The sequence below is a fragment of the Poecilia mexicana genome, unplaced genomic scaffold (assembly GCF_051168715.1).
Source record: "Poecilia mexicana isolate PSO_F unplaced genomic scaffold, ASM5116871v1 scaffold_8, whole genome shotgun sequence".
Taxonomy (NCBI): domain Eukaryota; kingdom Metazoa; phylum Chordata; class Actinopteri; order Cyprinodontiformes; family Poeciliidae; genus Poecilia; species Poecilia mexicana.
Window position 1 is genome coordinate 27,932,759 of NW_028263377.1, and position 68,363 is coordinate 28,001,121.

At 45.5% G+C, this 68,363-nt stretch overlaps 6 protein-coding genes, 1 long non-coding RNA gene and 1 pseudogene across 13 annotated transcripts in view; 2 read left to right on the plus strand and 6 right to left on the minus strand.

Moving 5' to 3' along the window:
* LOC106908194 (suppressor of cytokine signaling 7-like) overlaps nucleotides 1-11,603 on the plus strand; it is a 12,959-nt gene extending 1,356 nt beyond the window's left edge. Inside the window, exons 1-10 of one of the 3 annotated variants that reach the window (XM_014974217.2) lie at nucleotides 1-401; nucleotides 1,910-1,971; nucleotides 3,042-3,146; nucleotides 3,829-3,966; nucleotides 6,001-6,140; nucleotides 6,222-6,390; nucleotides 6,459-6,587; nucleotides 7,203-7,338; nucleotides 7,529-7,701; nucleotides 9,628-11,603. The exon at nucleotides 1-401 is cut by the window's left edge and continues 1,356 nt beyond it. In XM_014974217.2, the coding sequence (XP_014829703.2) occupies nucleotides 1-401; nucleotides 1,910-1,971; nucleotides 3,042-3,146; nucleotides 3,829-3,966; nucleotides 6,001-6,140; nucleotides 6,222-6,390; nucleotides 6,459-6,587; nucleotides 7,203-7,338; nucleotides 7,529-7,655 (1,407 nt within the window). In that variant the 3' untranslated portion in view covers nucleotides 7,656-7,701; nucleotides 9,628-11,603. The remainder of the gene's footprint in view (nucleotides 402-1,909; nucleotides 1,972-3,041; nucleotides 3,147-3,828; nucleotides 3,967-6,000; nucleotides 6,141-6,221; nucleotides 6,391-6,458; nucleotides 6,588-7,202; nucleotides 7,339-7,528; nucleotides 7,702-9,627) is intronic. The other 2 variants (XM_014974218.2, XM_088007840.1) reach the window with 2 other exon arrangements.
* A 3,111-nt stretch (nucleotides 11,604-14,714) lies between these two features.
* Nucleotides 14,715-16,001, minus strand: LOC148158180 (NACHT, LRR and PYD domains-containing protein 12-like; annotated as a pseudogene). The gene is made up of 3 exons (XR_015763999.1): nucleotides 15,883-16,001; nucleotides 15,116-15,563; nucleotides 14,715-14,908 (listed from the first exon to the last, which is right to left on the minus strand). The product of XR_015763999.1 is annotated as an NACHT, LRR and PYD domains-containing protein 12-like (transcript).
* Nucleotides 16,002-17,186: 1,185 nt separating this feature from the next.
* LOC106908195 (protein NLRC3-like) lies at nucleotides 17,187-18,946 on the minus strand. Its single transcript, XM_088007841.1, has one exon. The coding sequence runs from the start codon at nucleotides 17,775-17,777 to the stop codon at nucleotides 17,187-17,189; it is 591 nt and encodes a 196-aa protein (XP_087863967.1). The 5' UTR covers nucleotides 17,778-18,946.
* A 1,370-nt stretch (nucleotides 18,947-20,316) lies between these two features.
* Nucleotides 20,317-20,876, minus strand: LOC148158181 (uncharacterized). The gene is made up of 2 exons (XR_015763975.1): nucleotides 20,684-20,876; nucleotides 20,317-20,472 (listed from the first exon to the last, which is right to left on the minus strand). It is a non-coding gene; the product is annotated as an uncharacterized LOC148158181 (long non-coding RNA).
* A 4,595-nt stretch (nucleotides 20,877-25,471) lies between these two features.
* Nucleotides 25,472-32,251, minus strand: LOC106908197 (uncharacterized). Of its 2 annotated transcripts, XM_088007843.1 has the most exons (3): nucleotides 30,495-32,251; nucleotides 27,118-27,649; nucleotides 25,472-25,599 (listed from the first exon to the last, which is right to left on the minus strand). In XM_088007843.1, the coding sequence occupies exons 1-3, from the start codon at nucleotides 30,741-30,743 to the stop codon at nucleotides 25,532-25,534; spliced, it is 849 nt and encodes a 282-aa protein (XP_087863969.1). In that variant the 5' UTR covers nucleotides 30,744-32,251; the 3' UTR covers nucleotides 25,472-25,531. The 2 variants fall into 2 exon arrangements, with proteins under 2 accessions (XP_087863969.1, XP_087863968.1); XM_088007842.1 differs by lacking the exon at nucleotides 25,472-25,599 and having other exon boundaries at nucleotides 26,761-27,649.
* Nucleotides 32,252-32,326: 75 nt separating this feature from the next.
* On the minus strand, nucleotides 32,327-39,516 carry jmjd6 (jumonji domain containing 6, arginine demethylase and lysine hydroxylase). Of its 2 annotated transcripts, none has more exons than XM_014974221.2 (6): nucleotides 39,121-39,514; nucleotides 36,133-36,521; nucleotides 34,414-34,700; nucleotides 33,930-34,065; nucleotides 32,848-32,986; nucleotides 32,327-32,767 (listed from the first exon to the last, which is right to left on the minus strand). In XM_014974221.2, the coding sequence occupies exons 1-6, from the start codon at nucleotides 39,247-39,249 to the stop codon at nucleotides 32,636-32,638; spliced, it is 1,212 nt and encodes a 403-aa protein (XP_014829707.2). In that variant the 5' UTR covers nucleotides 39,250-39,514; the 3' UTR covers nucleotides 32,327-32,635. The 2 variants fall into 2 exon arrangements, 1 of the variants encoding a protein (XP_014829707.2); XR_015763973.1 differs by lacking the exon at nucleotides 32,327-32,767 and adding an exon at nucleotides 33,260-33,468 and having other exon boundaries at nucleotides 32,847-32,986; nucleotides 39,121-39,516.
* Nucleotides 39,517-40,166: 650 nt separating this feature from the next.
* On the plus strand, nucleotides 40,167-44,761 carry mettl23 (methyltransferase 23, arginine). 2 transcript variants are annotated; one of them, XM_088007845.1, is made up of 5 exons: nucleotides 40,167-40,531; nucleotides 41,047-41,151; nucleotides 41,243-41,480; nucleotides 41,561-41,637; nucleotides 42,527-42,663. In XM_088007845.1, the coding sequence occupies exons 1-5, from the start codon at nucleotides 40,430-40,432 to the stop codon at nucleotides 42,530-42,532; spliced, it is 528 nt and encodes a 175-aa protein (XP_087863971.1). In that variant the 5' UTR covers nucleotides 40,167-40,429; the 3' UTR covers nucleotides 42,533-42,663. The 2 variants fall into 2 exon arrangements, with proteins under 2 accessions (XP_087863971.1, XP_087863970.1); XM_088007844.1 differs by having other exon boundaries at nucleotides 40,171-40,531; nucleotides 41,561-41,645; nucleotides 42,527-44,761.
* A 166-nt stretch (nucleotides 44,762-44,927) lies between these two features.
* Nucleotides 44,928-45,613, minus strand: LOC106908200 (uncharacterized). Its single transcript, XM_088007846.1, has one exon. It carries the CDS (start codon nucleotides 45,558-45,560, stop codon nucleotides 44,928-44,930), a length of 633 nt encoding a protein of 210 aa, XP_087863972.1. The 5' UTR covers nucleotides 45,561-45,613.
* Nucleotides 45,614-68,363: the final 22,750 nt, after the last annotated feature.

Genomic DNA, 68,363 nt, shown 5'->3' on the forward strand with positions numbered 1-68,363 from the left:
CCGACATGCCGCGCCGCCGCCACCCCCCCTGCAGCTCCACAGAGCCCCCCGGCCACCGGTGCTGCTCCCCCTGACCCGGGCCCGCGCCCGCAGCACCAGTCCCGGTCCCAGCCGCAGAGCCGCGCCGCCACCCCGAAGCTCGGCGTGGCAGCGGGTGGCGCCGGGCGGGCTGCCTCCCCCCTGACGGTCCTGGAAGGGGGGAATGATAGGACGCCGCGGAGGAAGTCGAGGAAGGGGGGGTCCCTGAAGGTCCGGCTCAGCAAGCTGTTCAGAACCAAGAGCTCCGGCGGCGGGTCGGGCGGCCTGCTGGACAAGCGACCGTCGCTGGCGTCCTCCACCTCGTCGGGGGGGAGCCTGCTGGACGTGTGGGGGTCCACCTGCAGCAGCACCGACCAGGACAGGTAAGATCCCTCTGTTACCATGACGACGGCACCCTTCAGAGCCTCATGGAGGCTGATCTGATTTCTCCAGACAAATCACTGTTCCTCTGAAGGCTTTGACGTGTCAGAAGTCAGGCAGCAGGTCAAAGGTCAGGTCACTGAACCAGTCCGGCTTCTTGGAGGAAGGAGAGGCGACACTTCTGGAACAAACCAAACTCCTCCTCCCAGCTGTGAAGCACGGCGGTGGAGAGGTGATGGTCTGGGTGGACCCTGATCTCTGAGTCCAACCGTCCTTACTGGGACCGGTTGAGTCCAATAGTTCAGTCCCAGTCCAAACTGGGACCCCAGCAGTTGATGGGTTGAAGAAGACAGCGGCCGGTTCGTCCCGGTATTTTATCAGCCTGGAGGCCACCAGGCTTTGCTCCCCCACCAGGCTGAATGTTGGTAAATCAGGTTTTTATTCACCAGTAACAGAAAGACGGATCAACTGGGTTTGTTTCCAAGCCGTGACGCCCGCTCTTGCGCCTCCAACTTCAGTAACTGAACATTTTTCAATACAGAACCAGGGTGGTTCTGGTGGATTACGCTCGGCCCGACCACCGGCCTTAGCAGGATTCCAGGGGGAACCCCTGGAGTGGACTAGACAAAGTCCTTTACTTTCCACGCCAACTGGTGTTTTTGATCACGAGTTGTTTCTAAACAGCGCTTGTTTCAGCCAGCTGAGCGGCAGTTCTGAACCAACTCGGGTCCTTTTGGTTTATTTGGTTCGTTAAACCTGGAGAACTGAACGACAAACCGCAGCTGTAACAGACCAGAGTTCGCCTCGTTACAGAGAACCAGGCCGGTTCTGGTCTGGACCTTCAGGGAATCCAGCTGCAACCTCCAGAAACTGAAGCAAGGACTGCTGACCGGTTCTGGAGGTTCTGTTGGTTCTGGATCTGAATCTGGTTGTTCTAGTTTTAGTTTTCTAAACTCTGGTCTGTCATCTTTTTGCTCATCTGATTCTGGACTTATCTGGTTCTGTTTAGTAACAGAGCCCGGTCCAAGGTTCTGTTCATCAGAACCACCAGCGCTGGCTCAGTTAAGACCCAGATGTTCTGCCTGAAACCGGACCTTGACGGTTCGTCTCCGTTCTGTTTAAATCATCAGAACGTTTCTATTTCTGCTCTCAGATCCGACCCAACTTCATACGGCTCCCGCGCAACTTTTCCCCGCAGCTGTTGCCATGGTGACCAGCAGTCTCACTGCTCAGCACAGAGAGAGAGATGGGAAGTTACCATGGAGACAGCATCCTTCTCTCAGACCTCAGATAAAGCTTGTCTCCATGGCAGCAGTTTGGGGTTCCCACAGGGAGGGTTTGGGTCAGGTATGACTGATGTCACAGCCTGGTAACCATGGAGATTTCCAAGATGGTGGCCTAAGAGTGGCTGATTGGTCTGTTGACCCATCAGACCAATCTGATGGCTTCGTCATGTGGAAGCTGTTCAGTGTTCATGTTGTTGTGCTAACCGTTGTTCTGTTGTCTCCAGGCTGCAGGTGTCCAGGCCTCACAGTGCCTTCTCCCCGGTGCCGTTCACTCCTGCTTTCACCGGTGAGTTCACCTGGTCAGGTGTGGGCAGCAGGAACACTCTGTCAATGTTACAACCTGTTGCTCAACAGCCATGAGTCATCATGTGGTTTCTGGTGGACCAGGTGTTTGGGTGAAGATCACTGAGATGTTAACGAGTCGCTGCAGCTGATTGGTTGGAGGCAGTGATGCGGATCAGGGTTCTCCTGTTTCTGTAGACATGGCGGACCGCCAGGCTTTACTTCCATCCAATCAGAGCACTCCTACCAAACAACTGAATCTGCTTGAATGAATAACAAACAGTAACATCCAGCAGGTGAAAGAACAGCACCAAAACACAAGCGCAAACAATTTATTTATTTTATTTGCCTTTTTTTAAGGCTCAGTAGTTTAAGTAGAGTTAATCATGTCAGATAAATAATTACCTCTTCATGCTTTCAAATTTCCTGATAACTTTCAACATTTTTTAACTCAAAACATGGAGGACTGCTGGTGGGTCGCCGTGGCAACTCGACCACCTGAGTGAGATCTGAGGGAACCCTGGAGCTGTTAGCTGATTGGTTCAGAGCGCTGACGTAGCTGTTAGCTGATTGGTCAGATTTTAGTCCATGAGTCCAGCAGTTCCTGGTCTACTTTGTGGTTTGTTTCACCTTTTTCACACATTTTAGGGTAAAAAGTAACAATAACTCTAGGATGAGGCGTGTAAAGTTATAAAGTAGTTTGTGTCACAGCCTGGTAACCATGGAGATTTCCAACATGGGCGGCAGCCCTGAGGAACGCCACGGCGGATCGGTTCTGTCGTCCTTCTGGCTCCTTCAGCTCAGCTGGTTCTGAAACACCGAGACGTTTGGTACCGATGCTGGGTCGGTTTTGTAGGAGGTTGAGTCGCCATGACAACGACCCCATTAGACGGGTTAAAAACACATCTGGGCTGTTTGTGGGTCCACAAGGTTCTCCTTTAGAACCGCAGGTAGGAACTCGGGATGAACCTCAGCAGCTTCACCTTCATCACCTGTCACGTGCGATGCCTCCTCATCTTCATCACTCAGCTCTTCCTCTCTGCTCACTAACCCCTCCCTCCTTCCTCTGTCCAGGTGAGACGGTGTCTCTGGTCGATGTGGACATTTCTCGCAGGGGGGGCAGCGCTCAGCACCCCCCCACCCCTCCCCCCCCTCCCAGGCGGAGCCTCAGCCTGCTCGGTACTTCCTCTTCCTCTTCCTCTTCCGTCCTCTCCTCTGATCGGGTTGCTCTCATTGTCGTACCGTCACACATCCTTGAAACTCTTAGAAAGACTTCAATTAATTTGTTCACAATTAAGGCCTTAAAATATTCTAATTTTATTACAAAATATGTGAGTGGACCTTCACGGCGTCACTCAGAGGTCCTACATTGGTCATGATGGCAGGACTATTTGATCTCATGTTGTCTGAGGGATTTTCTGTCAGACAAAGTTTTGGTCATACACAGACATCTTCAATCTGTCCTGTGACTCGAGGCGGTTGAGGCTACCGCTAACTAGCTGCTAATGTACCTTTGCTAACCAGCCAGCTAGCTAGCTGACATTCTTTGTGTCAATCATGGCAATGTGCAACTTCATCGTCAGTTTGCTGGACGATGTTTCCATGATGCTACGTCCGTCCTGTGCTAATCGCTCGGCACTACTACAGTCTAAAATTAGCATTTTCTTCTGTACATTTCGGTCATGATGGAGGTTTTTTTAATCAGGAATCAGGAAGATGGGAATGCTGCCGTCAGGCTCCGATAGTGATGAAAGTCTAGAATGTTTCACGGATCATTCTGATCCATCTGGACCAACCTGGCGGTCCGCATAATTCAGAACCGCTGGGCCTCCTCTCACACCTGTCTGTCTCTGACCTGCAGATGATTTCGGGGGTCCTCCACAGCACCAGGGGCCGTTCACGGAGCGCAGCGCGGGGGCCTCCATGCAGTCTCTACCCCCCCGGCCGCTGGCGCTGCACCCAACCCTGAGCACCATCCAGCACAGCCTGAGCCTCAACGGTGAGACCCTGACCGCTCCGCCTCGGTTCCCGCCCCAGTTCCCGCTCCGCCCTGGGTTCCCGCCCCAGTTCTCGCTCCGCCCTGGATTCCCGCCCCAGTTCCCGCTCCGCCCCAGTTCCCGCTCCGCCCTGGATTCCCGCCCCAGTTCCCGCTCCGCCCTGGGTTCCCGCCCCAGTTCCCGCTCCGCCCTGGGTTCCCGCCCCAGTTCCCGCTCCGCCCTGGGTTCCCGCCCCAGTTCCCGCTCCGCCCTGGGTTCCCGCCCCAGTTCCCGCTCCGCCCCAGTTCCCGCTCCGCCCTGGGTTCCCGCCCCAGTTCCCACTCCGCCCCAGTTCCCGCTCCGCCCTGGATTCCCGCCCCAGTTCCCGCTCCGCCCTGGATTCCCGCCCCAGTTCCCGCTCCGCCCTGGGTTCCCGCCCCAGTTCCCGCTCCGCCCCAGTTCCCGCTCCGCCCTGGATTCCCGCCCCAGTTCTCGCTCCGCCCTGGATTCCCGCCCCAGTTCCCGCTCTGCCCTGGGTTCCCGCCCCACTCCGGGTTCCCGCTGCATTTCTACTTCCAGCAGCTCCGCCCATACTGGGCCCACTGTCTCGAGTCCAAAGCCAAACTGATCCGGATCAGTTCAGAACCGCTGCCAAGGTGTTTAGCTACCAGAGCTGGATAATAAATCCAGGAGTTTTTCCTTTATAATGAGAAACTGTGTCCTTAAAACAAGAAAACCTTCTAAGTTTCCTTGTTTTAACAATATACAAAACTTGCTAGAAGTAGATTTTTATCTTGTTTAAGCAAAATGTTAAAAACTCGTAATGAGTTTCAGATTGTGCTCCTGAATTTATTTCCAAACTCTGGCGGTTAAACACTTCATCTGATTTTAATTTAAAACGTTTCCAGCTCTGGATAAATATGGAGGAATAAGTTCTGCAGACTTAAAGTTTTGTTTAAGGCTCTTTTTCCCACCTGACAGTCCGACAGACTGATTGGGGATCATAATTGCAACATTTGTTACATTTTCAGGACTGTAGTTTGCATTCACGCTGCACTGTGTCAAACGACTGAAACAAACTGAAAAACCTGTTCCCCTCCTGGCCTGTGGGGGCGCTGCACCAAGAGCTACTGAAGGAATCGACACAAAACCTCTGAAGACCTGAGTGGAGACTGTTTCTGATGGGACTCCACAACATGCAGGCAGCTCCTGGTTCTTCATACCAAGGAAACTTTTCCTTCCCGTCTCCTGAACTTCCACTTGTCCTCAGCATGTCACGGATTTGGATGTATTTATCTCAGTGCTTCTGTACGAGGGAATCCCACTGCCTCCATTTCACATTAATTAGCTTGATAACTTTGTTTTTGTGAGTGGTTCGATATCTTTTCTTCTGACCATATTTGTATGAGAGCCTCTATCTCCTCTCCTCCACATCTGACCATGAGCCACTTTTTCCTCTAATGGTGGAAATGCACGTTTGTTACGGTTGTATTTACCCAGAATGCCCTGCACTGTAGCTCACTTCCTGCTTTTGGAGCGGTTTCTAGTCAGGTTGCATTCAGACATGTTTTCAGCTGGACCGAGGTTTCAGGCGGATCAGAGTTACATTCTCACCTCTAAACCAACCAGCTCTGTTCTGGTGTGGATTCACCCTAGAAGCTAAAAATGGGTGAAAAACCTGGAAACAAATAATTCAGTTACATTTTTAAACGTTTTATTCTCCTTCAGAGAACTCATTTTAGTAAAGGAAACATTACGTCATCGTTGCTCTGTGGCTCCTTCAGGAAACAAACTTTTCTTTGGTCTCCAGTTGACAATCGATTAATGAAATAACCAACAGTTATTTATATAGTTGATTAATTATGATTAGTCATGGTTCATCTGATTAATCAGGATTAATTGATTGTAAAACAAAATGAATTGGTACTAAAGTAACCAGGTAATCACGCTGACCTATTGATCCTATTAATCGTGATTAAATAAATAATCGATTAATCATATTAATCGTTTCAGCCCGATCTGGTCCGATTGTAACTCGGGTCCGTTTCTCTGCCCAGACACGTTCCTGCGGGGTTTGCCCCGCCCGGTACCGCTGCGACCCGACGGCCAGAACCCGCTGCCCCGGCTCGCCCCCCGCTGCCCCCTCAGCCGGCCCGACGCCGGCAGCTTCGCCACCAGCCTCCGGGAGCTGGAGAAGGTGGGTGTGTCTTCCTGCGCTCTGATTGGATGTTGGTGGTGAGGAAGGGGCGGAGCCTAACGGTTTGGGGCGTGTTTGCAGTGCGGCTGGTACTGGGGTCCGATGAACTGGGAAGACGCAGAGATGAAGCTGAAAGGGAAACCAGACGGATCGTTTCTGGTGCGGGACAGTTCGGATCCACGCTACATCCTGAGTCTGAGCTTCCGGTCGCAGGGAGTCACACACCACACACGCATGGAGCACTACAGAGGTACCACACACACACACGGCCAGGACCCTGCCGGCCATGCGTGACCCGCTGACCTCTCCGTCCGGCAGGAACCTTCAGTCTGTGGTGCCACCCCAAGTTCGAGGACCGCTGCCACTCCGTGGTGGAGTTCATCGAGAGAGCCATCATGCACTCCAAGAACGGAAAGTTCCTCTACTTCCTGCGCTCCCGAGTCCCAGGTAGGAACCAACCCGTCTCACCTGCAGAACCTCCAGAACCGGAGCCGCAGCTCAGGGGTTCCGACAGCCTCCAGCTGCTTCTTCCAGGTTTTCATGATTATTTCTGGAAGTTTTTTACTTCAGAATCACAGATTTTGTGGTTAAACTTTAGAAATATTTGGAAGGAATTTTGCAGTATTTTCTCCACTTATTGCAAGGAGAGCAAAATAATCCTGACCCCAGTAAAATACCCTTTAATTATCATAATGAAGTGATTTGGGTTACTAGATGGAAGTATCGGGTCGGTTTCAGCCTCAGAACCAGAACCAGAACATTATACAGAAAACTGCAGGTTTCTCACGTTTCCGTTTTTACTCTGATGAATGCAGAGTAAAGTCATCCAGACTTTCCTTCAGCCTGGATCGGCGGTTTCCTGGATTTCAGACTTTTCTTTGGTGATTTAAATTTATTTTCCAAACGGATGGCCGATTATTTTATTTTAATTCTTTTAAACTTGTGTCGACACGGTTTGACCTGGATGCTGCATCTCTCTGTTGCCATGGAGACACAATAAGTTCCTGTTTCCTTTATTGAATGGATGTGTTTACCTGTGTGTGTGTGTGTGTGTGTGTCCAGGTCTGCCTCCAACTCCGGTCCAGCTCCTGTATCCGGTCTCCAGGTTCAGCAGCGTCAAGTCGCTGCAGCATCTGTGTCGCTTCTGCATCAGGCAGCTGGTCCGCATCGACCACATCCAGGAGCTGCCGCTACCTACGTACGTACCTGCAGAAGCCCCGCCCCCAGCCCGTACTCAGGGGAGACGGGAAGTGGCAGAGCAGAAACAGAAGTGAAATCGTCCAATCAGCAGCAGCTCGGCTCAGAGAGGAAGCCACACTGAGCTGCTGATTGGCTCGTTGGATCATTACCTGAGCTGCAAGTAAAAGGCGTTTCCCTCTGTCCTCCAGGCCGCTCATCGCCTACCTGAGGAAGTTCTACTACTACGACCCGGAGGAGGAGATCAGCGCGGCGCTACCGGACGGGAAGGAGGCCAGGGAGCCCAGCAGCCAGCCAGGGGTCCGGTCCCAAACGTAGCACCGGAACCGGGCCGGACCGGGACGCACCTGGAGCCCACCCACAGGTAGAACCCGACCCAGAGCCCGTCTGCACTTCCTGTTTCCAGTTCAGGGATTAAAACTAGGGCTGAAACGATTCCTCGGATGATTCGAGTCCCTCGATTATTAAAATTACTTGGTTAAAATTTACCTGCCTCGAAGCTTCGTTAGTTTATGTTTAATCATTTAGCGCGCCGTGTTCCCGCAGGAACATTATTTACGTTGCGCAGAGCTCCGACTTCCGCCTCTGGGTTGTGACGAAAGCTAAGAGCTATCATCATAACGTCCAATCTTCAAGTTCGGCCCGCGGGGATTTTATTGATTCATGATAATTCCGGGTTTTCATCGTTTTTGGGGACCAACAAACTTCCTTAAATAACCGGAGCGATCCGGGAGTCCGGCAGCCTTTCTGCTCGGAGCTGCTGGTTCAGAGCTGAGGAGGATTTAGAGACTGAACACGGCGGGCGGCTGATGCCGACAGTGGAAGAGCAGCTTTAGGACGAACCGGCATTAAATGTCTCATCATCCAGGTCTGAACCAACGGGAGGCGGAACGTGGCTGGTAGGAGGAGCCGTAAATATCCCGAATTGCCCCCCCGGTCTTACTCCGCCTGCCCTCCAACCCCAAACCCCCCAATCCAGGAGACATTTCCCGTTTTGTCAAACCCAAAGCTTGGCAGGTTTGGGCCGAGGTGAGAGTTCATCTGTTAAACTCACTGAAGACGAACAGAAACTAAAAACTGGATCGTTTTTATCAGCGCATCTGTGAGCCTCTTTATTATTACATATAATTTCAGATCTTTGTGTAACTTTTCTTCAGGTTCACTTAGAAATTAGCTGTTATTGTTACAGGTTGGTTTCTGTTAGGGAAGCTGAAAAATGGACTGATATGATATCTGATAGTAACGCTGCTGTTATGGAAGATTTACCAATATTTTATCATTTTATTTATCCGATTACTGGATCAATCGTAAGAATAATCGATAGATTACTCGACTACTAAAATATTGGTTTACCACAGCCCCAGTTGAAACAGACGATCTTCCAGGAATGTGGATTATTTTCAGGTTCCTCTTCGCTGCTGCTGATAGAAAACCTGATTTTGGGTTTTCTGCTGGTTCAGGTTGAGCCTGACGTGTTCAGAACAACATGACCTGAATCACTGCAGTGAAACGGATCCTGGGCACCGACTGCATGGCCTCCTGCTGACCACCAGGGGGCGCTCATACCATAGAAACTTAATGGCGATCCAACAGCAGGATGCCTGAAGGTCACGATCCACAACCTGACCTTCACTTCCTCCCCTCAGTTTATGCATAAAGGACATAAAGAGCACAGGCGTTAACCAGCAGGCTCTGCTGCTCAGGACAGTGAAGCAAAATAACAAGAAGAAGAAGAAAAGACATTTAAGAGAAAGGTTAAAACAAATGCAAATATAATCCATAAACTTATAGAATAATCTCAAACTGAATCACAGACTAAAAGTCTCAGCGGGCCGTCAGAAGATCTAAGCAGCCATCTTGGAAAAAATGGCTGGTTGATCAACACATGAAAAGTTTCCATCAGAGCAGAATGAGAAACGGCCTGAGAGCTGCAGCAACATTTTTGCTGCAGCTTGGCGGGACGTTGAGTCTGTCTGAAGATGTAACCGCTGTGAAAGAGCCAGAGGTACGGAGGCCAACAGGTGCAAAATGCATCAAACAGCCAATGAGCTGAAGGGAATCTGAGGTTAGCCAATCACAGCAGCTCTTCCTCTGTGATGTCACAGCGCCTTAGATTAATAATGGCTTCCTGATCTCGTGATGTAATGCAGCGACTGCAGGTCGTCATGATAAGACCAGAACTATTCTGTGCGTCTGAAGTCCAGCAGGAGAGCAGACGGTTCTGGTTCTGGTTCTGGTTCTGGTTCTGGAAGTGTGAACTGTCCCTTCAAATGCTGTTTTCTTCCTGCAGGTCTTTTTTTTCTCTGCTCTCTGGACTCGACCACTGAAGGACGTTCAAACACTCAAACTGGACTCTGACTGCGGCCAATGGGCTCCCTCCGCTCAGTCTGGTATCCGGGCGGGTTTCAGATGATCCTGCCTCCTCTGATTGGCTCGCAGGGAGTCGCCAGGCGAGGGACAGGGGATGAGGAGACTCCGCCTCCTTTTTGATGTCATCACTGATCAGCTGGACTGAAGCGAGCGTGACGTCGCTGTCGGGAAGGAGAGGAACTGTCAGTCGCCTCCAGGATCCCAAAAAATGCTGCGGAGCTCGACGTCCGGAACCGGGGAGGGTTCTGTCGGTTCCACACGGATCATATGTTTACTTCCCTTTCTGCTGGAGCCTCAGCAGGGGGCGCTGCTCGGTGGTACCATATGTTGATCAGCTGCTCTGATAATCAGCCAATCATCATTCAACTTTTAAATCAGATATTTTGAATCTTTAATTACATATTTAATTTTCAGACTTTCCTGCTTTTAAAAAAATGTAAGGATATTTTTTTGAATCGATGAACTGCAGCTTTAAACTGAAAGACCTGATGATGCAGGTCAGGTATTTACTTCTTATCCTGAAGTTTAGTTTATTTCTGCTATTAAATTTGATGGTTCTGATAGCCGGAACCGAATTAAATCATCTGTCAGCTAAAAGTGGGCGGGGCTTAAAAGAGGAAGACATCCCTGAGGAAGGATCTCAAAACCCAAACATGAGGAAGAAGATTTGGGTTTAAATCTGCAGCTCATGTCTGACCCGGTCAGTCTGGTCTGTTCTGCTGTTTGTCTCTACGCTGGATTATCGATATTAATGAACCTTTGGATGAAACCATCGTCCTGCTGCTGCTGCGTTTGGTTCAGGTACGACGGCAGGTGTGGAGGGGGCGGAGCCTCTGTGAAGGGGTGATGATGATGAAGCTGGTTGGTGTAAAAGTTTGTGGTTCCAGGAACCAGAACCTGTCCAGAACTTTTTGTTTCGTCTTCAAACAGAAGCCGATTCTTTGCCTTTTCAGCTCTTTGATTTTTAAAAATGTTCAAATTTAAAATGTAATTTAAATTTTAAATGCCTAGCTATTCCTATTTTTGAAAGCATTAGCTAAAATTAAAAATGTAACTTTTATTTCACCAGGCGAAACACTATGAACAATTTCTACTGTGCAATGTCAGCCTGAAATGAAGGTACAAAATATGTTAGATATGAAATTAAAGAGAGAAGCATTTTTTACATGTAGACTTACTTTTATTTAAGCAGTTTTAAATAAACACTCCTATTTTTAGGTGTTATTGGATTTAATTTCCTGCCACTATTTCTCTATAATTCTACTTCATTTCTTGAGATTATTGATTATAGTTTTCTGGAGCTTCTTTGTGAATAGAACCGACCCGGTTCTGGTTCCTCCATGTAGCACCTTTTGTTAGCATCAGAGTTCCCGTGGATAATGTCAGAGGAACTTTTTTAAATTCAGTTCTCCGGGTTGTTTGGGAGAAATGTGCGGATTTGCCCGACCTGTTTGGACTCATTCCTGGTTCTGAGGGATGAAGCAGTGACAGATGGATGATGTTCAGAACTTTTCCATCTGTGGTTTTCATTTTTTTTGGAGATGTTTGGAACTTTACTTGCTGTTGGGAATAACATCCAGATCCTGGAGGCGACAGTCGCGCCGCGACGGCAACATTACCAAAAAACTTAGAGCAGGGTTACCATGACGACTACTGAGCTACAACCATGTCAACATCCTACTGTTCGCTCTCTGGGAGGACGGATTCAGACACTGGGAACTCTGGGAAAACTGGAGGCGGGACCCAGACGTCCTGCTTGGACTCTTCCATGATGTCAAACAGTTGTAAATGTTGACTGAAGACGTTGTTGTTGGTGTGGAGGAGCAGTAATGTGTCGTTGTTGTGCCGTCACCTGTTAATAAAACACGGTGGGACTGAAAGTCCTCGAGACGAAAACCTTTATTTAGTTTTTAGTCTATGGGTCACAAAATACAAACGTTAATAGAAATGTAAACGGAGAATTCAACTGAAGCACTTTTAATGAACAAACTGTCAGAAACAAACTGATGTATCAAAAAATTCCTCCCTGCAGGTCAGAGGTCACCCCTGCCTGAAACGGATCTGTTCTGTTGTCCCCACACCCAAATACTACAGCTTATGACAAAAGAAGGTAAAGTTACCCTTAAAACATATTTTTAAATTCTTTAAGCTGTTTAAAAGTATATAGATTTCAGTTTCATTTACAGATTTAATATAAACACATTTTCATAAAATTATTTTAAGGATAAGCTTCCAAATAACTAACACTACTAACCTCAGATTAAGATGAACTTTAGGATGAATCTACTATAATAGCAATCGTTACAGGATGCAAAAAATATCTCAACACAGGCTTGGAGGGTTCATTGGTTGAATGAGGCATGCTTCCTGTGGTGCGTTTATTTGCAGTACCAGCTCCCACGAACAAGGGGTCGCCACTGAGGTAAAGCTAATTTTATTTATATAGCACATTTTCCAGCAACAAGGCAATACAAAGTGCTTTACAGGAACCTAAAGGAAATGCAAACAAAATAACAAACCAAAGGAAAGAGAAATAGGAGTTTCTGCAATATAATCTAGAAATTAAGAAGTATGATCTTGGTCTAAATAGTGAGTACTCTAAAAAAAAAAAAAAAAAAGCTAAAGAGTTTCTAATCTAATTCCTTTTCTGGGTTAAAAGTGAGTACTCCAGAGTTTCTAAATAAAAGTGTCATGATGTGTGGTTAAGCGAAGGTGAGGTAGATGCTGTGGACCCAAGTTATGGAGAGAAAAGTGATGATTTTATGATGAATACACGAGTACAGAAGTCCAGGCAGCACAGGTGAGCAGAAGGCTAGGTGCTCAGACTCTGGTCGCAACTGGGAGACAGGAAACAACGACAACACCACAGTGAAGACACAACTTACAAGGACCCGACAGGGAACAAGTGACACAGGTGGGAATAAATACACAGGGAAGGTAAACAGGAGAATGAGTGACAGCTGTGGAAATCAAGGGGACAACGAGACAACAGAAACCTAAATAGGTTCATTAAATCCTCACAAAAAGGGGAGAGGACACATTAGTTCAGACAAAACAAAGACATGAGTGAAGGCGGTGACATCACAGGGCCATGAAACCACGTTGCTCAGCCTCCCGGCAAAGTCCGATGGAGGTGTTATAGAGGAATGATGTCCTAGGGAGCGCTCAGCTCCACAGCTGCATGGATACAGGAGGGAGTGAGGAGGGAAGAGCGTTATGTTTACATATCTTCAAGGAGATTAGAAATATGCAGCCCTTCCAAGGCCACACAGGGAAAGCCAATTCAGAAACAGAATGTCTTAGGTTGGGAAGATTATAAATTTCAATCTTCCCTAAAGTCTCTCCGATACGTCTCAGTTCCCAATCATCCAAATTAGTTTGGCCGTTCCACTGAACCGAAACTAGCAACTTCTCCAAGATCGATTCCATTCCTTTGTGAGTTTTAGAGTCCTCGTCTCTGTCCACACCAACAGTCTGAGTGTTCGCTAGTTCGGCCAAGTCTGTCACAAATTTGTCAATAATCCAGGAATCCACAAGCTCCAAACAGCAGAAATCCTGTTATCATGAATAAATCCAGGGTGAATCCCGCCGGGTGTGTCCCCACAGGACTAGAGGCTCTCCTGTGCCCAGACTTCTCGTCGAAAATTTGATCCATTGCACTGAGAGATCAGTTGACCAGATCCATAATTTGTAGATCTGGATGATGTGCAAAGAAAGGCTCCAAAAATATAGAAAAACAGAAAAAGACGGGACAAAAACAGAGCAAGCAGGGCAGGCAAGGGCAGGGAGGGAGCAGAGGGAAGAAGCATCTTCCTTCACCGAGGGGAAGAGCACACACTTAAACACATTTTTTTAGTTGCTACCACTAGTCTCCTTGGGCTGCTTTTTCCCCAAGGGGAAGGGGAAAAAGCAGGAGACACATTAGGAAATGCTCCTAAGCAGTGTGGGGTCTGGGATGTTGGACCCCACAAAGGGGCACATCTTTGTTGGGAGGCTCCCTGCACTCAGACCCCATGAGTAGTAAAGGCAACACAGCCCTTGGAATGAATTTGTGTGGCACCTGACCTCAGTTCTTATTTTTCTTTGAATAGCTGTGTTCTTACTTTCAGCTTAATGTGACGGGTCAAAATCATCCAGCAACCTTTTAAGCAGAAACAGAAAAACATTCTCTCTTTTGTTGCTGGAAATAAATTAAAAATACTTTTAGACCAAAAAACTCAGGAAACTGTAAGCCAAATGTCTGAGACCATTTTTGGAGCTACAACAACCTGTTCTTTTTGTTGCATTAAAATAGTCCATTTTTAATTTAATAAGAATTGAAAATGGGGCCTGAAATCCTTTAACTCAGTAACTGAGCCACACTGCAAAACACAACTTCTCAAACACTTTGAGCCAGTCTGGCATTAAAAATGAAAGAATAATTTATTGTGTGAGATTTTCATTATGATGAAATAATTAAATAAGCTTATTTAAATGGACTGTAAGGTTTTTCCTTCTGAAATATTATGGAAATTGAGTTTAAAGACTTGTTTTTAACTTTAATGGATTTAATGGTTTGTTCCTACAGGGAGGAGCTTAAACGTTTCTCAACCTTCAGCGTTAGCATTTCTGACAGCAACTTCAGGATCAGAGGAACAATGCAAATATATTAACGGGCAGCATCTATGACACAATGTGAGATGCAGTAGAGCTACTACCGCCACACACACACAGTCATGTTTTTGTGTCTTGTGGAGACTTTACATCGACTTCCATTCATTTCTACAGTTTAACCCCTGAAGCAGTGATCCTCACAACCTCACAGTGTAGACAGAACAGGTCCCCACAAGTATATAAAAATGGTTCACATAAACACACAAACTAAATAAGTCTTTCCTGTCAGTCGACTGTCCATTTTAGCCTCCTTTTCATCTGTACAAGGATCATCATTTCCACCTGCAGAGGAAAGATGAGAGAACAGTAATGATAAATAACTGCTTCCATTCTCCATTTATTTTATGTGAAGGCAGAAAGACCCCCTTGCTCACCTCAGCCTTTGCAGTCTGAATTGTGGGCTCTCCACCAGATCCAGCAGCTGCTCCACATCTGAATCCTGCAGGTTGTTGTCTCTCAGATCCAGACGCTTCAGAAGAGACGGGTTGGTGTTTAGGGCTGAGACTATAGAAGCACAGCTGGTTCCCGACAGCCTGCAGCCCCACAGACTGATGAACAACAGGACACATTTGATTTTCAGACACATCGTCAGACCTGTATCAACTGTCAAGTATGGTGGTGGCAGCATTTTGATGTGGGGCTTTTTTCTCCCAGTGAAAATCCCCACATTTTTTTCCCTTTCCCATCACATTTAGATGATCTGATCTTAGATTAGTTAATGTGTAAGGTTGCTAACAGGAAGATGGTGACCTTACCTCAGTTTCTGCAGTTTGCAGTTAGGAGTCTCCATGAAAGCACACAGGTGCTTCACACCTGAGTCCTCAAGGTTGTTCCCACTCATGTCCAGATGTGTCAGATGGGAGGGGTTGGACTTCAGAGCCGAGGCCAAATAAGCACAGGCTACTCCAGTTAAGCTACATTCTAGCAATCTAAGCAAAGAAAAACATTTTCTGTCAAAGCAGGTTAGATTTTGCTTGTTTGACAAAGGCGAGAGGAAGAACAATAAAATGAACTTTGTGAGCTGACCTGAGTGTCTTGAGTCTACTTTCTGAATTTTCTAGAAAGGCACAAAGCAGTTTCATGCCAGAACCCTGCAGTTTATTGTTCAGACCCATGTCCAGATGTTTCAAATGAGAAGGGTTTGACATGAGAGCAGAAACCAGACTATCACAGCTGATTTCTGACAGCCTGCAGCCTCTCAGTCTGCACAGAAAATAAAAACATCTAATCAGATAATTAAACAGAATTTAAGATTTTAATCTGATTGTCAATATATACCAGTTTATTGGGAGCTGCTGTTCACATTGACAAACAGCTCAAAACATACCTACGACTTCAAAAGGAACAACAAAAAGAAAGGATGTTGTAAGTTTCACTTTCTCAGAAATAACGTAAATCCTGCCCAGAGCTCAGGTATTGTCTCCATGCCACTATGCTCATACAGTTAGACGCTTTCGGACCCAAAAGTTCATGAAGTTCAAACTGAGAATTTAAAACAAACCAAAATATTTAGGGAACTGACTTCAGTGTCTTCAGTTTACAGTATGGACTTGCGAGTCCGTCACATAGGAGCTTCACTCCTGGGCCAGGCAGGACGTTTCCAGTCAGGTCCAGTTCTACCAGCTGGGAGTGGCTGGACATCAGAGCCGAGGCAACAACTTCACAGTGGGTCTCCGAGAGGCGACAGCCGACCAGGCTTCAATGTCACAGATAAAATGATGCATGTTATTACAACTCTTTTATATGAGACATTCTTATCTATGAGGGAAAAGCTGCAAGTCAAAGAATGAATGCAACATGTTGAGTTTCCTTAGAAACAAACCCTTTTAAACCAGTATGAATAATGAGCTGAACTGTTTGATAACTAGTGCTAACTGGAATTGATGGATGTTTGGATTGAAATTACTTTATTTTTTGTAAAGTGCCTTGAGATGACATGTGGAGACGTTTTTAAGCCAGGGCTTTGAAAGAAATTCAGGAGCAGTATTTCTTTAACAAGAAAACTTTTTCACTATAAAAACATGCAAAACTTATTAAAATGATAAACCGTCTCTTTTTAAAGGCTTTGAAAAGCTCATTCTAGCAAGACCTATATCTTATTAGACCCAAAATATTTCTTCTCTTTTATATAACAAAGGTCATAACAGTAACACCTCCAGGGATTTTTAGATGTGGTCTGGAAGAAACAAAGTGAGAAGACGGAGAGTCAGAAGGAGCTCCTTTATCTATCTCTCCTTAACAAGTTGTATTCTATCACAGGAGCATATTTTAATAAATAAATAGATTTTCTGAACAAAGTTTCTTGATAAAACAAGAAAATGTATTGCTGTAATGAGATATAAAACTTTTTTATTAATAGTTTCTTGTTAAAACTTCCTTGTTTTAAAAAGAAACTCTCATTTTAACAAGTTTTATACCTTGTTATAATGAGAAGCCTTCTTGTAGCAAAGTAGAAAGTAGCAACTCGTCTCAGTGATACTTTCTTGTAGCAACAAGACGCATTTTATACCTCGTTATATTGAGATTCTCCTGAATTTCCAAGCTCTGGCAGTTAAATGCTTCTGTACATGTGTTGTGAATTGGCTCAATTGAGTCTTCTTTAGTTCATACGCACAGGTTGGTGGGCTGCAGACCTCAGTGAGGTAAGCTGGTGTATCTTGTATACACACTTTGAGTTCATGTTACAGCCCGTTCCAACTTATATGTTCCTCTGCTGCTCTCTTCTGTTAAAGACAGGCAACCAGTGCCATCACATCCTAAAAACTGACTCAATCAGTCTCTCCAAGTAGGAAACATTTTCTATGACTTAATATTGATTCTATGATCTCACCGAGCCTTTCTGCAGTTCCTCACCACTGGGATCAGCCTCATTTTCCCCTCCTTTGATGTGTTGAACATATCCAGGTCCAACTCATCCAGAACCTCCTCCAGCATCTGTAGCATGTAGGCCAGAGCCGAGCAGTGGATCTCTGAGAGCTCCCTCTCTAATCGGTTCTCCATCCTCAGAAACTCCTGGATCTCCTGTTGAATTGAGAGATCATTCATCTCGATCAGACAGTAGAAGATGTTGATGCTTCTATCTGGAGACATTTTATTGGTGTTCATCTTCTTCAGGTTGTTGATGATTTTATAGATGTTCTCTGGACTGTTCTCTGTTTGATCAACAAGGCCTCCCAGGAGCTTCTGGTTTGACTTCAGAGAAAGGCCATGAATGAAGCGAACAAACATGTCTAGATGCCCAGTTTTACTTTGGAGAGATTTCATCATGACTCTCTCCAGGAAACAATCTAGAGTGAAGTTACCGTCTTCCATTTTTAAGTCTCTCCTAACATGGGTGTTGGGTGAACCATCCAGGAAGTCCTTCACCACCTCTGAGTTCCTGGTGGTGAAACAGTGGAGCATGTAAACTGCAGCCATAAACTCCTGGACGCTCAGGTGAACAAAAGCAGTAAACTGGTTTCTGGAAGATCACACTCTCTCTTTTGAAGATCTCTGTACAAACTCCTGAGTACACTGAGGCCTCTGTGACGTCCAGACCACACTGCTCCAGGTCTTCTTGGTAGAACATGATGTTTCCTTTCTCCAGATGTTCCAACGCCAGCCTCCCCAGCTTCAGAAGAACTTCCCTGTCAGCCTCCATCAGCTCCTGTGGACTTGTCTCATGTCCTCCATGGTACTTGTTCTTCTTCCTCTTTGTCTGGACCAGCAGGAAGTGTGAGTACATGTCAGTCATGGTCTTGGGCAGCTCTCCTCTCTGCTCTGAGGTCAACATGTTCTCCAGAACCGTAGCAGTGATCCAGCAGAAGACTGGGATTCCACACATGATGTGGAGGCTCCTGCAGGTCTGGATGTGGGAGATGATTCTGTTGGACACCTCTTCATCACTGAACCTCCTCCTGAAGTACTCCTCCTTCTGGGCGTCGGTGAAGCCTCGTACTTCTGTTGCCCTGGAAACACATGAAGGAGGGATCTGATTGGCCGCTGCAGGTCTGGTAGTTATCCAGATGAGAGCCGAGGGAAGCAGGTTCCCCCTGATGAGGTTTGTCAGCAGAACGTTGACTGATGACTTCTGTGTGACGTCAGAAACCAGCTGCCTGCTGCTGAAGTCCAGTGAAAGTCTGCTTTCATCCAGGCCATCAAAGATGAAGAGCAGTTTGCAGACAGCCAGCTGCTCTGCTGGGAGCTTCTGGAGTGTTGGATGGAAAACATGGAGCAGCGAGAGAAGACTGTGCTGCTGATCTCTGATCAGGTTCAGCTCCCTGAACGACAGCAGAACCACCACACTGACATCCTGGTTCTCCAAGCCCTCGGCCCAGTCCAGAGTGAACTTCTGCACTGAGAAGGTTTTACCAGCACCAGCGACGCCGTTGGTCAGAACCACTCTGATGGCTCCATGTTGGTCAGGGAAGGATTTAAAGAAGTCATGGCTCCTGATTGGAGAGTCATGGAGGTTCTGGATCTTGGAAGCTCTCTCCAGCTGCTTCACCTCATGTTGGGTATTAACCTCTTTACTCCATCCCTCTGTGATGTAGAGCTCGGTGTAGATGCTGTTGAGGACAGTTCTGGATCCTAATTCATCAGCTCCTTCAGTTACATATTTACATCTCCTCCTCAGTTGGTTCCTGTGTTTGTCTAAATCCTCCTGAAGACCAAAACCTGGTGAAAGACAAAAGCAAAAAGGTATATAAAAAAAAACTTTTTTACACAAGAGATGCTTCAGCAATGATGCTCCACCATTCTGTGAATCCCTCTGGGCGTTGGTAGCTCTGTGAAGCAAACATGACCAGAACATACAAGCGCAGATATATTTAAGTTTCAGAAGAACCTCCAGAACCTATAGAACAGGAGGGTTGCCATTATCCACACCACTGAATTCATCACTGAATGAGCAGATTGCTTCATAGCTGTTGTTTATCAGGAAGGTGAATGTAGTCAGCCTTACCTTCTCCAGAGCTGCTCTGATTGGCTGCCTGAGGTCCAGTAGGGGGTGTGAACACTTCTACACACTGGAGACAGGGGGCGCATGGAGTTGACTTGTCCCAGTATGCGATCATGCACTGTCTGCAGAACCAGTGTCCGCAGCTGGCCAACACTGGATACATCAGGAGGTTCTGACACACAGCGCAGCACGACGTGTCATCCACCTCAGGAACATGGCTGCTGCTTTTCCCTCTGAACATACAGAGAAAAAAGACAATGAAACATGATAAATAGCAACAGTAGTGGACTCTGAGTCGATTTTACAGGAAAATTACACACACAAAAAAATCTGTGACATGACATCATAAAACTTGGTTTCAAGCAATGAAATATGATCACGGATCTCAATACTATCAAAATGTATGAATGCAATCTGCTGGTAGATACTGTCTGTGCTGGATTCTGGAAGATTGGTTCTCTGCCTTCACAAGTGAACAAAACATCCCAAACTCCTCATGTCATCCTTCACTCTGTCTTTTACAAATGGTGAAACACCTGAAGCTCAGGTGTGTCAGTGATCAAGAAATTAAGGTGAAATGAGAAATCTCCAGCTTGGTTCACAGCAAAGTTTCTTACTTCGTGTCTGAAGGTCCAAGTTCGTCACTGAACAGCGGAGGGAGAATGTTGGAGTGGTCACTCCTCATCGACGGGCAGCTGGGTGCTGAAGACACAGTTTTGTTGTCCTGTCCCTTACAAAGACTCATCTTCAGTCAGTCCAGGTTGGAACAAAAACAGGCTACAATGTGCAAAACAAGAAATATGACTAAGATTGTATGTCCTTCTCTACAGCTTACAGGTTCATTAATGAGTCAGTGCAGATGAACTATTACCTGACTTTACTCTTCCTGCTCTGCCCACATGAGATGAACTCTGAACTGTTTCCACCTTGTAAAGGTGGCATTAAAGATAAAATAGATCAAAACAGTAATAAACAAGGTCTGGATCTGACACATCAGATTGAATGAAACAGCAGGACTCAAGACATGAGTTTTTATTTAATAACCTGTCATACAAAGATAATAAAAGACTGTTATTCCAAAGTCCAATGTCATATCAAATATTATTCCAGTGTTTGTTTTATCTCAGCGATCAGATTTCATGGCAGGATGTTGATTTGATGGCAGAACCGGTTCTGAGGAAAAGAAGGACAGAGCTGCAGATTTCACGTTTGGATTGATTTTTAGCAGAAATGAAAATTATTACTGACATCAAGACTTAGTTCAAAGAAAACCAGAGACATCGGTTCATGTATGTGAGCAACTTGCTGCTTTCTGTAATGCTGAAAAATGCTTTGGTCAAACACATAAATCACCTAAACATGAAAATGTTTATCTAAGACTCACCTGACGTCCACCACCCAGTGAAACAGGACGACCTTTTGAACAGCCAGAGAAACCTGGAAATAATGTGTGAGTTGATTCTTTCAGTGCCACAGCCATAAAAAGGGCTAATGTTTAATCTAGGTGAGATTTATCAATGTATTTCTGAGCAACAGACACACCAGAAACAACATGGCCAACATCCAAAAGCTTTCCAACCACAGTACAGAGCACCTCTGGTTGGAAAATAGTTCAGAAACAATAAACTCAACAGTTCTGGCTGGGACTAGCAGAGCACTGTCTTACAATCCAAAATGTGTGGTTTGTCACATGTTGATGTGCCCATGGGCACAGCACTTAATCCCAAGTTGTAAATTGATCAGCATATCAGAGTATGAATGTGAGTGTGATTGGATCTTTCAGAATCAGTCTCCTTCAATCTGAGTGGATGATTATTGACCCAAATCCCATAATGAGCCATTAAAAAAAACAACAAGATAGGAACATTATCACAAGTACATTTATTTTCTGCTCTTTGGATTTATGTGTGTAGCAACTAAAACTTTCCTGCACCCCTCCCAAACTCTTTAGGGGAGAAGGGGTGCTGCTGATACCCCTCCCTTCTTAGGGGCATCAGCACCTAGTGAAAGAAAATGGATGAATGTTACTAGGAACCTCCTGATGGTAGTTGCAGTGAAGTCCAGTGAAAGTCTGCTTTCATCCAGGCCATCAAAGATGAAGAGCAGTTTGCAGACAGCCAGCTGCTCTGCTGGGAGCTTCTGGAGTGTTGGATGAAAACCTGGAGTAGCGTGAGAAGACTGTGCTGCTGATCTCTGATCAGGTTCAGCTCCCTGAACGACAATGAGTGCTGAGCCATTAGCCGTCTTTAACACTTTAACATCCCACATTCTCTATGTCTTAGCTGGGAAAGCTAAAACTGCTGAAACTTTTAACTAGGTGAACTAAAATTTTAAATTAATGACAAGAACAAAACTTATTTCACACTTTTATTCCCTGTTTTAAATTAAAACTAAATCAGAGCAGATAAAGTAAAGCTGCAGCATCAACAGAAACAGGTTAACATTCAGAAACAGATTAAAACCAGGCTGAGTAAAAACACACTCCTTCATGTCTGCACAAAGCTTCAACACACACAAAAACTCCTGAAGGCACATTGGTGGGAAACACTTTTGCTACGAAACCCCTGCTCCACCTCAGAGCTGCTAACACCACAAAAACATGAAGGAAGCCTCAAAAACTGCTGATCTTCATCTCTTCAGAACTTCATCAGAAATCAGCTGAAAGAGACAGAAGAAGAATTGATGACGATGGGAATCGTTGTTGTTTGATGAGCAGAAACTTAAAGACCTAAAAGCTATTTATTTATTGAGTGATTGTTTTTGCATGTTCCTTTACAACAAACTTTCTGTTTACCTGCTTGTAAATTGAGGTCTGTTATGTTAGCCTTTGTTTTTGGCCCAATTCACCATTTTTTTTAAACATTTTTGATTTTTTGTAATAAATTAAGAATATTTTTGAGCCATCCACTGCATTTCTGGCTGGTCTCTGTAAATCCCTAACACTGCTGATGGTTGATGCTCAGATCCTAAATCTGCTAATTGCACAGGTTTTAATAGCTGCTGTTAACCTATTAAAACTGTTTCATATGGAACAGCAGTCTGAGATGCAGCAGCCGCCCCTAATATTTGGTTCTAAACACTGAAAACTGTTCTGTCTCTAAAGAAAGACAACCAGTAAACAACAGGAGCAATAGCATCTGATAAAAATATGAAAGTGATCTTGTCTCAGCATGTTCTGTAGTTAAACGGTTAAGTTTTAATTCTTTAAAGACAGGTTTCCGAGGTTTTAGAGCTGGATACAATTCTGCAGCAGAGGTTTATCCATTTTTAATGTCAAAGGTTCAGATACTTTGTTTTTCTGAATAGCTCAGAGTTGACAATTAATCATTGTCTTTAACAGCAGCAGGGCTCAACAGTTAGCAGTTAGCCTGCAGGTTAGAGACTGAGACAGCAGCAGATAGATGGGACAAGACCAGAACCAGAGGAACCACAACAGAACCACAGCAAATCAGTTAAGCAGCTCAGATTTGGTTCATTAGCACAGTGCAGATTCAAGGAATTGGATTCTCTAACCAAGTCATTTCATTGAGGCGCAAACCTGGTATGTTCAGACTGGCCACTAGGGAGCAGCATTTGCTTCAGTTAAGCAAATACACTTTTCTTCATGGCTCAACTTCCCAAAGTTTAAATGTAGCTCAGTGTGGGGTTTCTCACCTGTTTTAGGGTAATTGTGATGAGCTGAATCCAAAAATCACATTGGTTTTACTCAATCAGGTCAACTTTCTGAGCTATGGATGCAACATGAGCATCAAAATGCATTTTCACATGTGGATCAGTTTCCTGAGGATCAATGAGTGAAGAGCAGGAGGAGAGACTCCACCAGGACCAACAGAGACAGAGAATTTAGCACAATGAAGATATAATGTTCAATTACATGCACATACTTAGTGTTTATTGGGCAATTTACAGAAATCAAATTTTGTAACATTGAACTAACACACTCTGATAGAACACATGTTTTTCTCCTAAAATCTTTTTGAATGAGAAATATTAACAGAAATTAAGCGATAATTTAGTCAGAAGATCGGATTGGAATAAAAACCTGACCTGATTCAGAAAAATGGATGTCATTTTTGGATTCAGTGGAGCAAAATAGTCCAAATCCAGTAGAAAAAACATAAATGACTCCAAAAAATATTTTTTGTAATCTGCTGATAAATGAACCGTCTGTTCCTACTTCTCCCCTGCTGGACCTTCTCCAGGAAGGGCTGCGGTTGGTTGGTATTTTAACTGACAGACCACACCAATCGATCGGTTCATCATTACCTTCTGATCAGTCACATCATTTCCTGTGTAGACTGCAGTCACTTTTTTCAGAATCAGACTCTTGGAATCTGATTCCATTTGATCCAAATGCCATAATGAACCATTTAAAAAATCCCAACAAGATAAGAAAGTCATCATAAGTATGACGGTTTAGCTGTAGCAGCTAAAATTTGCCAGCAGGGGGCAGCCTGCACCAACCGTAAAACTTGGGCTTTAACTATCTGCTGTATGTCTTTGGGTACGCCCACACAGTAGCTGCAGGTTGGAGGTCAAACTGCTCCAAATAAGTTCAATTTTCAGTCAGTAGGAGGATTCAAACTGCACTTTAATCTGAGATTCTGCACAACAAAATCATGAGGCTGATGGGTTCTTCCTGACTCTGGTCCCACCAGCACAATGCCTTTCTGTCACCTTCATGCAAACATTTGGGTCCATGAGCTCCGTCCATGTCTGCATTAATGCAGCTGAGCTTTAGAAACAGAGGTCAGAGTGCAGGATGAGGCAGTGTCTTCAATAAGTTAGAAACAAGAAAGAAGGACCCTAAAAGTTCCAGAATGAAGAGGATTTGGACCGAGATTCCTGATACTTTGGAGAAGTGGAGCTTCATCTCACAGACAGCGCCCAGCAGGAAGAGTTTCCACAGACAAACTAAGGTTGATTATCTTCATTTGTTAAAAATCCGTCCAGATATTTTGATTTCCGCTGGACATTCAAGAATGAAGGAAAACATTCTGGGCTCAGTGACTGAAAAAGGTTTGGATGGGAAGCAGCTGCAGCGTTTTCCATCGCTTCATCACTGCTGATGTTTCCATGGAAACTGAGTTTTCTGACGTGGTTTGGGTCTGAACTTTAACTCAACATCATGCAAGAAATGGAAACTTTTCCAAAAGGCCAAAACTGAGAACAAGAAAAAAGAAGTGAATCCTGTTTCAGCTGCTTCCTTTTCCAGAAAATGATTTTGATTTGTTTATTCCGTCCACGCAGGACTGACTGCTTTATGGCTATTACTCAGAACTTTTTATTGGTTTAACAGATTTAAGAACAACACTCAGAACGATACAATCGTTCAAATGTTGAATCTGTTCACAGATTCAAATGTTGAAGCTCTAGATGGGCCATAGCTTCTGTTCTCTTCATCCCCGGTTGGGTTTTAAGTTAAATGTAAAGATGCAGCAGACTGAATCCTGCTACATTTGGCTGAAACCAAGACCTGACCTGTTGGATTCGGGGCGGGGCCACTGGGTCATCAGGGGGCGGGGCCGCTGGGTCATCAGGGGGCGGGGCCGCTGGGTCATCTGGGGGCGGGGCCGCTGGGTCATCAGGGGGCGGGGCCGCTGGGTCATCTGGGGGCGGGGCCACTGGGTCATCTGGGGCCGGGGCCACTGGGTCATCTGGGGGCGGGGCCGCTGGGTCATCTGGGGGCGGGGCCGCTGGGTCATCAGGGGGCGGGGCCACTGGGTCATCAGGGGCGGGATTAAAGGGTCAGCAGAAGCATCACCTTACCATGTCCTCCTAACAGTCTCTGCTCTACAGACAGGTGAGGTCAGAGGTCAGCTCTATCCTAGAAAGATAAAGGTTCAGTCTGTCAGAAAATGCAGCTGGTTTTGAGGAAATCCTGGAGAATCCAAACGGACAAACCAATGTTACGATCTGAGTTCAGTCTCCAGTTCAAATCTGAATCTCTGAGGCTGTTTTCTGTCTGATCTGCCTCTGAAACTCAGTCTGAACTACAGAACCAGGTTTTGTCCTGTGGAGGAAATCAGATCCGATCTAAGAGCCGCGGATCCGATCATTTTCCCACAGACTCAGAGTTTTCCTGATTAATCCAGAACATTCCCAACTGAACATTGAATGTTTGCAGATGCAAAGAGAAGCAGCAGGAAAACTGAACAGACATGGAGGAGACAAGATGGCATCCTGAGAGTTTATCCTGATAGGGTCAGGGGTCAAAGGTCAGGGGTTAAACTCACCTCTGCTCCTCCATCAGTGCCTCCAACTTGTTGGATTCATTTTGAGCTGCAGCTGCAGCAACATCTGGAACAGAAGAAGAAGAAAGTCAGAGCAGCTCAAAGATCAGCCAATCAGATGAGAGGACAGAAGTTGCTTGGATCTGATTGGTTCATATCCAGCTTCCTGCAATTCAGCCTGAAACCTTTTCCAGACAAATGCAGCTCAGCTGAGGAATGAGACTGAGGGAGACGAGTTCAGGAAGACCTGGACCAGAAAGATGAAGACGTCCAGAGACATGTCTTCATCTGGAAGAGATGAAGACATGTCCTCCTGTCTGTCCTTGCAGCTCATTCTGCTGCTCCTCAGCGTCTGCAGCTTCTAGATGAGCCCTGCAGCAGATGTTTGCTGCAGTTAGAGCTGCAGCGTGTCGTTCAGGCGGTGCGGCATCACCTCTCAGACTGAACGTCCTCTCAGCGTCCAAACGTCCTGAATGTGGAACCTGGTCTGAGCTGCCGTCGTGAACAAACATCAACATTAACTCCGCCCACAATGATCATCTGGAGCCACGTTTCCCTCTTTTTAAAGACTCAAAGTCTAAACATGTTTTCTGTATCGATAGTGAAGGTGTGGAATCGGTGGAAGTAATGACAGCATGCGTTTTAAGATCATTTAGATGTCAAGTTATCTCAATATTATTTATTTCAACAATGCACCCATCATTAGTGTAAGTTTAGCTGTGATGCTAATTAGATTCATGAAGCAGATTATTTTATTAATGCTGCTATTCCTCAAACTGAGTGAAAATAAATGGTTTTGAATGAACATGACAGCTAAATACTGAAAAACTCCTTTTATTCAATATGAAATCAGTTAAAATTAAATCACATATTTTTTTGAACACTAAAAGATCTCTTTACTTTTCTAGAAGCCTCTCGCTCCAGTTTTACAATAAAATATTTTATTAGGATGTGTACCTACCTACTTATGTAAATAATTATTTATTCATCAATATTTATAGATTATTTGTTGTAATCTGAAGTAATCCTATAATTCAAAGTTATCAAAATATAGGCACAGAATTTACCATTTCTACAGTTGTACCTAAATTATACATATTCCTTCCTAATACCGTTTCCTTAGTTTCCTGATGTGGCTAAAAAGCCTCAAATTACCCAAATTAGAAATAACTTGTAAATTTTGGTCACATGTTGTCTATTCTGATATATTACATGCAGAAAACATAAGTAATGGTAAATATTTGTTTTTATTGGACAACTTAGCTCAGAGTTATGATCATTTACGGTTCATTGCTCACTTCCACTTCCATGAGGAACGAGTAGTTCCCTCTCCGACCACTAGGTGGAATCACAGCCACTCTGAGTGTCCTTAGTGTGAGAGGAAGATGCAGCAACCAACATCTGTAGTAGCCAAACATTTATGTGCCTCCCTGGTGCATGAATTTTTATTTTTAATCTCGTAAAAAATTAGGCTCAGAACTTCTGAATACCATCTACCTCCTAAAGTTCTGACCCGTTTCATTTGGACCAGTACCAGGGCGCCGAGGACAGAGCCCTGAGGTCCACACCCTGAAACGCCTCCTACCGTTCAGAGAGTTATGCTCCGGTTCCGGTTCCTCTGCCACGAGCCCTGTGGGTCCAGAGACCGTTTCAGCTGCTGGTTCTGGTCCGGACTCATCCACCTTCTCAACCTCTGGTTCAGGTTCTGGTTCTGGATCAGAAACCTTAACTGGTTCTGGGACAGAATTGAATTCTGGAGCTGCAGCTGGTTCTGGTACAACAGATGAGTTGACTAGAGTAACTGGTTCTGGATCTGGTTCTGGTACAGATTCCACAGCTGTTAATGTTTCAGAGACAAGTTTCTGAGCTGCTGTCGGTTCTGGGGAAGGTTCCCTCACATTCTGCTTAGCTGGTTCTGGTCCTTTAGCTGGTTCTGGTTCTGTAGCTGGTTCTGGTCCGTTAGCTGGTTCTGTAGCAGGTACTGAAACTTCTAATGGTTCTGGAGATGATTCTTGTATTTTGTTTGGTTCTGGAAAAGGTTCTTGAGCTGGTGCTTGTTTGGTGACTGGTTCTGGTAGATTCACTGGTTCCAGTACCGTCACTAGTTCTGGTGCCGCCTGGAATGGAAACAGTTAGCATCGGACAGTTAGCATTGGACAGTTAGCATCGGACATGCTAATATGAAGCAGCTGCAGCTGCTTCAAATTAGCATTTTGCTTTGTCGCCTGAAACAGAAACCGTAGAGCGGGTTCTAACAGATCCGGACCCGTTTGGACTCATGTTTGGATATCAGCTGCTTACAGAACCAAAATATGTAAAAATAAGGAGCAGTGAAGCTGGAAGTAACTGGATTTGGATAATTTAGACCAGGGGTGGTCCTTTAGCTGGTTCTGGTCCTTTAGCTGGTTCTGGTTCTTTAGCTGGTTCTGGTTCTTTAGCTGGTTCTGGTCCACTGACAAGCTGAAAAGGTTGTTGCTGCCACCAGGGAGAGAATAAAACATGCAGGATGCCGGGCCTCCAGGACCGACTCTGGACACCACCGTACCAAACCCCGGATTCTGAACTCAGGTTCTGACCGATAACGGACCTCCAGACGGAACCGCTCTACCGTTACAGGCAGAACTTAAAAATCAGGATGAAAAAAATTCAAAGCTGATTTATTTTGTTTTAAAACGCGACCCGTTCTGAGGTCAGAACCGGGTCCTCTGAGGTTCTGAGGACCCGGTTCTGACTTCCAGAACATCTCTGAGGATCATCTGCTGCTCCTCCAACTAAAACCGGACCTCCTGTTCAGAACCGAACCGCTGCAGCTGTCGGCGTCCTTCAGGAAGTGAAGTGTTTTGGGATCTGAGCCGCCGATCCGATCTGCTTCAAGTAGAACTTCAGTTGAACAGTAAATCTTCCCGGTCCAGTTTTAGACTGGACCCAGTGCTGGGATGGGCTCCTCCCCCCAGTCCGGGCCGGGTCCAGATGGGTCCAGACGGAACCAGAAGGGAAGCGGTGGGATTAGGTCACCTGGGCGTCTTAGCGGCCGTCTCAGATCGCTGCCAGTACCAGCCCCTCCTCCCCTCATGACCTTTGACCCTTGTCCTGCTGAGGCCTGCTGAGTTTGAGACGTTTTCCTCTCTGCAGACTGATGGCCTCAGATGGTTTGACCATCTGAAGACATTGCTGATGTCTTTCTGCCTTGGCGCTGTGCTGCAGACCATCTGGTTCCTGGAACCAGATTCTGAACCTGAAGCAGAGAACCAGACATGAACGACATCCACAACAGGAAATGACATAACTCTGTGTTCCCTTCCTTTCATAAGGAGTTGAATCTTTTCTTCTGTTCTGGCTCAGAAGCCAGAATCAAAATGTTGTGAGTTTATTAGTTTAGCTTCTTTCTGTTATCTTTATTAGTGGTGAAACAAAGTGGACCTGCTGGAGCATAAAAGGCTCTTTTGAGTGGAAAGGTCGCAGATCTCTGGGTCATCGCAGCGTCTTTGTTCTCAGCCCAACTTCTCCGCCACCGCCGTTTCTGATGCAGACGCTTCAACAGGGAAACGTCTCCATGTTCCTGCAGAGCGCCTGACTTCTCCCAACGACTCGGCACCAGCAGGAGGGGTGGAGGCTGAGGTCACCGCAGAGGCAGAGGCCAGCTCTCCACAGCCATTGTGGAGAGCTGGTGAGCGTCCAGCAGCGGCTGCCGGGTCAGCCAGAACCGGAACCAGCTCAGAGGAAATACCATCAGAGAGGATTAAACCGACACGACTGCTGCTGAAACCAGCAGCTAGCTGAAACATTAGCTGCTGAAACAACTGAAAAAATTACTGCTGTAGAATTTATCTTGAAAAATTAGCTTAGAGGAAGCAAAGAGCGCTAACTGTTTTCAAAGATAGCAGAAATGGCAAAATGCTAAGCTATCAGTGGATTAGCAGAGGAGCGCCTTCCAAAGAAATCAGGAAGTTTCTTCAGACGTTTCTCTCTTTGGGTCTGAAGAGTTTGACTCTCCCAACAGAACCTCAGAACCTGCAGGAGGAAAAACTGGGTCAGAATGTCAAATATGACAGGATCCAATAGAGATCCTGATAACGTTATCAGGAGGAGCTGCTGCTGACGTTTCCCCCAGAAGTCCAACATGTTAGTTGGAGCGGCTCCATGTTTCCTCCATCAAACCTGCAGCCTCACGTCTCCAAGGATGGAGAACCTGCTGGCTCCCAGTGACGGTAAAAACAGGCATCTGGGCCGACCGGCTGCTTTATCGGCCTCATTTAGGCTGCAACCGGGTCGCAGCAACGCAGCATCTGGAGCCGGACAGAACCTGCTGCTGGCCTCAGTTCTCTGAGGACTTTGGACCTGACCTGGTTTTGGTTCTGGGAGCTGCATTCAAGCCAAAAAACAAAAGAGCTGAGAGAACAACCCGCCTGTGTTCCTGCTGCACAAACGACCTTTATGGAGCCACTGAGAGTGGATCTGCAGCTGCTGCAGGCTGCACAGCAGAGACATCGGCCGGGTGACCCGGGGGGCCCGGGGGGCCCGGGGTCCGACAGCCTGGGGGGCTGACAGTCGACAGCCTGGGTGCCCGGCGGTGGGAATCCACCAAACTCCAAAAATGGGAACGAAATGATCAATGATTTGATCAGAGTCTCTCTGGATGACTCAATCCAGGCTTTTATTTTGAAAGTGCCTGTACTCTGTGAGGCTCTTATTTTGAAGCTGATTCAGAGGTGAGATCATACCTGAGGAATCAGAACCGTTACTGTTCACCTCCAACTTGAGTTTAAATTAAAAAAGACCAACATTAATATCAGCCCGGACTTCTCTCTCCCAAAAACACGAACGAAATTAAAACCTGCGGAAATATTTATGAATTATAAGAAGCTGCAGATTAGAACTGTTTAAAGTTTTAACGTTTTTATAGATTCCACAGTGTTTTAATCAGATCAGTAAATACATCAAAGATCAATCACAGACTCTGACCTTCACTTTCAGCTCCGGGACGTCCCGCTTCTTCTCTGTTGGTTCTGGTTCTGGTCCCGGGGAGAGCAGCGGTTCTGCCGGCGGTCTGGACGGAGGAACATCGTCTCCGTATCCGACTTTGGGCTTGTTGGTCCCGGCCGAGGAGGAGGAGGGTCTGTCGGGCTTCCGGCGGAGCAGCGATGAAGCCAAATAAACCGCGATCACCGTGAAGAGGACGGCGGGCAGGAGGACGGCCGGGTCCAGGTCCATGGTGGTTCCGAAGAGCGGCGGGTGTCGACCAGGTGGGACCAGGCGGACTCTGAGCAGCCTGCCCCCCCCGGAGGCTCGGTCTGACCGCGACAGCTGATGGGAGCTTCAAAATAAGAGCCTAAAATAAACAAGCTTCTAAATAAGACCTGAAATAAATAACAAACTTCAAAATAAGAGCCTCAATTAAACAAAGCAAACGACTTCAAAATAAGAGCGTTACACAAATATGGACCAACTCTCCCTTCAGATGCTCTTTTCAAAATAAAAGACTGGAGTAAAGAGAAGAACTTTCAAATTAAAACTTTTCTTTCCTCCAAAAATAACAAAAGTTTAAAATAAGAAAATACTTCAGCAAAGTGTTCAACGTGTTTCGTTTTAAAAAATAAAACAGTTTGAGAATGTGGTTCAGCTTTTATTTTGTAAGGCTGCAGGCCACAGCAGAACCTCCCATCTGGGTCAGAAACTCTGAGATCCAGATCATGTTTGGGTAACACTTTATTTGAAGGGGTGTGAATAAGACTGACATGTCATAAACATGATGAATCTTTATGTTTATAACTGGTGTCATAAAGTGTCATTCAGTAAATAATGACCCTTTTAATGCAAAGTTGCTCTAAAAGTCAATTAAAAGTGCCAACTTTGCATGAGTTTATAAATTATGATTTAATGCAAAGTTGGCATTTTTAATGGACTTTCAACTTTGCATTAAATTGTCATTATTTATAAACATTCATAAAGACTTCATCATGTTTATAACAGGTCATGTCAGTCTTATTCACACCCCTTCAAATAAAGTGTTACCCATGTTTGAAGTCTTTTTCTTTTCTGAAATATTTAGCAGCAACTCAGAAAGTCCTTAAAATATATTTATTTATCCAGGTAGAAATATAATAAATATATCAGTTTTAGGAAACTTTTACTTTCTGGAGCGATTCTGAGGTTTGTTGTTGTTTCTGTAAAGAGCGGCGTTGTGTTTTACATTTGGATTCTTGATTTTTAAAGTTAAAACAATCAGCTGCTAACTCGTCTCTCCCTCTGCTGGACCGCAGGTTCCCAATGTGCGGGGCGGGGCCCCACAGGGGTCGCAAAATGACTTTCAGAATAACAGTAATGGGACTCATCAGGTCTAAGGAGGAACAAAAAGATTCAGTAAATCATGAAATATTTTAGAAATAAATGTCTCATTAAATGATGCAATATAAATTGTACATGAAATAAATGCATTTAAAAATATAATTTACTGTTTTTTGAATAACAGAGAAATGTGTATTTTTAGGGAGTCAGCAGTCTGGTGTCAGCTTGAGGCTGAAAGATGAATCTGTGTCCTAGTCAAAGCTCATAGATGAGCCTTTGCTGTTAACCTTTAAAAACAGATCAGTTTGCTTTTGAATAATGAACTGAGCTGATTGATAACGGACCGGCACAACACTGCAGAACTCGGCCGGTCCAATCTCCAGGCTGGTTCCGTTCTTTTGTTTGGTCCAGAACCGGGCCGAGTCCAGCAGAACCTGCTTAACGAGCCTCAGAGATGCTGAATATTGTCATGGTTACGGGCAGGACAGTACAGACGCCGACAGCAGAACTTTTCCTCTGAAATTCTTTATTTTAAGGCCCAGAAAACAGATCCGACAGTCAGACAACGCTAAAAGTGTTTCATAAAAACCAGGAAACCACGTGACATCACTTCCTGTTTTTGGCACAACTGGAGCCCAGAAGCCGAGGCTCGGCTGCAGCGTTCAGGTGCAGAAGGCCTCAGTCTAGTCCAGAAAGGTCAGAGTTCACTAGAGCAGCATCCATCCTGGACCTTTAGTCTACAGAAGCACCTGAACGCCTCATCAAACGGGTTTAACAGTTAAAGGTGGCAGGTCACCCAGGGGTCACGACCCCAGGGGTCACCGGGACGAGCAGCGCTCCTTGCTGGCGCAGTCGTCCTGGCTGGTGGAGTCGCCGTTGGCCGCCGCCCCGCAGGTCCGCCTCTTCTTCCTGCGGTGGGACGCGGCGTCGCCCTCGGAGCCCGACTCCCCCTGCAGGACAGACGGAGAACAGGAAGTCACATGACAGGAAGTACGGCGGCTCGGATCGTCGGATGGCGTTCCGGCCTTACGTCAGAGTCGGAGTCGGAGGAGCTGGACGAGGAAGAAGACGAAGAGTCGCTGGAGCTGTCCGACGCGATGCCGGTCGACTCCTGCAGGTCGACCTTATCGGCCAGCGCCGCCAGGTCCGGACGCTCCTGCTTCAGGATCCTGGAACACACACACACACACACACACACACACAGGATTGATGCAGCGCCACCACAGCAGAACAAAAAAAAAAAAACCCGTAAAAAACAAAACCTTCGTCCTCAAAGAAAAATAAAACTGAACCTTTGGAAAGAAAACAGGAAAAATTAGAAATAAAACCTGAGTTAGCTCAGGTTTATAATAAAGTAATAATAATAAATACTGGATGCTTTTAGAGGATAAAAAACTAAGTAAACTTTACACAAATAAGGAGAGACAATATATATAAAATACTGTAGATCAGAGTTTCTCCACCCTGGTCCTCAGGCCTCCTGTCCTCCATGTTTTAGCTGTTTCCCTTCTGCCACCTGGATTGTATCTCTGGGTGATTAACAGGATCTGCAGCTCCTGATGGTCCTGCAATCATTTGGATCAGCTGTTCTGGAACAGAGGCTCATCTAGAACATGCAGAGCAGGGGGGCTGAGGACCAGGTGGAGAAACACTGAGGTAGAAACAAAAATTAATTTAAAACAAAAAGGTAAATTATTGAATTAAACTGAATGACATTAAAAGGAATGAGAAGAATAAAAAAAATTAAAATCAGATTAAAAGGAAAAAAATTAAATAAGCAATAAAAGGAGAATTAAAAAAAATCTTAAAACTAAATAAAATTGTGAAACAATAAAACGAAACATTACTTTTAAAATATGAGTAATATAGTAAAACTTGAAAAATAAATTAAAAGCTAAATTTAATTTCAAATGTGATAAAAACTGAATAAAAATCAAAGTAAAATAAAACATGCTAAAATAAAAACCTAAAACAAAGTAAAACTTTTATAATGTAGTTTTAAAAGCCAAAATAAAACCAGTTTTTTATTTTGTTACCCTTTCATGTTGTACTTTTATTTAAAACCTTTAAAACAATAAAGTCTCAGATGTGTGTGCGGCGCCGCTCTCTTACCGGTACCACTTCCTGGACAGTTTGGGTCGGCCGCGCACCGTCTTGTGCCAGACGATGGGAAAGTTTGTGGTGCTGGCGAAGTTCTGCGTGACGGCGATCGTCGTGTCCAAGTTAAGGACGACGTGCCACCAGCCGCCTGGAAACCAGTCAGTCAGTGGAAACCAATATCAATCAATATTGTCATTGTCTCCTCCATTGATCAATTAGTGATTGATCGATGGAGGAGAACTGTTCTCCTCAGCAGAACTGATGATTCAGCTGATCCAAATGACTGACGGTGTCTGAGGTGGATCAGAACCGGTCCGATCAGCTTAGTGTTTTATAAAATTACATTCTGAATGATTATTTGATATTTTGGCTCAGTAAAAGTCAGCGGCTAAGCTAACGTTGTGCTGGTGATTTCAGTGACAGAATTTGATGCTCAAACATTTTTTTGTTTAAATCTGAACGGATGGAGTTTCACACAGAACAGAACCGGACTGACCCGGGACGAAGACGGTCTCTCCGGGCCGCTGCAGCACCTCCAGCGGCCTGAAGTCGGGCGGCCAGGTGTGCTGCTGGGTGCGGGGGTAGACCACGCTGAACCAGGTGACGGCCTCGTCCTGCTGGTTGCCGCCCTCCTCCCGGGTCACCTTGATGAGCTCGCGCGGCGTGTTGGTGGGGAACAGGCACCAGCGCTTGTGGCCCTGCACCAGGGCGTTCCAGGCGCTGGTGCCCAGCGGGTCGATGTGGATCCCGGTGCCGGAGCGGGCCGGGCCCATCACAAACCACCTGAGGGGTCAGTTTGGTCACAGTTATGACAAGAAAAGACACAATTCCTTATTTTTTAGCAAACTGTGGCTGCATGGCAGAGAAATTACACACCCACAAACATTTATAATATTTATTATATCCTTCTTTAGAATAAATGGGATTTATACCACTAAAGTGATCACAACAACCACGTCTAATCAGAGTTTTAGGGCGGCACAGGTTGCAGTTTTCTGGCTGATCGAACCTGTTGAGTCTGATTTAGGCCGATACGATTCTTTAGTCTGAAATGTTGATAAATAAAGCAGGAAAGTCACCGAGTTGGCAACAGCAGGGCGAATATTAACTGCAAACATTCAGTCATGACTGGGTGGGTGGGGCTAACCATGTAGGCGGGGCTAACTACATCGGCTGGGCTAACTCCGTATGCGGGGCTAACTCCATGGGCGGGGCTAACTACATGGGCGGGGCTAACTCCGTATGCGGGGCTAACTCCATGGGCGGGGCTAACTACATCGGCTGGGCTAACTCCGTATGCGGGGCTAACTCCATGGGCGGGGCTAACTACATGGGCGGGGCTAACTCCGTATGCGGGGCTAACTACATGGGCGGGGCTAACTACATGGGCGGGGCTAACTCCGTATGCGGGGCTAACTACATCGGCTGGGCTAACTCCGTATGCGGGGCTAACTCCATGGGCGGGGCTAACTACATCGGCTGGGCTAACTCCGTATGCGGGGCTAACTCCATGGGCGGGGCTAACTACATGGGCGGGGCTAACTCCGTATGCGGGGCTAACTACATGGGCGGGGCTAACTCCATGGGCGGGGCTAACTACATGGGCAGGGCTAACTACATGGGCGGGGCTAACTCCGTGTGCGGGGCTAACTCCATGGGCGGGGCTAACTACATGGGCGGGGCTAACTACATGGGCGGGGCTAACTCCGTGTGCGGGGCTAACTCCATGGGCGGGGCTAACTACATGGGCGGGGCTAACTACATAGGCGGGGCTAACTCCGTATGCAGGGCTAACCGCACGGGCGGGGCTAACTCCATAGGCGGGGCTAACTCCATGGGCGGGGCTAACTCCATGGGCGGGGCTAATTCCAGCAGCTGAGGACAGTGGGTGATTTTTAATCCTTTGCTGAGGTGGACATGATCTGTTCACATGGAAGTATTGGCCCATCATTGATCCCTGAAATTAAGGAAATTGGCAGTGATAAATCAGTGGACCCCTACAATATTTTCAAAGGTATGGACATGTATTGATACACCTTTACTGAACAGTGGAGAAAAATAATAATAATAATAAAAAAAACAATCCTGACAATATAGAGAGTTCTTGGGGTTTTTAAATATCATTAATTAAAATTGTTAAATCAAAATCTTACAAGAATCATAAACGATACAATAAATGCCCTGTTTGAAGGTGTAGGGTCAGCTGGGGGCTCACCTGTACGGCGGTCTGCGTTTCTCCCCAGCGAACTGGAACAGGTCGTCCCTGAAGAAGAGCGGCACTTCGTAGTCGTCCAGCAGCTTGCGGCGCTTGGCGTGTTCGCCGTAGCTGCTGTCGAAGATGTAGAGCGGGCTGTCGTCCCGCGTGGACTCCAGGTACTCCACGTAATACTTCATCTTCAGCTTCACAGAGTAGCCGTCGTTGTCCTCACCGCACTTGAACTTCTGGTTGCGGTATTTGCGTTTGAGGCGCTCCAGCGTCCATTTCTCCCGAGCGGGCCAGCTCTCCTGGCAGTTGAGAAGGACGACGGGTTTGTAGGGGCGCTCGAAGCGGGAGATGAACTCCTCTGGAGAGAGGCGCAGTGCGTCCACACGCTCCACGTTGTCCTGCAAGACAGGAAGTCCTTCAGCAAGGGAGGCAAAACCACAGGAAGTAAACCTACACGGCTGGTCTGGTTCTGGACAACATGAAGCTTCAGTTCACTGCTGATTAGGTCTGTCGCAATAAATCAATTAATCACATAACAAATTAAAACAAAATCAATCATTTCCATGATTTATTGTTTTTCTCCTATCAAAGACTGGGTGATAAAAGTCTTCAGTCTGCTGCTTTGGTCACAAATAAATCTTATTTTTACATGACAATTTGTTTACAGATTATTTATGATTCATATTTTAAAATGTTTTCCAGTTCCAGTGTTGAATGTTCATTAGAAATTCAGGGTTTCCCCCTGGCGGCCCACCATGCTTTACTAGACCCCCCGCCAGGCTAAGCCTTCTGTTTTTAGAAAATTTAATAATTATATATATATATATATATATATATATATATATATATATATAATTTTTATTTAATCCAGATTGAAAGCGTCTCTGTTGCTGAGTGATTCACTGGTGGAGAAAATGTATTTCTAAAAGTAGTTTATAGGTTATTATTTACAGCCGGCAGAGCGGACCAATCACAGCCGGCGCCTCGGCGCTGCTTGATCTCAAGTTGACCTCAGCAGGGATCGCGCTCCTTTAATCAGTCAAACTGGACTCAGGCTGACCTGTATGGATATTTACATCAACCCCCTGTGAGGAATTACGATTCTTTAGAGAACTCCACATCAAGGTAAGAGTCTAAACCCGCCGTGTTAGCTCTGGTTGAGCAGCTCTATGTGAACCACAGGAATAACTTGTAGATGATTTCAGAGCAGCGATGAGAATGATTTATCTTTATGAACAAAACATTATGCAGCGTTTCCATCTCAACACGCTGCCCAGCGTGTGGCGCTGTCTGCCCTGTAAAGTTCAGGTCTGTGTTCCTGGTTGGTCGGAGCCTTAGCGGCTAACGAACCAGCGCTAACCTCATCATGCAGGTTCAGCCAGGTGAGGAGCTTTAGCCTCGTAGTCACTTTTTACGCTGGTTTTATATTATTTTATTTTTTCCGGTTACATGATGAATCAAACGTATCAGATGCTTTGTCCACTTAGAGTTAATGAGCGAGGAGATCTGAGAAACTCGTCCCATAAACTCCAGCAACCAAAACAGTTTCTGAGACTCTTATTAAAACTCAACAGACAGAAATGTTAGAGCTGCTAAAGCCACATTAACAGCATTGAATTAAATCTCCTGTTTGTTGCTCATCTCTGCTCAGTGCAGCAGATTTAGCTCATCCTGCAGGGCCGGTCCAAGGCTGGATGAGGCCTGGGGCAGAATCTGACTGAGGGGCCCCATCAGCAGCTCTAACAGCTTCTGTGTTGGATTTAATCTGGGAGAGGAGGAGTTTAACTGACCAAACTAAAAACAATCAGTTATAATCCAGTTTATTAATTTGCAAACAGCTCAAACTCAAAGATTAAACTCAGCATCAGATTGTTGCTATGGTAACAAAACAATCTATGAATATTGTTCTTTGAACTTTTACAAAGTAAATTTGCCAACTCCTTAAAATCTTACATTTAAATGTTAAACAATTTAAAACATTTTAATTTATGCTGAAACCATTAAATCAAATTCAGCAGCATTGATAATCTCGATAAATAAATGTTACATTTATGTATCTGTGTTAAAATATCAGCATTTATGGCCCCTGAAGCCCTGGGGGCCCGATGGAGCCGCTGACTTAGTTTGGATTAGACAGAAGTGCAAATAATTGATATTAATTTTAAGTGTGTTTTTTGATTTGCTGTTTTTCAGACGAGCTGTGGGTTTAATAGTTTCACTGGCGCTGTTTTCCCTTAAAGTACAATTACCCAATAATATTTTTACTTTTCCTGGCAACTTAACATCTTTTGCTACAAAAAAACACAGTGGACCGACCGCTGGGTTGAGCAGGTTCACTGGGGGAAACCCAAAAGTTTATTGATCTTTGAGAATGTGTTCTCAAGACAATATTATTGTTTATAGCAATACTTTGTGGGACATTTTACCATCCAGTAAAATCTATTATGGTGTCAAGCCTGACTGAAGGTTCTGGTTCCGTCTGTGTGGAAAGAAACCGAAACGGCGGTTAACTTGGATCCACCTCCAGCTGTGGAGACGACCTCAGTGTTTTTAGATTTACCTCCTCCAGGATTTCCTCAGTAACAATGATCCTTTTCTTTATAGTTGTTTCATGACTGGGTTTAACCTCTGTTCAACACATTACAATACACAACACCATATCTGAAAGTGGGAATCAATAAAACATTACATATGAAGGGATTTCAAGGCCAGGGAATAAAAAAACTAAACTACTTAGAACAGTTATGCGTGTTTTAAGGTTAATAATGCTGCTATTTCTACATTCATTAACAGGCTATGTGATCAATCTATTAACTTTACCTACTTTAATTTCTCATATAAATATTAGTCTAATCGTGTTAAAGCAGGGATGCAGCAGCGGCTCCTCCAGCAGAGGGCGCGCTAACAGCGGATCCTACATTGTCTACGTGACCAGGCGCACTGTTCTCCGCGGCTAGCTGCTGTTAGCTCGGCTGGGGGAGATAAACTGACTGTTACCTTCACGGTTTGATGCGACACGTCGAAGTTCTCATAATAACCGTGTTTCATCCAGTCTAGGGAGTCCTTCAGCTCGGGTCTGGCGCTCCGCTTCGCCTCTTTTATTCTCTTCTTACTTTTATGGTTCATTTTCTTCCGGTTAGCAGTGTCTGATTAGCCTCTAACTGAGCTAACTCGGGGCTACATTCACCCACCTGCTCTCGGCGTCGCTTTAATAACACAAAACAACAACATAAACTCAAGCTGCTCTCGAACTTCTGTGATGTGTAACTATAAATGTGAGCTTTAAAATCGCAGACACACCGTTAAAGTTTGATAAAATCTAACAGCGGGACACACAATGCTTGTGAAACTGATTACGCAATTAACACCCGCCCTAAATGAGGCGGAAGGCATCTGATTGGCTGCAGCTTCAGGAAAATTGCAGTGCGCTGATTGGTGTTCGTCATCTACGAAGCATTCCCGCCCATTAATGTTATTGGCTGCTACCTTCAAGACCTACCCGGAGGTCGGAATGTTTATTTCATATTAAACGCCATCGTTCTTTATGTTCAAGCGAAATAAAGAAAAGCTTGACCTTTTTGGACGTTTAATAGTATAATATTTAGATCAGTTATTGAGCACATCAATTGGCAGATCCATCTGTTCTTCCTGCTCCAGCTAGAACACAGTGAACGACATTTCCAGTAAACATTGCGACTTTCGAGGAACAGGAACGCACCAAAAACACTGGGCGGGATTTACAACGAGACAAACACATACTCTGCTCGATTTACTAGCCAATGTAGAAAGCGGCGTGCTGCGAAGGAGAACTTACCATTTTATTTCAGCTTTCTTCTAAACTTGCTTTATTATCTATGCATTACTGCTACTGTTTTATTGTTAACTTATTGATTTATCCTAAGTGATGTTGCGATGTCTAAGCCACGATTCTATGCTAAATTAGCAACCAAAGTGACAGGTTTTGATTGATAAAGAGTTTCATTTTTGCGCATTACCAAGAATTGATCATATAATAATAATTTGTTTAAATTTATAATAATTCATACTTTTGCTTCGCATATTTATGCTAATTATGATTACCAGTGATACTTAAAAAGAAAACTCTTCATCATTGATGTTTAGCTCCTCTAGCTGACTCACACACCGGCTAATTGCTACGGAACGGACCACTCAGCTAGCCGCGGAAGGAGCTACCAGCGTGGCTGTCTCCGCGATTCTCCCATCAAAATAGCGGAGTTCAGATTCACTCAGTGATTCGGTCAATGGTTCTGTAATGGTTTAGCTTCAGGGTTAGTTGGTGGACATTATGGAGGAGAGCGGAGAGCAGGCGGGGAGCGCAGCCTGCAGAGTTTTCACCTTTAAAGACGCGAAAAGCCCAGAGGAGAGTCTGAGTGTCTGCATCCCAGAGGTTTGTCCCTGCTGCTCCGCTGCCTGTTATATCCAGGGCTCCAGGCTCCAAAAAATAATTACGAGGAAAAAACTGCATGGCAATACAGTCATTATATTACCAGAATAAAGTTGTAATTTTATAACTCCTTCACAAAAAGTAATGAAAATAAAAAGAGGAATGTTGAACATCTTGTGAAATTATCCTGCAGTTTTACAAATAGTTAAATATCTGTAGAACGCTAAGATTTTTTTCCATTAAAACAACATTTTTTCTCCTAATTTTATGATTTTCTGTTGACATTATTGCACCTACTACTATTATGACTTTATTCTCGTAATAAAAACAAAATCTCAAAGTCTGGCCTAAATACTTTCACATCAATATAAACAGATGGTGATCTCTTATTGTTTTTTTTTTTAAAGAAACATCTGCGAAATGAGAAAAATTTTCTAAAGTTTGAATTTGAAAGAAGACGATGTTAGAGCTGAGTTATTAAAAGTTCCTGTTCGGTTCTGACTGCGGTGCTCCCTCAGGTTCTGGACCCTCAGTATGGGATGTATGTGTGGCCCTGCGCCGTGGTTCTGGCCCAGTACCTGTGGTTCCACCGAGACCAGCTGAGAGGCCGGGCGGTGCTGGAGGTACGGGTACCCAGAAGGAAACCTTGTGGCCTTTGAGTTTCAGGCCAGTTTCTGACCCCGTGTTGACCCGTGTCGGCCCTCCTGTGCTCAGCTCGGCGCCGGTGTGGGTCTCCCCGGCGTGCTGGCGGCCCGCTGCGGCGCCCGCGTGTCGCTGTCGGACGGATCGGACCGGCCGCGCTGCCTGGAGAACGGCCGGCGGAGCTGCGCCGCCAACGGGCTGCGGGACGTGGGCGTGCTGGGCCTCAGCTGGGGGGAGGTGACCCCGGAGCTGCTACTGCTGCCCCCACAGGACGTCGTCCTCGGCTCGGACGTCTTCTACGACCCCGAGGGTCGGTGTGAGAGTCGGAGATGAAAGCTCGCTCCTCCTTGTCGTGGCGTGGTGTGGCTGAGCTGCTGCTTCTGCTTCCAGATTTTGAAGATGTTCTGGTGACGTTTGTCTGCCTGCTGAGGAAAAACCCGGAGGCTCAGTTCTGGACGACGTACCAAGTGAGGAGGTACGGCCGCTGCTAGCCGCTGCTAGCCGCTGCTAGCCGCTGCTAGCCGCTGCTAGCCGCTGCTAGCCGCTGCTAGCCGCTGCTAGCCGCTGCTAGCCGCTGCTAGCCGCTGCTAGCCGCTGCTAGCCGCTGCTAGCCGCTGCTAGCCGCTGCTAGCCGCTGCTAGCCGCTGCTAGCCGCTGCTAGCCGCTGCTAGCCGCTGCTAGCCGCTGCTAGCCGCTGCTAGCCGCTGCTAGCCGCTGCTAGCCGCTGCTAGCCGCTGTGAAATATTTAAATCGGCTTTTTATTTCTCAACCTCAGGTTTGACAACATTTATCCAGATTGGATTTATCAGGTGGTTTAAGTTAAAATCTCCAGAAATCAGATCAGAAAATGATGCAAACCTGCGACAGGCCAGGAGTTTGTTTTTATCAGGAGAATAAAGAGAAAAAGGTTTAAAATTTAAGGAATGAAGTCGTTTTTATCAGCGGCTCTTTGTTCTGCAGACTCCATGCTCAGTAAGTCCTGCTGCTGATAATCTGATGTTGATGGATTGAAAGATGAAATATTTCCTTATTAATAAATCTGATAGCAAAGTATAAACAAAAAGCTCAACATTCCTGGTTTTTATTTCAGATTGTCTCTTATAATTACGACTTTATTCTAATAATATTTTGAGTTTCTCTCATATTGTGAAATTATTTGCATTCAACCATAATAATAATAATATAACAATATTCTCGTATTATGTTTGTGACTATAATATTTACTGTCATGTTTTCCCGTCGGTGTTTCTAAATGAAATTTGATTTAATGAGAAAGTTTGACATCTTTACCAGCAGACCAAAGTTTCAGTGCCAGTGCTAAAGTGTCTGACCTCTGACCTCTGGTTGGCCTTGCAGCTCTGATTGGTCCCTGGAAGCCCTGCTCCACCGCTGGAGGCTGTGCTGCGTCTCGGTGCCACTGGCGGACTTCGGTGCGGATGGGTGTGAGCTGGCCGGGTCCGCCCTGCCGGGCAGCCACACCGTCCACATGATGATCATCAGCAGGAGGTCAGAGGTCGACCCGCCGGCCCAGGGGTCGCCGTCTGCTCCCAGACACGCAGCCTGTCGCTCAGCTGCTCAGGGAAAAACTGATTGAAATGAAAACATGAAGGCAGATTCAGGAAATCTGGGAGTATTTCTGGATTTGACTGCAGATTTTAAGTTTTCTCAGCTCTGTGCTTCCTGTGGCCAGCAGAGGGCAGTGTTCCTCTGAGAACATGAAAGGACTTCCTGTTTCTGAGAGACATCTTCCCTCCTTCCTGAACAGATTATCCACATTTCTGTTTCTGCAGATTAACTGGAATATTAGAAAATGTTTAGTTTGGTTTCATGCAGATCTTCCACAGCCAAACGGTAACGCTGCAGGCGGCGTCCGGTCAGTCGGTCGGCAGGCGACGACCGGTCAGTCGGTCGACAGGCGACGTCCGGTCAGTCGGTCGGCAGGCGGCGTCCGGTCAGTCGGTCCGCAGGCGGCGTCCGGTCAGTCGGTCGACAGGCGGCGTCCGGTCAGTCGGTCGGCAGGCGGCGTCCGGTCAGTCGGTCCGCAGGCGACGACCGGTCAGTCGGTCGGCAGGCGGCGTCCGGTCAGTCGGTCGGCAGGCGGTGACCGGTCAGTCTCTTTATCTGCTGTAAATAAATGAACGTCTTGCAGGTCCGTCGTGTGTTTTCTCCTCTGCAGACCCTTTAGAACAGGGGTCCCCAAACTACGGCCCGCGGGCCGGATGCGGCCCGCCTCCACATTTGGTCCGGCCCCCTGAACAATACCAGAGCATTCAGATTTTTTTTTCATTTATTGTATTTTCCGGTTTATATGTGGATTTTTCTTCAACCACCAGGGGGCTCTTTAGCAGGAAATGTGTCCTGTAAATTGTGGGGCGCATTGCTGCCATCTGTTGGACTTTTAGGGAACTGCTTGACTTTTATGTTATTTAATCAGTACGGTTGTTTGCTAGCGGTAGAGCAGATGAACACGTGTCTGTTATGAACGCTGCATTCCATGAAGCATGCCTGTAAGTAGCAGCTTATACTTCAAAACGAGCCTTTATGTTAATATATGAGAAATTAATATGTTAAAGTTACTTTCCCTCAATGGAATATATACTAGTCAGTCCCAGTGACCGTTTCACTCATGGGTTTTGCCCCTGTGCTTTCTGGGTAGAAACGAATCCCCCCCCCTCAATAATTTCCGGCCCCCCACCAGAAAAGGGAAAAGTGGCCCTCACAGGAAAAAGATTGGGGACCACTGCTTTAGAAACTGTGGAACCTGATCTGGGATTATCTCTCTGGTTTCAGAGTTTATAGTCAGACACTCGGCCTCCTTATTATTTGCTGTGTTGCAGAAACTACCAGATGAATTTGTCTTTCTCCTCATCGTGTCTCATCCATCCCAAAGCTCAGTTGCTTTCATTTCTGTTTTTTGTGACGGACCGACATAAAGTCCCACAGATGTTAAAAATAGTTTTTACAGAAAAAGTGAACAGTGTTGCTGCATTTAATGGTCCTGAAGCTGCACTCAGCTTTACTAGAAACTCTTCATTTACTGGAGAAACTGAGTCGTTTCACTTCACCGTGTTTCCCTCTTACTTCAGTGACATCTTCAGATTCTGTAACAAACATGATTTTCCCAAAACTGCCTTCCGACGGATTTATGATGAAAAACATTCATGAAGCAGAACTTCGATGTTTCTTCCTGCTAATCTGCAGGATGATTGGAGTAAAAACCAGAACGAGACAGACTGCTGCAAAGTTTTTAATTTGGTTCCAACAGGATGGTTTACAGAGCAGAACCGGGTCCAGAAACCACCAGAACAATCTTTACAGTACCGAGCAAAACCCAAAAACTCCCAACCATACAAACATTTCAAACCATTTTATCCAGGAAACTCGACGTGTTTCCCTTTGAGATCAGTTTATAGAACCAGAACAGAAACATTCAGATGAAGGAGTAAAACCTGACATCCAGGATCTGAGCTTCGTTAAAAACTCGTTAACGTTCAGAAGGAGAAACATTTTACCAGAAATAAAAATAACAGGAAGTTCTCACATTTCAGCTAAACTGTTAACTAAATGATTAAATGTTCTGGATGAATAAAATCGTATCATCTGATCTTTAAATACATCAAATAAAGGTTGAAGCAAACAGAATATGATTCATATGATAAATGAGAAGCGACAGCCTGGCTGAGCTTGGAGCTCATCGGATCAGAACCGGTTTGTGCTTTTCGGTCGAACCGTTTGGACCTGATGAAGCTTCATGACGTTACTCTGAAACGTTCATGAGGCCTTTAGTGACAGCAGACGCAGCCGTTTCTATCAGCTCTTTCCCACAGCAGAACAGGAAGTATCCGACTGCGATGGCGACGCAGCACAGGATCAGCACACAGACTTTTGTTGGCAGGGAAAAGTTTCCCCACTTACATCCTCCTTTCTTGCTGTGAGCCTCCAGCATCTTGTGGGTGTAGCAGGTACCGCCAGGCCGCTCGTTGATTTCCTTGATGACTTTCTTGATTTCTTCTGGGACATCTTTATTTATTTCGTACGGCACCAGGGGGCACGGATTTATAAGCTCCCAGAGTTCTTTAGCGTTATTTCGGAGACTTTCTTTGAGCATCCCATCATTAGACTTAACGTTTTTAAACACAACAACCATGTACTTCAATGCCTCATCACCAAAAGTCTCTTTAATCTCCTCCACCATCTCTTTCTCATCATCCATCACTTTCTGACTCTGATTTTTACCTCCGTCCTCTGATGGGTTTTGTTTCATCACCAGCAGGAAGACATGGCGGGCCGACGTCGAGATGTACTTCTCGCCCCTTTCAGTCATCTTGCTAATATCGTCTGAGTCACACAAACTCCTGATGTCAAAGAGATCCATGTGTAATCCGTCCATGGTCACAGAGACGTGCTGGTCTTTGGATGTACAGATGTTGACCCAGCAGTCAGCTGAACGATTAGAGGATTCCTGTGGTGTTTCGTCAGCGTAATGCTCGATGTCTCCGATGAGGCTTTTGGTGGCCTCGCGGTCTGTCCCCATCACCAGGACCCTCAGCTCCTGATTCTCTGATGGAGGAAGTGGAGATTCGGTCAGTGCGTCTGAATCACTGCTAAAAGACTCTGACCTGAACATGAAGCAGATCTGAGGAACTGCTGTAAGGCCCGTCAGGAACCTTTAATGCTGCTTAATGTTAAGCATATTTATTTAATATGTTGGTGTTTTTCTCCTTAAAGCTTCATTTTCATGTCTTTTCAAGTCGTTTATTTGAAACAATGCGTTTGAATCCTGTTTAAGGTCGACTTTACAGAGAAACAGGTTTATAGGATGAAGAGATCGAGTTCATTAGCCCTGTTTGTCTCTACAGAAAGTCCAGAGCATTTAGGACGGCTTCGACCACAGGAAGCACAAAATCAGTCGGCTGATTCAGACAGACGGACGTTAGAAAAGTTACATGGACTCAAACTCAGATCAGTTTACACATTTTACATTCTAGAGAAATAGATAAGAAGGTCAAATTAAAGTTTATGACGAGAGCAGATAGAGATGTGCTGAATCAATCCTTTGATCAGGAATTTTAGTTGATCAGTTTTATTTGACCAGGATCTCGTTTTGTTGGATGAACATTAAATCTGAAGCTTCTCTGATTCGGTTTCCTCTGATCGTCTCTCTGTTGTTTCAGAGTGATTTTTACTCCGGTTGGATCCGGTTGGATCCGGTCTCCCTGCTCTCCCTCAGTCCTCCTGACTCCACGGCGAGCTTCGACTCGCTCTCTTCATCCTAACCGCTTCTTTTCTCTGACTTTCTGCTTCTGCTGCATGTTTGGAGTTTTAACGGTACATCAGGGTGAAGGAGCGTAAGGCGCTGAAGTGAAGGCATCATCGACGCGCCGCCCCTCCAGACGGGGTTTTGACGCCCCCTCTGGTGCAGCGCCCCTATGCCTTGCATACCCACTTTTTGCGCCACTGCGTCCAGACAGGAGCATGGCGTCCCCTCCCTCCACCCTGTGGGGTCTCCCTAGGTGTGTGTGGCAACACAGAGACAGACAGGACACACACACACACACCAGAAGAGTTTAGAGAGACCAATCAACTTGACACTCGTGTTTCTGGGACATGAGTTCCTCTCAGTCCAGCCTCCTGACCCGAAGAACGACCCGGGTCAGGAATCGAACCAGAACCTTCTGGCTGCAGGGCGACACCTCTACCAACTGCACCACTGTGCAGCCCCTTAAATATGGATATTATATTAAGAAGACATTTAAAACTTAGCATTTTTTCTGTTTTTTTATGGGATAAATTATTTTAATTTCTACATTAAAAGGAGCAGTAATATTTTTAGATCTATCCATATTCATCTTCTTTTAGGTTTTAAAGTTTTATTTTAAGTCTAGAAACAAATAAAATGCTGACTTTAAAAATAAGTTACCTCATTTAAAAGGGAATCAAAATGTTTTATGTTGAAAAGGCTGCAGAGACCATCATCCTGTCCAAAAACATTTATGAATCAAGTCTCAGTACAAGCAGATCTAAAGCATCCGATTCTAACATGTTACACCCAAAATGCACCAAAATAAAATACAAAACTCCTGCAGAGGAAAAGCAGCAGCTGCAGGAATCATGAGAGGAAGAAGGAAACAACTCACTGCATCCAAAGTAGCTCATCCTGGACATCTGCTGCGGCAGGCGGTCTGGATGTGATGGCTTTCATTTCTGATCCTCCTTTAAATAGGCCGTTTACCTCCCTGACCCGACCCGACACATCACCTCTCAGCTATTCAACGTCAGAAAACATGTATCTGCAGGCAACAGAGCAGAGGCTGGATCCATTCCTGAAAAACATTCCCTGAGATAGGGAAGAAATCTCTGCAAAACACACACACATAGACACACACACTGAGGCATACACACACATAGACACACACACTGAGGCATACACACACATAGACACACACACTGAGGCATACACACACACAGACACACACACTGAGGCACACACAGACACACACACTGAGGCATACACACACAGACACACACACAGACGCATACACACACACACAGACACACAGTTGTGTTTTCATAACTTGTGGGGACTTTACATTGACTTCCATTAATTTCTACTGCCTAACCCTAACCTTTAACCTTTACCCCAAACCTGACCATCACAGACCTAATCACTAACAACAGTTTCCCTCATTGGGACCAAGAAAATGCCCCCACAAGGAGCCAGGGGCCCCATAACCCCACTTTGTTGACAGAAATAGGTTCCCATAAGGATATAAAAACCTGGTACACACACACACACACACACACACACACAGGGAGAATTTAGAGAGATAAATTAACAGTCATGTTTCTGCCGGATCAGCTGCGCTAGTCGCCAAAGTCTCTGGTCCATCAGCGTCCAGGTCAGAGGTCAGAGGTGACACTGACAGAAACTGACGGTGAGCTCTGTGACCAGGGCCGTGCAGAGACCTTTGGAGGGGCTCAGTTAAAAACGGGCACCTTTTTAACTTTGAGCAAGATCTTAAAACGCTGAACAGCTGAACAGCAACATCCATCAACCCATAATAATCAATAACCTAATATTTAATCAGATCAAACTGTTTCATGTCATCATGCTGAGCTAATCTAGCCCTGATTTAATGTTTCTGTTTCTGCTGATTTGAGGCTGAAGCTGCTAAACAGACCAGAGGAGAGAAGGTCAAAGGTCATGAAGCTATGGAATAAAAACGTGATAATATTTTACTAAATAAGCCCTGATAATATCTGACTGTTTAACCTCCAGAACAACTTGGCTGCAGAATTAAAGACCAAAGAGCTCAGAGGGTTCACTCTACATCAGTTTTCTATGTCAGAAACTCTAGATCTACAATTATAAGACTGACATATCAAGGGAAGTAGCTGCTGGTCGGGGCCATTCAGGGCCCTCCAGACATTCAGGGCCCTTCAGACATTCAGGACATTCAGGGCCCTCCAGACATCCAGGGCCCTCCAGACATCCAGGCCCCTCCAGACATTCAGGACATTCAGGGCCCTCCAGACATCCAGGGCCCTCCAGACATTCAGGGCCCTTCAGACATTCAGGGCCCTCCAGACATCCAGGGCCCTCCAGACATTCAGGGCCCTCCAGACATTCAGGGCCCTCCAGACATCCAGGGCCCTCCAGACATTCAGGGCCCTCCAGACATTCAGGCCCCTCCAGACATTCAGGCCCCTCCAGACATTCAGGACATTCAGGGCCCTCCAGACATCCAGGGCCCTCCAGACATTCAGGGCCCTTCAGACATTCAGGGCCCTCCAGACATCCAGGGCCCTCCAGACATTCAGGGCCCTTCAGACATCCAGGGCCCTCCAGACATTCAGGGCCCTCCAGACATTCAGGGCCCTCCAGACATCCAGGGCCCTCCAGACATTCAGGGCCCTCCAGACATTCAGGCCCCTCCAGACATTCAGGCCCCTCCAGACATTCAGGACATTCAGGGCCCTCCAGACATCCAGGGCCCTCCAGACATTCAGGGCCCTTCAGACATTCAGGGCCCTCCAGACATCCAGGGCCCTCCAGACATTCAGGGCCCTCCAGACATTCAGGGCCCTCCAGACATTCAGGGCCCTTCAGACATTCAGGGCCCTCCAGACATTCAGGGCCCTCCAGACATTCAGGCCCCTCCAGACATTCAGGGCCCTCCAGACATCCAGGGCCCTCCAGACATTCAGGGCCCTTCAGACATTCAGGGCCCTCCAGACATTCAGGGCCCTCCAGACATTCAGGGCCCTCCAGACATTCAGGGCCCTCCAGACATTCAGGGCCCTTCAGACATTCAGGGCCCTCCAGACATTCAGGGCCCTCCAGACATTCAGGCCCCTCCAGACATCCAGGGCCCTCCAGACATCCAGGGCCCTCCAGACATTCAGGGCCCTCCAGACATTCAGGGCCCTTCAGACATTCAGGGCCCTCCAGACATTCAGGGCCCTCCAGACATTCAGGCCCCTCCAGACATCCAGGGCCCTCCAGACATCCAGGGCCCTCCAGACATTCAGGGCCCTCCAGACATTCAGGGCCCTCCAGACATTCAGGCCCCTCCAGACATTCAGGGCCCTTCAGACATTCAGGCCCCTCTAGACATTCAGGGCCCTCCAGACATTCAGGCCCCTCCAGACATTCAGGGCCCTCCAGACATTCAGGGCCCTCCAGACATTCAGGGCCCTTCAGACATTCAGGGCCCTCCAGACATTCAGGCCCCTCCAGACATCCAGGGCCCTCCAGACATCCAGGGCCCTCCAGACATTCAGGGCCCTCCAGACATTCAGGCCCCTCCAGACATTCAGGGCCCTTCAGACATTCAGGCCCCTCTAGACATTCGGGGGCCCTGTACAGATCTAAAGCTGTATCATCATTTATTTATAATAATAATGTTAATAAATTTTATTTAATGCATTCAGCAGAGAAAACTTTTAGGATTTAACTAGGACGTTTACTCTGTAAAAGTTTAAAGAATCATCTTGATAGTTTGATTGTTGTGTTGCCATGGCGACAATATGGCGTAATCTTTGTGTTTGGGCTGGTTTGTTCACAAATACACAACTAATAACCAATAATCAGTGATTGATCTAAACTCAGCTAGTTAACCTGGACTGCTACAGATTCACTAAATCTATAATTAAACCTGTTAGAGATGCTGAGGGTTTTAGGGGCCCAGGGCCTAAATCATGACTCTGTCTAAGGCCCCATATTACCTCGGGCCGGCCCTGCATGAAGAGCCACTGCATCTACCTGGAATCACCTGGAATCCCCCAGTGGCCCCTCTGCCAGTCCTCTGATGCTTTTAGGACATTTTGATTAATTTAATTGTGGCGTGTTTGGCTTCAAGCTGCGGTTCTGATTATTGCTGCAGTGTTTTCTCTCTGGGGCAGTTAGTGCAGCTCTGGGGCAGTTAGAGAAGGTTTTCCTGTTATTTCAGGACAATCATGGAAATAAATAGATTCAGTTTTTCTAACTTTGACATCAGATCTATGTTTTTATTCACAAGTGGGAAAAAATATTCCTGCCCATAATGTGATGGTTAAGGACCCAGATCTGCCCCCCCAGATCTGCCCCCCGTCCCTCAGGGGCAACATGGAGGCAGCATAATGACAGCCAGGGCAGCCAGACTGGTTCCTGTCAGTTGGGGCCCAGGCCCCCTGCGCCCCCCTCTGCATGCGCCTCAGGATTTAATTGTAATTTGCTGCAATGTTTCAGTTTAAACCACCACATATTAACATCTCTGGGTTTTCATCTTATTCGTTTTCCCTTCATGGTCATTTCGTTTTATTGTTTGATGTAATTAATTTTGGTTAATTATTTTGCTCTTGCTTCCCCTCAGAGCTCCCAGTTCTGTTTATTTCTTAGTTATTCTTAGATGTCTGAGTCTGGCTGTCCTTCGTCGGTGATTGTAGTTAAATTATTAATCAGATTCCCTCGGAGCGGTTCTAGTTTTCTTATCTGGCTTCTTTGTTTTCGCCCGTCGTTCTTTAGTAATCCTTTCTTTATTTCTTTAGTCCTTCTAGTGTTTCTGCGTTTGTTATTTTGTTATTTTGAGGTTAGTTTTTCTTTCTGAATTCATGTCCATCTTTCTGTAGGTTATTTCTTTGTTTAGTCTTTCTCGTTGTTTTAGCTCTGTGTTCCTTAGTTCAGCATTGTTTCTGTTTGGTTCTGTCAGTTTCTCCCTCCATGTCTCTGTCATGCTGACGTTAGCTTAGTGTTAGCTCCCTCACTCTGTATTTCCTGTATCCATGTATTTTCCTTTTGCTGCCTTCTCGCCGCCCCTCAGCCGGCTCCTGCTCTCACTTGTAGTCAGTCATCAGCTTTAGCTCTCGACCTCCCAGGATTTAAGCCTCTCATTCGCGCCCGTTACTTGTCAGATCCTCAGTCCAGGCTGCTACCTGGTTGGATGTACTCTTCATGTTTTGCTGCTACCTTTAATCCTCTTTGTTTTGTAAGTTTTCACTACTTATTGATTACATCATCCAACTCAGCTGCATGTTGTTCACATTTAAACAGACTGACAGTTTAGGCCAACATGTTCATCTGATCCTGGATGCTTTTAAAACGGAGCCACTGCAGGCGAATGCAGATCCGTTGTGATGAACCGTTTTGGCCCCTGCAGAGGTCAGAGGGCCCTGCTGATGATGTCATAATGATGACCTCATCACTGCGAGCCACCAGATGCATCAGCTGCTGATGAGGTTCAGATGAACGAAGCAAAGCAGATCAGTGCAGACAGACTGAGTTTTATTGATGATCATACAGAGAAACAGAAACAAATGATTGATTCAGCTGCAGCAGAATAAACAGTTAAAGCTAAAACTGCACCACCACCTCACAAAAACAAAGGAGCAGACTGGGGATTGAACCAACAACCTGCAGCTGCAGCAGGACAAACAGGAACTGAAGAAGCTCTGCAGAAATGGGCTTCTGCGTCATTTTACTCTTTCAAAACAAATGTTTTAACCTTTGAAAAGCCTGCATCTACTAGTTTATGAAACTTGGATATTTCAGGATTTTTTTCCAGCTCGTTGATGAAATCGCCCAGCCGGTATTTAAGCAGATCCATGTCAAGGTGGTCTCCGTTGTCGGTCTTCATCTGAGCGACGTCCTGAAGCAGAGTTTCCCCCAATTTCTTACATGTTTTGTGTTCCCAGGCCACTTTCTGGGCCGGGTCAACAGACATTTTAACCTTTTCATCTTTAAGAAACACAAACAGGATGTGATGATCAACTGTCTGGAAACCCCCACTAAAAGCTCCCAACAGTTTATCTTCTTCTTTGTTCCAATCTTTGTCATTTGTTTTCTTTGAAACCCAGATGATCACATGAGGGCCCGGATTGATGAGCTCCATGTCTTCTTTGATCTTTTCCTTGAGATTTAAGGTCTTCTTTTTGTTGCAGTAATGCAGACAACGATAATTCAGAACCGTCACCTCAACGGGTTTTCCCAAGACAGGACTTGACATGATGGTTCCTGTCTTCAGGTACCCTTCGGATTCGGGACGTTCACTCCCTTCGTCGAACTGCATCTGGATGGCGTCGCTAACAGACTCTTTCCCAGATTCAGTTTGTCCCAGAAGCAGAATCCTGATCTGGGACTCCTCTGAGCCTGATGGACAGAAACATTCAGTCTCGGTGATAGTTCACTGTAAAACCACAGCAGTAGGATTAAAACAACAAGCTAACATTTAACTTCCTGACATGAAACATGACTTCATTTCATTTAACTGGACCGACTTTAATAGAGTCAACTGAGTCATTTCTGCATCGAGTTTCTGTTCAGTTTGAATTTTGAAGTTAGCAGGAATGCTAACATACAAAATGCTAACATACACAAAAACTCTAGTCTTTATTAAATCTTTAAACTTTAAATGATTTATTCTGTTAAAAACTAAACACAAATCTCCTGACTGCTAAATCAGAATTAATAAATGTAAATTTAATTAAAAACAGCCATCAACTATTTATAGTTAAACCGATTATGTTTTATGAAATAAATGCCCCTAAATAAATCTGAACATAAATTAACTTCCTAATATTCATGTCAAATGTAACAAACTTCATTGAAGGTAAACCGTCTCTAAAGGTTCATGTTTTAACTGTATTTGTAAAAAAACATAAAAACTAGCAAATTTAATCAGATTGAATCATAAAGACAAATTGTTGAGCTTAAAAGGAAATCAGTGCAGGAAGCACCAGCAAATTATGAAAATTGGCTTAAAATATGAAAAGTTGATGCTAAAATGAAGGAAAAGCTTCAGATAAACGGAGCAGCAGCTGAGATGTACCGACTCTTTAGCTGGTTGCTCATCGTTGCTCCTGAAGGGAACCGGCTGGCCTGCGTCTTCGTGGTGTCTGGAGGCGCAGCGTCTTCTCTGCTCCTTTTATTCCAGCGAATCGGAAGTTTCCTCCCATGGAGCCGATGTCACCTGCTGCCACCGAGCCGGAAAAACAGGCTGCTGCCTCCGGCTGCCGAACGTCTCCTGGCTCACCTGCCAAGTTTTCACCTGGTTTCATTAAACCTGCTTTCATTTTATTGATTTTCAACATTTTATTTCTCTTGGTCACTTTTCAGGATATCAGAGAAACACAGATCTATGAAACCAGACCAGAAAACAAACTGAAGGTGGAACGGTGACCTCTCCTGGTGGTGACCTCTACAGGTGGTGACCTCTACAGGTGGTGACTTCTGGAGGTCCAGACGACCGACTCTGGGCCGGTTTTATTCCGGTCGTGTTCTAACACCAGCTGTTTTTGGGCGGCCATCTTGTGTCGACTTGTTGAGCCGATCAGGACGGGTTCTGGAGTTCTCTGGCAGAAATGGATCTGCAGTTTTGCCACTGAACCACCTGAATTAAACCGACTGTTTTCACTCCATTCACATCAGGAGACACAGAAGCTTCACTTCATCTGTCTGGAAACAATCCGACTGCTGAAGAAAGGAAGCAAAGTTTTTCCCTGCTGATCTTTTCTCTCCATCATCATGATGTGTGGATTCGACACGGTGGATCTCTGGATCTGCTCCGCTCCACAAACACCAGGAACTGTTCGCTTCCTGATCTCAACAGGAGCGTCGTCTGCCTCGGTTCGACTGATCGGTACGGCAGCTCCGTGCAGGACCAACGGACCTGGACAGGACGGCGGGAGTCAGCTACCAAACCTGGATCAGATGTTGCCTGGCAGAGGAAGGAAGCTGTGTTGCCGCTGATCGCACCACGAACACAACTGATGGTACCGCTGCATTCTGGGAAACATAAAAACAACCAAGGAGCAGCTTTTCCCAAGAGCTGCAACCTGATGACTGATTAGGATGTTACTCATCACTGAGGCACCACTCCAGTCTCATTACGCTCTAAAATGACCAATTAAAGTCTTGCGCCTTGAACTCCATCCATCTCCTTCCTCTTATCCATCATCAGGTCGCAGGGTCAACAGGAGTCCCAGACCTCCCTCCTGCAGCTCCTCCTGGGGAATCCCCGGCATTCCCAGCAGAGGAACGTCGTCCCTCCAGGTTTCCTGGAGTCTCCTCCTGGTGGGACGTGAACTCCTGGCCAGGGAGGCGAACGTCCAGATGAACCTCAGGGAGAAGGAGCAGCGGCTAGACTCCGAGTCCCTCTGCAATGACCGAGCTTCTCCGGGTGGTGTAGAACCGGTTGCTTTAGAAATGGGTGGTGTAGAACCCGTGGTGAAGAACCGGGTGGTGTAGAACCAGGGTGGTGTAGAAATGGGTGGTAAGAACCATGTGATGTAGAACCAGGTGGTGTAGAACCGGGTGGTGTAGAACCGGTTGCTTTAGAAATGGGTGGTGTAGAACCGGATGGTGTAGAACCGGGTGGTGTAAAACCAGGGTGGTGTAGAACCAGGGTGGTGTAGAACCTTTGGTGTAGAACCGGGTGGTGTAGAACCAGGATGGTGTAGAACCAGGGTGGTGTAGAACAGGCGTAGTGTAGAACCATGTGGTGTAGTATCGGGTGGTGTAGAACCATGTGATGTAGAACCAGGGTGGTGTAGAACCATGTGATGTAGAACCAGGGTGGTGTAGAACTGGTGTGGTGTAGAACCATGTGATGTAGAACCAGGGTGGTGTAGAACCAGGGTGGTGTAGAACCGGGTGGTGTAAAACCATGTGATGTAGAACTGGGTGGTGTAGAACCAGGATGGTGTAGAAATGGGTGGTGTAGAACCATGTGGTGTAGAACCATGTGATGTAGAACCAGGTGGTCTACTACCGGGTGGTGTAGAACCATGTGGTGTAGAACCGGGTGGCGTAGAACCATGTGGTGTAGAACCGGGTGGTGTAGAAATGGGTGGTGTAGAACCATGTGATGTAGAACCGGGTGATGTAGAACCGGATGGTGTAGAACCGGCGTGGTGTAGAATCGGGTGGTGTAGAACCAGGGTGGTGTAGAACCGGGTGGTATAGAACCAGGTGGTATAGAAATGGGTGGTGTAGGACCGGGTGGTGTAAAACCAGGGTGGTGTAGAACCATGTGGTGTAGAACCGGGTGGTGTAGAACCAGGCGGTGTAGAACCGGGCGGTGTAGAACCGGGTGGTGTAGAACCAGGCGGTGTAGAACCGGGTGGTGTAGAACCGGATGGTGTAGAACCGGCGTGGTGTAGAACCGGCGTGGTGTAGAATCGGGTGGTGTAGAACCAGGGTGGTGTAGAACCGGGTGGTGTAGAACCTGGTGGTATAGAACCAGATGGTATAGAAATGGGTGGTGTAGGACCGGGTGGTGTAAAACCATGTGGTGTAGAACCAGGGTGGTGTAGAACTGGGTGGTGTAGAACCAGGATGGTGTAGAACCAGGGTGGTGTAGAACCGGCATGGTGTAGAACCATGTGGTGTAGAACCAGGGTGGTATAGAACCTGTGGTGTAGAACCATATGATGTAGAACCGGGTGGTGGAGAACCAGGATGGTGTAGAACCAGGGTGGTGTAGAACCGGCATGGTGTAGAACCATGTGGTGTAGAATCGGGTGGTGTAGAACCATGTGATGTAGAACCAGGGTGGTGTAGAACCATGTGGTGTAGAACCGGGTGGTGTAGAACAAGGTGGTGTACAACCAGGTGGTGTAGAACCAGGGTGGTGTAGAACCATGTGGTGTACAACCAGGTGGTGTAAAACCAGGGTGGTGTAAAACCAGGGTGGTGTAGAACCAGGTGGTGTAAAACCAGGGTGGTGTAGAACCAGGTGGTGTACAACCAGGTGGTGTACAACCAGGTGGTGTAAAACCAGGGTGGTGTAGAACCAGGTGGTGTAAAACCAGGGTGGTATAGAACCATGTGGTGTAGAACCAGGGTGGTATAAAACCATGTGATGTAGAACCGGGTGGTGTAGAACCAGGTGGTGTAGAACCATGTGATGTAGAACCAGGGTGGTGTAGAACCATGTGATGTAAAACCGGGTGGTGTAGAACCAGGGTGGTGTAGAACCGGCGTGGTGTAGAACCATGTGGTGTAGAATCGGGTGGTGTAGAACCATGTGATGTAGAACCGGGTGGTGTAGAACTGGGTGGTGTAGAACCAGGTGGTGTAGAACCGGGTGGTGTAGAACCATGTGATGTAGAACCGGGTGGTGTAGAACTGGGTGGTGTAGAACCAGGTGTTTCTGGTCGAAGGTCGTCGGATCCGGTCTGGATCCGCTGAAGCTGTTGGTCGTTAAAAGGCTGTTTGACTGTAAAAACTGATTTTTCTCTGAATTTTGAAAATGTCCTTCTAGGTGAAGCTGGACTGGGACAGATTATGATGGCTGGATGAATATTGTGTTTAAGTTAAACATTTTCATATAAACATCTAGACATCAAAACACCCAAACAGTTTTCCAACAGAACATCAATCATGGGTGTGGAAAATGTTGTGAAACATTTCTTCAGAAACCCTGATGGCTGATGCGAATAAAACATGTTGTTTCTTCTCTCTGAAGGAGCCGCAGGTCAGAACTGCTGGATACGATCAGACATGTTCCTCACACTGATTCACCATCCAGAGAGACTGAATGGTAAAACATCCTGACTTTATGACAAAAACGTCTAAACATGTTTTAAAACTGGATAAATTGGGCCCCAGGCAGAAATGGACGTAAGAGACTTCAGCTCAGGAAGTAAGGCAACGTGAAGTTATTTCCCAAAGTGCTTTACAGAAAACTTTAGCTTAAAAAGAGCTTAAACACCACAGACAAAAACTCAACAAGATAAAACACATTAAGGGAAAAATAATTGACTAATAAGTTAGAAAACCGTAAATGAAATCCTGTCAGCTATCATAAGCAGGACATAAAGAGCCGTTTTGGACTGAAACATGGTCAGAGTCCAGATTTTAGGAGCCTGACTCTGAATCTCAGCGTCGCCGTTTGGTTCCGACTCTACAAACACACTGAAGTCACGACAAAACCTGAGGAAACATAAAACACAGCACAGCTCACAGAAACTGCTCAGAATGACACTGAGTCATTCTGAGCAGTTTCAAATAAAAACAGAAGCAGCAGAAGACGAAGTACAGAAATGAGCCGTCCTCCACCAAACTAACTCTGTGACCCTCTGAGGTTAAAGAGCTGAAACTCTGCTTGGCCTCCAGCTGCTAAAATATAAAACCACTAACTCACAACTCAAAGACTTTAATGTGTCGCTTGTTAACCAAAATAAAGCAAACTGCCAGATAAAATGCTTTTAATTGAAAATGAAAATCTAAACTGTCCAATATTAATATTTAAACTCATTTTAAGAATGAAAAACGGAAAATCAACCGTGATGAGACATAGAAATATTTAATTTCTTATTTTTTTGTCCTTAATTCAGTCAAACTGCAGCTTCTTGTCCAGCTGAGAACCACAGAGAAACCCAGCCGACCCCGAGTAGCGCTCCATTTCAGAGGTAAAGATTTTTTAATTTATTTTTATTCATTAAATCAGTGTTTTTCAACCACTTCCGCGGCACACTAGTGTGCTGTGGAAATTATTCAATTTCACCTATGGTACAGTATTTTCCGAACTATAAGCTGCTACTTTTTTCCTAAACTTCGAACCATGCGGATTGTAGCCCGGTGCGGCTTTTCTGTGTATTTTTCTTCAACCACCAGGGGGCTCTCTAGCAGGAAGTGAATCAATAGCAGTCAAAATTGTAAATCAAAGAAGAACGCGTTAATTTTCATTTAGAACAACCACATGCTAGCAGCAGGCAGTTTGAAATGTTTTCAAACTCATGTGATGCAGCTTTTAAGTTGAGGACTGTCGATCTGCCACTACAGGAGGGAAATAAAGCCACTGCACTTCAGCTCGGTGTGAACGAAACCCTGGTTAGTAGTGGATAACGGAGTAATCATGTAATTTTCTTACCACTAGATGGCAGTAGGTACAGAGCATTTTACATTAAAACAAGAGAATTAGTGATGCATGAATGTTACAAGTAGCGGTTATGAGAGGCCCCATAGGCCAAAACCTACAAACCCTCTTGCACGTACTATCAAACTCCCTGACAGAGTTTGATTGCAACGGAAGTTATCTTAAAATTTCAGTTTCTGATTGGACCCCTGGCAGGCTTTTCAAAATAAAAGCGGACCTCCGGTTTATGTTTGATTCATGTTTCTCTCCTGCGGCTTTAAAAATGTAAAACTTTGTGTTAATTGATTTGCTAAATGTTAGAGCCATAAATAGGAAATATTTAAGTTATTTGTAAGATGGTTTGTTTGTATTTTATAAAATTTAGTTAGGACGATTGATATTTGTTTAGGCATTTTTATTATGCAATTTAGTTTTATTTTGAAAGGTCTAGGGAATGAAAGATATTGGATCTATTGCCATAACACTAAAGGAAATCATGTATCTGAAAATAAATTAAAACATATTATGTTGGCAAAAATCTGCAAACCACATATGTGCTACCTCAATCAAAATGGCTGACATTTGACATTTAACAAATGACATTTAACAAATCTTTCAGATTACATCAACAATACCTTACCAGGTACTTTTCTGACTTCAGGATGACACAGGGACACCTATAAGACCAATTTTAACTGAGGTTGCACATATGTGCTTTACAGGATTTTTTGCCCACACAATTTTTTTTTTCAGATACATAATATTTTGCAAATTAAAACCCTCTATGGTCTGGCAACAAACCACATTTCTGTACCTCACATTGCTCTGTAATTTTATTTTGGGGGGAATGATTTAAAATACCTCCAGACATATTTTTGTCCAAATAAGAGTTTTTGAGGTTCATGTGACCTTTTACTTAGAAGAGCAGCAGTCCTTTTTATGAAGCAGAGGTGCATACTGCCTCCTACTTGTAAGTTATACATCACTTTTCTTCATGTTTAAAGTTGGGTCACTCTAACTAAAATATTTTAATATCTGTGAGTATGTAAAGAAGCATTATAGATCATTTCAAGACAATTTTTTAAAATAATTTATATGCTAAAACTTTTTTTTTTTGTTTGTTGCCTCAGGGCAACATTGCGCAGTTAGGGCCCTTTTGCTCAGACAATATTATTCTAATGTGATAATAATAATAATAATAATAATAAATTTTATTTGTAACGCACCTTATATTTCAAAGAAATCTCAAAGTGCTACAGAGACTAAAAAAAAAAATAAATAAATAAATTGTAGAGTACAGTACAGTAATACATCTTGCACCAATTGGTACCAAAATAAACATTAAAACTAACAATTTAAAACAGAACTAACAGTTCTAAAAAGCCTGTTTGAAAAGGTGAGTCTTAAGACCTTTTTTGAAGGCCTCCACACCTTGTGGGGCTCTCAGGGACTCTGGAAGGGCATTCCAGAGCCTTGGAGCTACTGCCTGAAAAGCCCTATCCCCCATAGTGGCAAGTTTGGTCTTAGGTTGATGCAGGCAGTAAAAGGAGGTGGAGGAACGAAGCGTTCGAGAGGTAGCGTGCGATGAGAGGAGTTCACTAAGATAGGCAGGAGCAGTTCCATGGATGCATTGATAGGTGAGCAGACAGAGTTTGTAATGTATTCTATGTTTGATCGGTAGCCAATGAAGTGAATTAAGAACAGAAGTAATATGGTCATATTTGCGCCTCCTCATCAGGACCCGGGCAGCACAGTTCTGAATGTGCTGGAGCTTTTGCAGGTTTTTACCAGAGGTCCCAAAGAGGAGGGCATTACAGTAGTCCAACCTTGATGAGATAAAGGCATGGATCAACCTCTCAGCATCCGGTTGGGAAAGGGAGGGGTGGAGTCTGGCGATGTTTTTGAGATGGAGGAAAGAGACTTTAGAAAGATGACGGATGTGGGAGTTGAAAGTGAGGTTAGAGTCAATCCTAACTCCAAGGTTTGTGACGGTGGTAGAAAAGGGAATGTTAAGACCAAAAATTGAGATACTACTGAGATTAGAGGACTGAGTTTGATGCGGGGTGCCAAGAAGGATTACATCCGTTTTATTACTGTTAAGTTGAAGAGAGTTGGCAGTCATCCATGCCTTTATCTCCTCTAAGCAAAGCTGAAGTGAAGACGGAAGAGCTGTAGGAGAAGTGGAGTCCATTTTCATATACAGTTGTGTATCATCAGCGTAGCAGTGAAAGGAGACCTTGTGTTTATTGATTATGTGACCAAGGGGGAGCATATAGATGGTGAAAAGGGTTGGCCCGAGGACTGAACCTTGTGGAACTCCACAAGTCACAGTATGAGTTGAAGATTTAGACTGACCCAAGGAAACATATTCAGTTCTATTGGTAAGATATGAATGAAACCATTGAAGTGCTGTACCCGAAAGTCCAATTTCTGACTGTAGCCTGTTGAGAAGGATGGTGTGATTCACTGTGTCGAATGCAGCCGACAGGTCAAGGAGGAGGAGAAGAGATGGTGAGCCCTGGTCCGCAGTCATGAGAAGGTCGTTCATTACGCGAACCAGAGCTGTCTCTGTACTGTGAGCGGAACGGAAGCCAGACTGAAACTTTTCGTAGAAGTTGTGGATGTGAAGATGTTGATGAAGTTGGGCTGCCACAACTTTTTCCAGAACTTTGGATATAAACGGTAAATTTGAAACAGGTCTGTAATGGGCAAGAATATTGGGGTCAAGTGAGGGTTTTTTCAGATAAGGGTGGATGACTGCAGTTTTAAGAGATGGGGGAACCTGACTGGCCCGCAAAGACTGATTAATAATGGTTGTGATTAATGGGCAAATGGCTGTAATATTAGACTTAAGTAATGGTGTGGGGAGGGGGTCTAGCACGGAGGTAGAAGTTTTCATGCTTTTTACGATCTTCTCCACGTCTAACTGGGTGACAACGGAGAAAGCTGAAAATGTGTTACTTTGCATGGGGAGAGTTACATCAACTTGAGATTCAGCTATTACAGGGAGAGCAGACTGGATTGATGCCACCTTATTAATGAAAAAGTCCATGAATCTATTGCAATGATCTGTACTGGTATCAGCAGGCGTATATGTGGAAGGTTTGACCAGAGAGTTTATTTCAGAGAATAACTGTTTGGAATTCCCACGGCTATTCGAGATTTTTAGGGAAAAGTAATGGGATCTTGCTGCAGTGAGTGCTGCGGAATATGACTTTTGGTGTTTGCGATAGGCTTGTTTGTGGACCAATAAGTGTAACAGAGAGAAGAGCTCGTGTGTCTGTGTGAGTTTTGATCGAAATGATTATAGTGATGGTTGTATGTATTTTTGATTTTGTTTGGAGCCACCTAGTGGTGTGATGAGTGACTGCATGCAACGGGTCCGTCAGGCACTCTCGCGGCTTCCTCCACCAGAATTCTGAGGAGCGCTGGTGGAGGTAGGTGCGAGAGAGGCAGCTCTTCACTTCTTTTTTTACTTAGGGTCATATTTTTCTAGTTCAACTATTAACAAGGTACTGTAAGAATATTTAACATTTATAAATATAATTTGTAAAGTTTTCTTGTGGTTGGGCTGGAAAAATGTGACCCTATGAGTGGGAGCTGCGCCGGTTGGTGTTCGTGGCTGACCACTCAGTCACGGCGCTAACTGTGTCTTTTATTTTTCAGCCTGTCGGACCACTTGGCTGCAGTCAATCACATTGTGAGGAGTTTTACATCTTTTGTTGTGCTAGGTGGGTTCAGACAGTGAATTTGTTGATAAAAATGTTTGAGTGTTTTGACTGTTAATTGATGTAGCTGTTGTCTGTTATTTTACTGTTTATTGCTGTTGATGTTATTTTTGATTGATTCATTGCATAAGAATGTTTTGTTTTAGTTTTGAAAATTTGTTAACAGTTGTAAGTGTTGTTAAACTATACGATCACATCTAAAAAAAAAAAAAAAAAAAAGAAATAAAAGAATTCTGAGGAGCGCTGGTGGAGCCTGTCGGACCACTTGGCTGCAGTCAATCACATTGTGAGGAGTTTTACATCTTTTGTTGTGCTAGGTGACCAACAACACAATAAGAAGAGTTACACTGGTGCCGTGACTCTGTGATTCCTGATCAGCTTGATGCTGTTCGCCCGGGTTGCTGTGTCATCTACCTACAAGTTACCTCTTCAAGACGTGTCAAGACACCTGAGCCACAAGGTTAAAGGACTGAAGGCAGAATATTGGCTTCATTGCCAATAAGTGACTGATTTTTTTTATTTGAGTCTGTTTTATTTTCAGTCTTCCATTTTGAAATGGCAGAGAGATTCCAACCAAATGTTAAAAATGTGAACAGTCAACCCTCCTTTGGGAGAGGCAGAGGTGTAATGGGTCTCACTTTTCAGTCAGGTGTGGCAGTTGGGTCAGACTTTTGTGCCTCACCCATGTTACCTGCAAGTAATAGGCCTCAGGGATTAGCTTTCTATCCAGCTGAGACACCTATAGGGCAGATGTCGTTTGGGGGCCCGAGCCACTCTACATCTACTGGCCATGACTTACACTTATTAAGTGACATGATTTATCAGTTAGGTTCACAGATTGGAGAGTCCATTGCAAATAAACTGTGTTCTTCTGGTGTTGCTGGGGAAAAAGAAACCCAAAATGCCTCCTGTTTGAAACAAGATGGTGCCCATATTGAAGACACTTCTGTCTTTGATAGTCAAAAATGCAACATCATCGTAACATCAGAAACAGCACCTCCAATTTTTAGAGGTGAAAACTCTGACAAATATACTGTTACTGAGTGGGTTGAAATGATGAGAGGTTACCTTAGAAGGCAGAACTATGATAGTTCCACTCAAGCAGAGGAGATTATGGGGAGGCTAATGGGCAGAGCCAGAGATGTGGTTAAGATTGGTCTTAAAAGTAACCCTGGTTTAAATGCTACATGCTCCCCAGATGTGATTTATAACATGCTGATACAATACTTCAGTCACACATCCTCCTGCCTGCCGCTGCAAGACTTCTACTCCACACTGCCATTTCAAAAAGAGGATGCGTTTGACTATTGGATTCGGCTCAACAAAGCTGCAGATATGGCTGAAGAAGGTTTAAAGCGTCAAGGAAAACAAACTGATGATATGAGCAGTGAAATTGCTAAAATGTTTGTAAAACACTGCCCTGATTCAGAACTGGCTTCAGTATTTAAGTACAAGCAAATACATGAATGGACCTCAAAAGACATCCAGGAGAGGCTAGATGAGCACCAGAGAGAGTGTGTGTCCAGGATCAAAACACCAATCCACAAACCATCTGCAACCCCACTGTTCTGCTATGACACACACATTGAATCCCAAGTCCCTGGTGGTGCACAAAGATCAAATAATGTTTTGTGCTCTTACAATGTACAACCTGCCTCTGAGGCGCCACCAAATTCATGTTCCCCTGTGATGGTACAGAACCAGCAGCTGGCCGCTACATTAGATTCCCCTTTTCCACAGTCTTACCTCCCTGTCCTGCAACCTGCAAAGCAGCACTGCCAGTTCTCACAAGTGCAGTGCCAACCTTTTGCTCCAGTCCCACAAAGTCAGCAGCTCAGTCTCCCACAAGAAGGAGCCATGCTTGGAGAGATGATGTCTATGCTCAGGCAGGTCCTTGATAAAGTTCAGGTTGGTGGCCAGGTATCATCTGCTCGTCACAAGCGCACATGGGGTCGAGCCAGACCTGTTATAAATTGTCGCATATGCAATGATGACAAGCACACGACAGAAGCCCACTGCCGTTCAGACCGCCTTTGTTTCACATGTTTCAGTCCTGACCACACAAGGCGGTCTTGCCCAAACAGAGCTGTCCCAACAGACAATGTGCAGGGAAACTAAGCGACCTGTGCCTGGAGGGAGGCCGCATGGGTCAAAGTGATTCCTCCCACATATTTGATGCTGCTGAACTGTATCAAAATATTCAAAGACTAAATGAGTCTGAAAATATAATTATACAAGACACACAAAAAGTCAAGAAAAGTGACAGTTTATTCTACACAAATGTCAAAGTTAATGACAAATTAACTCTTGGTGCCATGCTAGATAGTGGTTCAATGGCATGCTCATTGAGCGACGTAGCCCTACAGTCACTGATTAACGCCGGTGTTGTAATCTCTCACCAGGAGGCCACTGACATTGTATTTGTAGGATGTGGTGGTTCCAGAGTAAGACCGACTTCAATAGTAGATCTGAACATGGAGATCTATGGATGCCAGTTGTCAGTCCCCACCTTTGTTGTAAAAAACCAACAGACTGATCTGCTTCTGGGCTCCAATGTCATCAGGCGACTGTTACACCTATTAAAGAAAGACTCCTCTTACTGGGCAGCAGTTTCCACACCTCGCAAAGGTCTCCCAGAACTCGAGGAGTTCCTCTCCCTTCTTGCTGGCCTGGACCGCTGGTCTGGAGAGAATGTCCCAGACAAAGTTGGCACGGTGAGATGTAACACAGCTGTTACACTGGAAGCTGGCACTGAGTATCTTGTATGGGGCAAACTTCCCAAGGGCACAAAGTTGTCACCTGGTTTGACTGTGATGTCTGAGCCCACATCGTCACATTCTGCTCCCCGTGGCATTTTGGTGGCGAGAGCTGTAATACCGCTCTGGGGAGACGGGTTAGTCCCTCTCAAGATTTTAAATGCTTCCAGTGGTCCTGTCACCATACGCAAGAACGCTAGACTGGCTGATATATACACCTGCCTTGCTATGGAGGACCTAGATATACAAGATGTAACATGCTCATATCAAACCACCTCTGTCAAACACACTAATGTTGATTCTGCAATAGAAAACAATGACAATATACAGGAAAAACTGAGAAGTGCTGGTCTAGGGGATCTGGACCTACAGTCTTGTGATGTGTCAGATGATTGGCGGAGAAAGCTGGCAGATCTGGTGATCAGTTATGAGGATGTCTTCTCCCGCCACCACTTAGACTGTGGAGAAGCAAAAGAATTTATACACAGGATCCGGCTCACTGATGAGAGACCGTTTCGGCTGCCCTATCGCCGCGTGCCTCCTGCTGAGTATCAGAAGCTCCGTCAAGTCCTGAATGAGATGGAGGAGAAAGAAATTATACGGAAATCGACAAGTGAATTTGCCTCACCTCTTGTTCTCGTTTGGAAAAAGAACGGTGACTTACGGATTTGCACAGACTTCAGATGGCTCAACAGACGGACCCTGAAGGATGCTCATCCCCTACCACATCAGGCTGACTGCTTGGCTGCCTTGGGAGGAAACATGTTCTTCAGCACAATGGACCTCACGTCTGGCTTTTACAACATGCCACTCCATGAAGATGACCGTAAATACTCCGCCTTTACGACACCCATGGGGTTGTATGAATACAACAGACTTCCCCAAGGCCTGTGCAACAGCCCAGCCAGTTTTATGAGGATGATGACCTCAATATTCGGTGACCAGAACTTTCTCAGCCTGCTATGTTACCTCGATGATTTGCTGGTGTTTGGACCATCTGAGGAAGTAGCTCTCGAGAGGTTGGAGATGGTGTTTGGTCGTCTCCGTTACCATAACCTCAAACTGGCTCCAAAGAAATGCTGGTTGCTGAGAAGATCTGTGAAGTTTCTTGGTCACATAATTGACAAGTCTGGTGTTTCTACAGATCCTTCTAAAGTAGAGTCCATCAGCAACATGCTCACTACAGATCTCATGGAGCCAGATGGTATCACTCCATCTCATTCCCGCATTCGATCATTTCTCGGCATGGTCAACTACTACCAACATTTCATTCCAAACTATTCTGCAATTGCCAGACCATTGTTTGACCTACTGGCTGGTGCAAAACAGAAACGCAAACCAAAGATACTCACCAAGCGAAAACTCCAGTTCCGCAAATTGACTCCAGCTGATTGGACAGACGAGCATCTCTCTGCATTCATGGAGCTTAAAGCAGCTTTGGTTAACTCCGTAATTCTGGCCCACCCAGACTTTAACCGCCCATTTGTCCTGTCTACTGATGCATCGCTAGATGGTTTGGGTGCAGTCCTCTCACAAGTTCAGGAGGGTGAAAGTGTGGCTCGTCCAATAGCATTTGCTAGCAAGTCTCTCACACGTGCTCAAAAGAAATATCCAGCCCACCGTCTCGAGTTTTTAGCACTGAAATGGTCGGTGTGCGACAAATTTAGCCACTGGCTAAAAGGGCATGTATTTACAGTGTGGACAGACAACAACCCACTCACCCACATTCTCACAAAGCCACGTCTGGACGCCTGTGAACAGCGATGGGTGGCAAAGCTGGCTTCTTACGTCTTTGATATTAAATATATTCCTGGCTCTAAAAATGTGGTGGCAGATGCCTTAAGTCGCCATCCCTTCGTCAAATCTGCTGTGGGAAGGAGACTGTTGCAAAGCCCATACAGCCAGCTACTTAATGAGGCCTTCCCTGTTTCACCTGGTTCAGTACAGGAGGCTTTCAGACAGTCAAATGCCAAAGACCAGGACTCCAACATGTTGCACTCACCTGACAGCACAAAATTTCAGTCCTTCACAAAAGAGGATGTTCATGCTCTTCTTGAGACACAGAGTGCATGGGAGTCTGCTGTTAGAGTACGAGCTGTTGACACCCTTGAACATCTGCCCCAACTGATCCTCCCATCTCAAGATGATCAACCTGTGTTTTCAGAAACTGTATTGAGAGAAAAACAGCATAACGATCCTGTGTTATCAAGAGTGTTACATTATGTTGACCGTGGCCGTCGTCCTTCAAGAAGAGAAAGATCGAATGAACAAACAATGGTCATTAAGTACCTCAAACACTGGGAGAAGTTTGCTGTGTCTAATGACATCCTCTATAGACTATCTAAAGACCAAGTTACCCGTAAGAGACGCTACCAGTTCGTGGTCCCCGATTCCCTCAAGTCTGACGTTCTCAAAGGGATTCACGACAACGCTGGTCATCAAGGGCAGTTCAGAAGTTTGGCTATTGCTCGTCAGAGGTTCTTCTGGCCCCATATTGACCGTGATGTCAAAGAGTATGTCCGTCAGTGTCCCAGATGTGTCGTCGCAAAGTCCCCTGATCCAGATGGTCGAGCACCTCTTGAGAGTATAAAAACATCTGCACCACTGGAGATTGTATGTATAGACTTTTGGACCGCGGAGGATTCTAACAACAGATCCATTGATGTACTGGTTGTAACTGACCATTTTACACGGCTCGCTCAGGCCTTTCCTTGCCGTGACCAATCTGCAAAACAAGTGGCAAAGCAGCTTTGGGACAAGTACTTTTGCATCTATGGTTTCCCTGAGAGAATCCATTCTGACCAAGGTCCATCCTTTGAAAGTCAGCTCATAAGCGAACTGTTGAAAGTTGCTGGTGTGAGAAAATCCCATACGACCCCCTACCATCCAATGGGTAATGGCAGCGTGGAACGTTTCAACAGAACCCTGGGAAACATGATAAGAGCACTTGCACCAGATGCAAAACAGAATTGGCCAAAACAACTTCAGACATTGACCTTCATGTACAACTGCACAGTCCATGAAACCACAGGCTATGCCCCTTTTTATCTGATGTATGGGAGAGTGCCACGCCTCCCTGTTGATGTGCTTTTCAAGAACATCCTCCAAGATCCTGAAATTGGTGGATATGACAAGTATGTACTGTCCCTGACTAAAGATCTTCAAGAAGCAATGGCCATAGCTCAAAATCATGCTAACAAGGAACAAGATCGACAGGCTGGTCTCTACAATCGCCATACTAAAGGGAAATCTATTGGGGTCGGCGACCGTGTTTTAGTATCAAACAAGCGTGAAAGAGGCAAACGCAAAACTGCTGACCGCTGGGAGTCTACAGTGTACACCGTTGTGGACATGAACCCTACAACTCACACAT

What these genes read in the sequence shown, in the direction of transcription:
- mettl23 (XM_088007844.1), top strand. Translation starts at nt 40,430, where the DNA reads ATGGAGGAGAGCGGAGAGCAGGCGGGGAGCGCAGCCTGCAGAGTTTTC. An exon ending in TGAGTGTCTGCATCCCAGAG is followed by an intron (nt 40,532 to 41,046) that starts GTTTGTCCCTGC and finishes GTGCTCCCTCAG; the next exon opens with GTTCTGGACCCTCAGTATGG. An exon ending in ACGACGTACCAAGTGAGGAG is followed by an intron (nt 41,646 to 42,526) that starts GTACGGCCGCTG and finishes TTGGCCTTGCAG; the next exon opens with CTCTGATTGGTCCCTGGAAG.
- LOC106908197 (XM_088007842.1), bottom strand. Translation starts at nt 30,743, where the DNA reads ATGGACCTGGACCCGGCCGTCCTCCTGCCCGCCGTCCTCTTCACGGTG. An exon ending in TCCCGGAGCTGAAAGTGAAG is followed by an intron (nt 27,650 to 30,494) that starts GTCAGAGTCTGT and finishes TTTCCATTCCAG; the next exon opens with GCGGCACCAGAACTAGTGAC.
- LOC106908200 (XM_088007846.1), bottom strand. Translation starts at nt 45,560, where the DNA reads ATGGACGGATTACACATGGATCTCTTTGACATCAGGAGTTTGTGTGAC.
- LOC106908195 (XM_088007841.1), bottom strand. Translation starts at nt 17,777, where the DNA reads ATGGCTGCAGTTTACATGCTCCACTGTTTCACCACCAGGAACTCAGAG.
- jmjd6 (XM_014974221.2), bottom strand. Translation starts at nt 39,249, where the DNA reads ATGAACCATAAAAGTAAGAAGAGAATAAAAGAGGCGAAGCGGAGCGCC. An exon ending in CTGTCCAGGAAGTGGTACCG is followed by an intron (nt 32,987 to 33,929) that starts GTAAGAGAGCGG and finishes TGTGTGTTCCAG; the next exon opens with GATCCTGAAGCAGGAGCGTC. An exon ending in CCTCCGACTCCGACTCTGAC is followed by an intron (nt 32,768 to 32,847) that starts GTAAGGCCGGAA and finishes TCTGTCCTGCAG; the next exon opens with GGGGAGTCGGGCTCCGAGGG.